Genomic DNA, 70019 nt, shown 5'->3' with positions numbered 1-70019 from the left:
GCCAACCGTTCGTGCTCTACTCCCTGGGATGCTGGGCAGCCGAGAACGGGTGCCAAAGAGTTTCCATTGTAATGGACTTCGTGTTGGGAAATCTGTGAGCGACAGCAATGCGGATGGCACCGTTGCAAAGCTGACTTTCTGCAGATGAGGCACAGCTCAAGTTTTTTGCCCTGGCTCTTCGGCTGTGGGAGCAGAGGCCAACCGTTGGTGCTCTACTCCCTGGGATGCTGGGCAGCCGAGCACGCGTGCCAAAGAGGTTCCATTGTAATGGAGTTTGAGTTGGGAAATGGAGGAGCGACACCAATGCGGATGGCACCGTTGCAAAGCTGACTTTCTGCAGAAGAGGCACAGCTCAAGTTTTTTGCCCTGGCTCTTCGGCTGTGGGAGCAGAGGCCAACCGTTCGTGCTCTACTCCCTGGGATGCTGGGCAGCCGAGCACGCGTGCCGAAGAGTTTCCATTGTAATGGACTTTGAGTTGTGAAATCTGTGAGCAAGAGCAATGCGGATGGCACCGTTGCAAAGCTGACTTTCTGCAGAAGAGGCACAGCTCAAGTTTTTTGCCCTGGCTCTTCGGCTGTGGGAGCAGAGGCCAAACGTTCGTACTCTACTCCCTGGGATGCTGGGCAGCCGAGAACGCGTGCCAAAGATGTTCCATTGTAATGGACTTTGAGTTGGGAAATGGAGGAGCGACAGCAATGCGGATGGCACCGTTTCAAAGCTGACTTTGTGCAGAAGAGGCACAGCTCAAGTTTTTTGCCCTGGCTCTTTGGCTGTGGGAGCAGAGGCCAACCGTTTGTGCTCTACTCCCTGGGATGCTGGGCAGCCGAGCACGGGTGCCAAAGAGGTTCCATTGTAATGGACTTTGAGTTGGGAAATGGAGGAGCGACAGCAATGCGGATGGCACCGTTGCAAAGCTGACTTTCTGCAGAAGAGGCACAGCTCAAGTTTTTTGCCCTGGCTCTTCGGCTGTGGGAGCAGAGGCCAACCGTTGGTCCTCTACTCCCTGGGATGCTGGGCAGCCGAGAACGCGTGCCAAAGATGTTCCATTGTAATGGACTTTGAGTTGGGAAATGGAGGAGCGACAGCAATGCGGATGGCACCGTTTCAAAGCTGACTTTCTGCAGAAGAGGCATAGCTCAAGTTTTTTGCCCTGGCTCTTCGGCTGTGGGAGCAGAGGCCAAACGTTCGTGCTCTACTCCCTGGGATGCTGGGCAGCCTAGCACGCGTGCCAAAGAGGTTCCATTGTAATGGACTTTGAGTTGGGAAATGGAAGAGCGACAGCAATGCGGATGGCACCGTTGCAAAGCTGACTTTGTGCAGAAGAGGCACAGCTCAAGTTTTTTGTCGTGGCTCTTCGGCTGTGGGAGCAGAGGCCAAACGTTCGTACTCTACTCCCTGGGATGCTGGGCAGCCGAGCACGGGTGCCAAAGATGTTCCATTGTAATGGACTTTGAGTTGGGAAATGGAGGAGCGACAGCAATGCGGATGGCACCGTTGCAAAGCTGACTTTCTGCAGAAGAGGCACAGCTCAAGTTTTTTGCCCTGGCTCTTCGGCTGTGGGAGCAGAGGCCAACCGTTCGTGCTCTACTCCCTGGGATGCTGGGCAGCCGAGAACGTGTGCCGAAGAGGTTCCATTGTAATGGACTTTGAGTTGGGAAATGGAGGAGCGACAGCAATGCGGATGGCACCGTTGCAAAGCTGACTTTCTGCAGAAGAGGCACAGCTCAAGTTTTTTGCCCTGGCTCTTCGGCTGTGGGAGCAGAGGCCAACCGTTGGTGCTCTACTCCCTGGGATGCTGGGCAGCCGAGCACGCGTGCCGAAGAGTTTCCATTGTAATGGACTTTGAGTTGGGAAATCTGTGAGCGACAGCAATGCGGATGGCACCGTTGCAAAGCTGACTTTCTGCAGAAGAGGCACAGCTCAAGTTTTTTGCCCTGGCTCTTCAGCTGTGGGAGCAGAGGCCAACAGTTCGTGCTCTACTCCCTGGGATGCTGGGCAGCTGAGCACAGGTGCCAAAGAAGTTCCATTGTAATGGACTTTGAGTTGGGAAATGGAAGAGCGACAGCAATGCGGATGGCACCGATGCAAAGCTGACTTTGTGCATAAGAGGCACAGCTCAAGTTTTTTGCCCTGGCTCTTCGGCTGTGGGAGCAGAGGCCAAACGTTCGTACTCTACTCCCTGGGATGCTTGGCAGCCGAGAACGCGTGCCAATGAGTTTTCATTGTAATGGACTTTGAGTTGGGAAATGGAGGAGCGACAGCAATGCGGATGGCACCGTTTCAAAGCTGACTTTCTGCAGAAGAGGCACAGCTCAAGTTTTTTGCCCTGACTCTTCGGCTGTGGGCGCAGAGGCCAACCGTTCATGCTCTACTCCCTTGGATGCTGGGCAGCCGAGCACGGGTGCCAAAGAGGTTCCATTGTAATGGACTTTGAGTTGGGAAATGGAGGAGCGACAGCAATGCGGATGGCACCGTTGCAAAGCTGACTTTCTGCAGAAGAGGCACAGCTCAAGTTTTTTGCCCTGGCTCTTCGGCTGTGGGAGCAGAGGCCAACCGTTGGTGCTCTACTCCCTGGGATGCTAGGCAGCCGAGCACGGGTGCCAAAGAGGTTCCATTGTAATGGACTTTGAGTTGGGAAATGGAGGAGCGACAGCAATGCGGATGGCACCGTTGCAAAGCTGACTTTCTGCAGAAGAGGCACAGCTCAAGTTTTTGCCCTGGCTCTTCGGCTGTGGGAGCAGAGGCCAACCGTTGGTGCTCTACTCCCTGGGATGCTGGGCAACCGAGCACGCGTGCCGAAGAGTTTCCATTGTAATGGACTTTGAGTTGGGAAATCTGTGAGCGACAGCAATGCGGATGGCACCGTTGCAAAGCTGACTTTGTGCAGAAGAGGCACAGCTCAAGTTTTTTGCCCTGGCTCTTCAGCTGTGGGAGCAGAGGCCAACCGTTCGTGCTCTACTCCCTGGGATGCTGGGCAGCTGAGCACAGGTGCCAAAGATGTTCCATTGTAATGGACTTTGAATTGGGAAATGGAAGAGCGACAGCAATGCGGATGGCACCGTTTCAAAGCTGACTTTCTGCAGAAGAGGCACAGCTCAAGTTTTTTGCCCTGGCTCTTCGGCTGTGGGAGCAGAGGCCAAACGTTCGTACTCTACTCCCTGGGATGCTTGGCAGCCGAGAACGCGTGCCAAAGAGTTTTCATTGTAATGGACTTTGAGTTGGGAAATGGAGGAGCGACAGCAATGCGGATGGCACCGTTTCAAAGCTGACTTTCTGCAGAAGAGGCACAGCTCAAGTTTTTTGCCCTGGCTCTTCGGCTGTGGGCGCAGAGGCCAACCGTTCGTGCTCTACTCCCTGGGATGCTCGGCAGCAGAGAACGCGTGCCAAAGAGGTTCCATTGTAATGGACTTTGAGTTGGGAAATGGAGGAGCGACAGCAATGCGGATGGCACCGTTGCAAAGCTGACTTTCTGCAGAAGAGGCACAGCTCAAGTTTTTTGCCCTGGCTCTTCGGCTGTGGGAGCAGAGGCCAACCGTTGGTGCTCTACTCCCTGGGATGCTGGGCAGCCGAGCACGGGTGCCAAAGATGTTCCATTGTAATGGACTTTGAGTTGGGAAATGGAGGAGCGACAGCAATGCGGATGGCACCGTTGCAAAGCTGACTTTCTGCAGAAGAGGCACAGCTCAAGTTTTTTGCCCTGGCTCTTCGGCTGTGGGAGCAGAGGCCAACCGTTCGTGCTCTACTCCCTGGGATGCTGGGCAGCCGAGCACGGGTGCCAAAGAGGTTCCATTGTAAATGGACTTTGAGTTGGGAAATGGAGGAGCGACAGCAATGCGGATGGCACCGTTGCAAAGCTGACTTTCTGCAGAAGAGGCACAGCTCAAGTTTTTTGCCCTGGCTCTTCGGCTGTGGGCGCAGAGGCCAACCGTTCGTGCTCTACTCCCTGGGATGCTGGGCAGCCGAGCACGGGTGCCAAAGAGGTTCCATTGTAATGGACTTTGAGTTGGGAAACGGAGGAGCGACAGCAATGCGGATGGCACCGTTGCAAAGCTGACTTTCTGCAGAAGAGGCACAGCTCAAGTTTTTTGCCCTGGCTCTTCGGCTGTGGGAGCAGAGGCCAACCGTTCGTGCTCTACTCCCTGGGATGCTGGGCAGCCGAGCACGCGTGCCAAAGAGTTTCCATTGTAATGGACTTTGAGTTGGGAAATGGAGGAGCGACACCAATGCGGATGGCACCGTTGCAAAGCTGACTTTCTGCAGAAGAGGCACAGCTCAAGTTTTTTGCCCTGGCTCTTCGGCTGTGGGAGCAGAGGCCAACCGTTCGTGCTCTACTCCCTGGGATGCTGGGCAGCGGAGCACACGTGCCAAAGAGGTTCCATTGTAATGGACTTTGAGTTGGGAAATGGAGGAGCGACAGCAATGCGGATGGCACCGTTGCAAAGCTGACTTTGTGCAGAAGAGGCACAGCTCAAGTTTTTTGTCGTGGCTCTTCGGCTGTGGGAGCAGAGGCCAAACGTTTGTACTCTACTCCCTGGGATGCTGGGCAGCCGAGAACGCGTGCCAAAGATCTTCCATTGTAATGGACTTTGAGTTGGGAAATGGAGGAGCGACAGCAATGCGGATGGCACCGTTGCAAAGCTGACTTTCTGCAGAAGAGGCACAGCTCAAGTTTTTTGCCCTGGCTCTTCGGCTGTGGGAGCAGAGGCCAACCGTTCGTGCTCTACTCCCTGGGATGCTGGGCAGCTGAGCACGGGTGCCAAAGAGGTTCCATTGTAATGGACTTTGAGTTGGGAAATGGAGGAGCGACAGCAATGCGGATGGCACCGTTGCAAAGCTGACTTTCTGCAGAAGAGGCACAGCTCAAGTTTTTTGCCCTGGCTCTTCGGCTGTGGGAGCAGAGGCCAACTGTTCGTGCTCTACTCCCTGGGATGCTGGGCAGCAGAGAACGCGTGCCAAAGATGTTGCATTGTAATGGACTTTGAGTTGTGAAATCTGTGAGCGACAGCAATGTGGATGGCACCGTTGCAAAGCTGACTTTCTGCAGAAGAGGCACAGCTCAAGTTTTTTGCCCTGGCTCTTCGGCTGTGGGAGCAGAGGCCAACCGCTCGTGTTCTACTAAATGGGATGCTGGGCAGCAGAGAACGCGTGCCAAAGATGTTGCATTGTAATGGACTTTGAGTTGTGAAATCTGTGAGCGACAGCAATGCGGATGGCACCGTTGCAAAGCTGACTTTCTGCAGAAGAGGCACAGCTCAAGTTTTTTGCCCTGGCTCTTCGGCTGTGGGAGCAGAGGCCAACCGTTCGTGCTCTACTGCCTGTGATGCTGGGCAGCCGAGCACGGGTGCCAAAGAGGTTCCATTGTAATGGACTTTGAGTTGGGAAATGGAGGAGCGACAGCAATGCGGATGGCACCGTTGCAAAGCTGACTTTGTGCAGAAGAGGCACAGCTCAAGTTTTTTGCCCTGGCTCTTTGGCTGTGGGAGCAGAGGCCAACCGTTCGTGCTCTACTCCCTGGGATGCTGGGCAGTCCACCACAGGTGCCAAAGATGTTCCATTGTAATGGACTTTGAGTTGGGAAATGGAGGAGCGACAGCAATGCAGATGGCACCGTTGCAAAGCTGACTTTGTGCAGAAGAGGCACAGCTCAAGTTTTTTGCCCTGGCTCTTCGGCTGTGGGAGCAGAGGCCAACCGTTCTTGCTCTACTCCCTGGGATGCTGGGCAGCCGAGCACTGGTGCCAAAGAGGTTCCATTGTAATGGACTTTGAGTTGGGAAATGGAGGAGCGACAGCAATGCGGATGGCACCATTGCAAAGCTGACATTCTGCAGAAGAGGCACAGCTCAAGTTTTGTGCCCTGGCTCTTCGGCTGTGGGAGCAGAGGCCAACCGTTCGTGCTCTACTCCCTGGGATGCTCGGCAGCCCACCACAGGTGCCAAAGAGCTTCCATTGTAATGGACTTTGAGTTGAGAAATGGAGGAGCGACAGCAATGCGGATGGCACCGTTGTAAAGCTGACTTTGTGCAGAAGAGGCACAGCTCAAGTTTTTTGCCCTAGCTCTTTGGCTGTGGGAGCAGAGGCCAACCGTTCGTGCTCTACTCCCTGGGATGCTGGGCAGCTGAGCACGGGTACCAAAGAGGTTCCATTGTAATGGACTTTGAGTTGGGAAATGGAGGAGTGACAGCAATGCGGATGGCACCGTTGCAAAGCTGACTTTCTGCAGAAGAGGCACAGCTCAAGTTTTTTGCCCTGGTTCTTCTGCTGTGGGAGCAGAGGCCAACCATTCGTGCTCTACTCCCTGGGATGCTGGGCAGCCGAGCACGGGTGCCAAAGAGGTTCCATTGTAATGGACTTTGAGTTGGGAAATGGAGGAGCGACAGCAATGCGGATGGCACCGTTGCAAAGCTGACTTTGTGCAGAAGAGGCACAGCTCCAGTTTTTTGCCCTGGCTCTTCGGCTGTGGGAGCAGAGGCCAACCGTTCGTGCTCTACTCCCTGGGATGCTGGGCAGCCGAGCACGGGTGCCAAAGATGTTCCATTGTAATGGACTTTGAGTTGTGAAATCTGTGAGCAACAGCAATGTGGATGGCACCGTTGCAAAGCTGACTTTCTGCAGAAGAGGCACAGCTCAAGTTTTTTGCCCTGGCTCTTCGGCTGTGGGAGCAGAGGCCAACCGATCGTGTTCTACTAAATGGAATGCTGGGCAGCAGAGCAAGGGTGCCAAAGATCTTCCATTGTAATGGACTTTGAGTTGGGAAATGGAGGAGCGACAGCAATGCGGATGGCACCGTTGCAAAGCTGACTTTCTGCAGAAGAGGCACAGCTCAACTTTTTTGCCCTGGCTCTTTGGCTGTGGGAGCAGAGGCCAACCGTTCGTGCTCTACTCCCTGGGATGCTGGGCAGGCGAGCACGGGTGCCAAAGAGGTTCCATTGTAATGGACTTTGAGTTGGGAAATGGAGGAGCGACAGCAATGCGGATGGCACCGTTGCAAAGCTGACTTTCTGCAGAAGAGGCACAGCTCAAGTTTTTTGCCCTGGCTCTTCGGCTGTGGGAGCAGAGGCCAACCGATCGTGTTCTACTAAATGGAATGCTGTGCAGCCGAGCACGGGTGCCAAAGATCTTCCATTGTAATGGACTTTGATTTGGGAAATGGAGGAGCGACAGCAATGCGGATGGCACCGTTGCAAAGCTGACTTTCTGCAGAAGAGGCACAGCTCAAGTTTTTTGCCCTGGCTCTTCGGCTGTGGGAGCAGAGGCCAACCGTTCGTGCTCTACTCCCTGGGATGCTGGGCAGCCGAGTACGGGTGCCAAAGATCTTCCATTGTAATGGACTTTGAGTTGGGAAATGGAGGAGCGACAGCAATGCAGATGGCACCGTTGCAAAGCTGACTTTGTGCAGAAGAGGCACAGCTCAAGTTTTTTGCCCTGGCTCTTCGGCTGTGGGAGCAGAGGCCAACCGTTCGTGCTCTACTCCCTGGGATGCTGGGCAGCCGAGCACGGGTGCCAAAGAGGGTCCATTGTAATGGACTTTGAGTTGGGAAATGGAGGAGCGACAACAATGCGGATGGCACCGTTGCAAAGCTGACTTTCTGCAGATGAGGCACAGCTCAAGTTTTTTGCCCTGGCTCTTTGGACGTGGGAGCAGAGGCCAACCGTTTGTGCTCTACTCCCTGGGATGCTGGGCAGCCGAGCACACGTGCCAAAGAGGTTCCATTGTAATGGACTTTGAGTTGGGAAATGGAGGAGCGACAGCAATGCGGATGGCACCGTTGCAAAGCTGACTTTCTGCAGAAGAGGCACAGCTCAAGTTTTTTGCCCTGGCTCTTCGGCTGTGGGAGTAGAGGCCAACCGTTCGTGCTCTACTCCCTGGGATGCTGGGCAGCCGAGAACGCGTGCCAAAGAGGTTCCATTGTAATGGACTTTCAGTTGGGAAATGGAGGAGCGACAGCAATGCGGATGGCACCGTTGCAAAGCTGACTTTCTGCAGAAAAGGCACAGCTCAAGTTTTTTGCCCTGGCTCTTTGGCTGTGGGAGAAGAGGCCAAATGTTGGTGCTCTACTCCCTGGGAAGCTGGGCAGCCGAGAACGCGTGCCAAAGAGGTTCCATTGTAATGGAGTTTGAGTTGGGAAATGGAAAAGCGACAGCAATGCGGATGGCACCGTTGCAAAGCTGACTTTCTGCAGAAGAGGCACAGCTCAACTTTTTTGCCCTGGCTCTTCGGCTGTGGGAGCAGAGGCCAACCGTTCGTGCTCTACTCCCTGGGATGCTGGGCAGCCCAGCACAGGTGCCAAAGAGCTTCCATTGTAATGGACTTTGAGTTGGGAAATGGAGGAGCGACAACAATGCGGATGGCACCGTTGCAAAACTGACTTTCTGCAGAAGAGGCACAGCTCCAGTTTTTTGCCCTGGCTCTTCGGCTGTGGGAGCAGAGGCCAACCGTTCGTGCTCTACTCGCTGGGATGCTGGGCAGCCGAGCACGGGTGCCAAAGAGGTTCCATTGTAATGGACTTTGAGTTGGGAAATGGAGGAGCGACAGCAATGCGGATGGCACCGTTGCAAAGCTGACTTTCTGCAGAAGAGGCACAGCTCAAGTTTTTTGCCCTGGCTCTTCGGCTGTGGGAGCGGAGGCCAAACCGTTCGTGCTCTACTCCCTGTGATGCTGGGCAGCCCACTACAGGTGCCAAAGAGCTTCCATTGTAATGGACTTTGAGTTTGGAAATCAAGGAGCGACAGCAATGCGGATGGCACCGTTGCAAAGCTGACTTTCTGCAGAAGAGGCACAGCTCAAGTTTTTTGCCCTGGCTCTTTGGCTGTGGGAGCAGAGGCCAACCGTTCGTGCTCTACTCCCTGGGATGCTGGGCAGCCGAGCACGGGTGCCAAAGAAGTTCCATTGTAATGGACTTTGAGTTGGGAAATGGAGGAGCGACAGCAATGCGGATGGCACCGTTGCAAAGCTGACTTTCTGCAGAAGAGGCACAGCTCAACTTTTTTGCCCTGGCTCTTCGGCTGTGGGAGTAGAGGCCAACCGTTCGTGCTCTACTCCCTGGGATGCTGGGCAGCCGAGAACGGGTGCCAAAGAGGTTCCATTGTAATGGAGTTTGAGTTGGGAAATGGAGGAGCGACAGCAATGTGGAGGGCACCGTTGCAAAGCTGACTTTCTGCAGAAAAGGCACAGCTCAAGTTTTTTGCCCTGGCTCTTTGGCTGTGGGAGAAGAGGCCAAATGTTGGTGCTCTACTCCCTGGGAAGCTGGGCAGCCGAGAACGCGTGCCAAAGAGGTTCCATTGTAATGGACTTTGAGTTGGGAAATGGAAAAGCGACAGCAATGCGGATGGCACCGTTGCAAAGCTGACTTTCTGCAGAAGAGGCACAGCTCAAGTTTTTTGCCCTGGCTCTTCGGCTGTGGGAGCAGAGGCCAACCGTTCGTGCTCTACTCCCTGGGATGCTGGGCAGCCCACCACAGGTGCCAAAGAGCTTCCATTGCAATGGACTTTGAGTTGGGAAATGGAGGAGCGACAACAATGCGGATGGCACCGTTGCAAAGCTGACTTTCTGCAGAAGAGGCACAGCTCCAGTTTTTTGCCCTGGCTCTTCGGCTGTGGGAGCAGAGGCCAACCGTTCGTGCTCTACTCCCTGGGATGCTGGGCTGCCGAGCACGGGTGCCAAAGAGGTTCCATTGTAATGGACTTTGAGTTGGGAAATGGAGGAGCGACAGCAATGCGGATGGCACCGTTGCAAAGCTGACTTTCTGCAGAAGAGGCACAGCTCAAGTTTTTTGCCCTGGCTCTTCGGCTGTGGGAGCGGAGGCCAAACCGTTCGTGCTCTACTCCCTGGGATGCTGGGCAGCCGAGCACGGGTGCCAAAGAGGTTCCATTGTAGTGGACTTTGAGTTGGGAAATGGAGGAGCGACAGCAATGCGGATGGCACCGTTGCAAAGCTGACTTTCTGCAGAAGAGGCACAGCTCAAGTTTTTTGCCCTGGCTCTTCGGCTGTGGGAGCAGAGGCCAAACCGTTCGTGCTCTACTCCCTGGGATGCTGGGCAGCCGAGCACGGGTGCCAAAGAGGTTCCATTGTAATGGACTTTGAGTTGGGAAATGGAGGAGCGACAGCAATGCGGATGGCACCGTTGCAAAGCTGACTTTCTGCAGATGAGGCACAGCTCAAGTTTTTTGCCCTGGCTCTTTGGCTGTGGGAGCAAAGGCCAACCGTTTGTGCTCTACTCCCTGGGATGCTGGGCAGCCGAGCACGCGTGCCAAAGAGGTTCCATTGTAATGGACTTTGAGTTGGGAAATGGAGGAGCGACAGCAATGCGGATGGCACCGTTGCAAAGCTGACTTTCTGCAGAAGAGGCACAGCTCAAGTTTTTTGCCCTGGCTCTTCGGCTGTGGGAGTAGAGGCCAACCGTTCGTGCTCTACTCCCTGGGATGCTGGGCAGCCGAGAACGGGTGCCAAAGAGGTTCCATTGTCATGGACTTTGAGTTGGGAAATGGAGGAGCGACAGCAATGTGGATGGCACCGTTGCAAAGCTGACTTTCTGCAGAAAAGGCACAGCTCAAGTTTTTTGCCCTGGCTCTTTGGCTGTGGGAGAAGAGGCCAAATGTTGGTGCTCGACTCCCTGGGAAGCTGGGCAGCCGAGAACGCGTGCCAAAGAGGTTCCATTGTAATGGACTTTGAGTTGGGAAATGGAAAAGCGACAGCAATGCGGATGGCACCGTTGCAAAGCTGACTTTCTGCAGAAGAGGCACAGCTCAAGTTTTTTGCTCTGGCTCTTCGGCTGTGGGAGCAGAGGCCAACCGTTCGTGCTCTACTCCCTGGGATGCTGGGCAGCCCACCACAGGTGCCAAAGAGCTTCCATTGTAATGGACTTTGAGTTGGGAAATGGAGGAGCGACAACAATGCGGATGGCACCGTTGCAAAGCTGACTTTCTGCAGAAGAGGCACAGCTCCAGTTTTTTGCCCTGGCTCTTCGGCTGTGGGAGCAGAGGCCAACCGTTCGTGCTCTACTCCCTGGGATGCTGGGCAGCCGAGCCCGGGTGCCAAAGAGGTTCCATTGTAATGGACTTTGAGTTGGGAAATGGAGGAGCGACACCAATGCGGATGGCACCGTTGCAAAGCTGACTTTGTGCAGAAGAGGCATAGGTGGAGTTTTTTGCCCTGGTTCTTCTGCTGTGGGAGCAGAGGCCAACCGTTCGTGCTCTACTCCCTGGGATGCTGGGCAGCCGAGCACGGGTGCCAAAGATGTTCCATTGTAATGGACTTTGAGTTGGGAAATGGAGGAGCGACAGCAATGCGGATGGCACCGTTTCAAAGCTGACTTTCTGCAAATGAGGCACAGCTCAAATTTTTTGCCCTGGCTCTTCGGCTGTGGGAGCAGAGGCCAACCGTTTGTGCTCTACTCCCTGGGATGCAGGGCAGCCGAGCACGCGTGCCAAAGAGGTTCCATTGTAATGGACTTTGAGTTGGGAAATGGAGGAGCGACAGCAATGCAGATGGCACCGTTGCAAAGCTGACTTTCTGCAGAAGAGGCACAGCTCAAGTTTTTTGCCCTGGCTCTTCGGCTATGGGAGTAGAGGCCAAACCGTTCGTGCTCTACTCCCTGTGATGCTGGGCAGCCCACTACAGGTGCCAAAGAGGTTCCATTGTAATGGACTTTGAGTTGGGAAGTGGAGGAGCGACAGCAATGCGGATGGCACCGTTGCAAAGCTGACTTTGTGCAGAAGAGGCACAGCTCAAGTTTTTTGCCCTGGCTCTTTGGCTGTGGGAGCAGAGGCCAACCGTTCGTGCTCTACTCCCTGGGATGCTGGGCAGCCGAGCACGGGTGCCAAAGAGCTTCCATTGTAATGGACTTTGAGCTGGGAAATGGAGGAGCGACAGCAATGCGGATGGCACCGTTGCAAAGCTGACTTTCTGCAGAAGAGGCACAGCTCAAGTTTTTTGCCCTGGCTCTTCGGCTGTGGGAGTAGAGGCCAAACCGTTCGTGCTCTACTCCCTGGGATGCTGGGCAGCCGAGCACGCGTGCCAAAGAGGTTCCATTGTAATGGACTTTGAGTTGGGAAATGGAGGAGCGACAGCAATGCGGATGGCACCGTTGCAAAGCTGACTTTCTGCAGAAGAGGCACAGCTCAAGTTTTTTGCCCTGGCTCTTCGGCTGTGGGAGCAGAGGCCAACCGTTCGTGCTCTACTCCCTGGGATGCTGGGCAGCCGAGCACGGGTGCCAAAGGGGTTCCATTGTAATGGACTTTGAGTTGGGAAATGGAGGAGCGACAGCAATGCGGATGGCACCGTTGCAAAGCTGACTTTCTGCAGAAGAGGCATAGCTCAAGTTTTTTGCCCTGGCTCTTTGGCTGTGGGAGCAGAGGCCAACCGTTCGTGCTCTACTCCCTGGGATGCTGGGCTGCCGAGCACGGGTGCCAAAGAGGTTCCATTGTAATGGACTTTGAGTTGGGAAATGGAGGAGCGACAGCAATGCGGATGGCACTGTTGCAAAGCTGCCTTTCTGCAGATGAGGCACAGCTCAAGTTTTTTGCCCTGGCTCTTTGGCTGTGGGAGCAGAGGCCAACCGTTTGTGCTCTACTCCCTGGGATGCAGGGCAGCCGAGCACGGGTGCCAAAGAGGTTCCATTGTAATGGACTTTGAGTTGGGAAATGGAGGAGCGACAGCAATGCGGATGGCACCGTTGCAAAGCTGACTTTCTGCAGAAGAGGCACAGCTCAAGTTTTTTGCCCTGGCTCTTCGGCTGTGGGAGTAGAGGCCAAACCTTTGTGCTCTACTCCCTGGGATGCTGGGCTGCCGAGCAAGGGTGCCAAAGAGGTTCCATTGTAATGGACTTTGAGTTGGGAAATGGAGGAGCGACAGCAATGCGGATGGCACCGTTGCAAAGCTGACTTTCTGCAGAAGAGGCACAGCTCAAGTTTTTTGCCCTGGCTCTTCGGCTGTGGGAGCAGAGGCCAACCGTTGGTGCTCTACTCCCTGGGATGCTGGGCAGCCGAGCACGGGTGCCAAAGGGGTTCCATTGTAATGGACTTTGAGTTGGGAAATGGAGGAGCGACAGCAATGCGGATGGCACCATTGCAAAGCTGACTTTCTGCAGAAGAGGCACAGCTCAAGTTTTTTGCCCTGGCTCTTTGGCTGTGGGAGCAGAGGCCAACCGTTCGTGCTCTACTCCCTGGGATGCTGGGCAGCCGAGCACGGGTGCCAAAGAGGTTCCATTGTAATGGACTTTGAGTTGGGAAATGGAGGAGCGACAGCAATGCGGATGGCACTGTTGCAAAGCTGACTTTCTGCAGATGAGGCACAGCTCAAGTTTTTTGCCCTGGCTCTTTGGCTGTGGGAGCAGAGGCCAACCGTTTGTGCTCTACTCCCTGGGATGCAGGGCAGCCGAGCACGCGTGCCAAAGAGGTTCCATTGTAATGGACTTTGAGTTGGGAAATGGAGGAGCGACAGCAATGCGGATGGCACCGTTGCAAAGCTGACTTTCTGCAGAAGAGGCACAGCTCAAGTTTTTTGCCCTGGCTCTTCGGCTGTGGGAGTAGAGGCCAAACCTTTGTGCTCTACTCCCTGTGATGCTGGGCTGCCGAGCAAGGGTGCCAAAGAGGTTCCATTGTAATGGACTTTGAGTAGGGAAATGGAGGAGCGACAGCAATGCGGATGGCACCATTGCAAAGCTGACTTTCTGCAGAAGAGGCACAGCTCAAGTTTTTTGCCCTGGCTCTTCGGCTGTGGGAGCAGAGGCCAACTGTTCGTGCTCTACTCCCTGGGATGCTGGGCTGCCGAGCACGGGTGCCAAAGAGGTTTCATTGTAATGGACTTTGAGTTGGGAAATGGAGGAGCGACAGCAATGTGGATGGCACCGTTGCAAAGCTGACTTTCTGCAGAAGAGGCACAGCTCAAGTTTTTTGCCCTGGCTCTTCGGCTGTGGGAGCAGAGGCCAAATGTTGGTGCTCGACTCCCTGGGATGCTGGGCAGCCGAGCACGGGTGCCAAAGAGCTTCCATTGTAATGGACTTTGAGTTGGGAAATGGAGGAGCGACAGCAATGCGGATGGCAGCGTTGCAAAGCTGACTTTCTGCAGAAGAGGCACAGCTCAAGTTTTTTGCCCTGGCTCTTCGGCTGTGGGAGTAGAGGCCAAACCGTTCGTGCTCTACTCCCTGGGATGCTGGGCAGCCCACTACAGGTGCCAAAGAGCTTCCATTGTAATGGACTTTGAGTTGGGAAATGGAGGAGCGACAGCAATGCGGATGGCACCGTTGCAAAGCTGACTTTCTGCAGAAGAGGCACAGCTCAAGTTTTTTGCCCTGGCTCTTCGGCTGTGGGAGCAGAGGCCAAACGTTTGTGCTCTACTCCCTGGGATGCAGGGCAGCCGAGCACGCGTGCCAAAGAGGTTCCATTGTAATGGACTTTGAGTTGGGAAATGGAGGAGCGACAGCAATGCGGATGGCACCGTTGCAAAGCTGACTTTCTGCAGAAGAGGCACAGCTCAAGTTTTTTGCCCTGGCTCTTCGGCTGTGGGAGTAGAGGCCAAACCTTTGTGCTCTACACCCTGGGATGCTGGGCTGCCGAGCAAGGGTGCCAAAGAGGTTCCATTGTAATGGACTTTGAGTAGGGAAATGGAGGAGCGACAGCAATGCGGATGGCACCATTGCAAAGCTGACTTTCTGCAGAAGAGGCACAGCTCAACTTTTTTGCCCTGGCTCTTCGGCTGTGGGAGTAGAGGCCAACCGTTCGTGCTCTACTCCCTGGGATGCTGGGCAGCCGAGAACACGTGCCAAAGATGTTCCATTGTAATGGAGTTTGAGTTGGGAAATGGAGGAGCGACAGCAATGTGGATGGCACCGTTGCATAGCTGACTTTCTGCAGAAAAGGCACAGCTCAAGTTTTTTGCCCTGGCTCTTTGGCTGTGGGAGAAGAGGCCAAATGTTGGTGCTCGACTCCCTGGGAAGCTGGGCAGCCGAGAACGCGTGCCAAAGAGGTTCCATTGTAATGGACTTTGAGTTGGGAAATGGAGGAGCGACAGCAATGCGGATGGCACCGTTGCAAAGCTGACTTTCTGCAGAAGAGGCACAGCTCAAGTTTTTTGCTCTGGCTCTTCGGCTGTGGGAGCAGAGGCCAACCGTTCGTGCTCTACTCCCTGGGATGCTGGGCAGCCCACCACAGGTGCCAAAGAGCTTCCATTGTAATGGACTTTGAGTTGGGAAATGGAGGAGCGACAACAATGCGGATGGTACCGTTGCAAAGCTGACTTTCTGCAGAAGAGGCACAGCTCAAGTTTTTTGCCCTGGCTCTTCGGCTGTGGGAGCAGAGGCCAACCGTTCGTGCTCTACTGCCAGGGATGCTGGCCAGCCGAGCACGGGTGCCAAGGAAGTTCCATTGAAATGGACTTTGAGTTGGGAAATGGAGGAGCGACAGCAATGCGGATAGCACCGTTGAGAAACTGACATTCTGCAGAAGAGGCACAGCTCAAGTTTTTGCCCTGGCTCTTCGGCTGTGGGAGCAGAGGCCAAACGTTCGTGCTCTACTGCCTGGGATGCTGGGCAGCCCAGCACGGGTGCCAAAGTGGTTCCATTGTAATGGACTTTGAGTTGGGAAATGGAGGAGCGACAGCAATGCGGATGGCACAGTTGCAAAGCTGACTTTCTGCAGAAGAGGCACAGCTCAAGTTTTTTGCCCTGGCTCTTCGGCTGTGGGAGCAGAGGCCAACCATTCGTGCTCTACTCCCTGGGATGCTGGGCAGCCCAGCACGGGTGCCAAAGAGGTTCCATTGTAATGGACTTTGAGTTGGGAAATCGAGGAGCGACAGCAATGCGGATGGCACCGTTGCAAAGCTGACTTTCTGCAGAAGAGGCACAGCTCAAGTTTTTTGCCCTGGCTCTTCGTTTGTGGGAGCAGAGGCCAACCGTGTGTGTTCTACTCCATGGGATGTTGGGCAGCCAGCACGGGTGCCAAAGAGGTTCCATTGTAATGGACTTTGAGTTGGGAAATCGAGGAGTGACAGCAATGTGGATGGCACCGTTATAAGCTGAACTTCTGCAGAACAGGCACAGCTCAAGCTTTTTGTCCTGGCTTTTCGTCTGTGGGAGCAGAGGCCAACCATTCGTGCTCTACTGCCTGGGATGCTGGGCAGCCCAGCACGGGTGCCAAAGAGGTTCCATTGTAATGGACTTTGAGTTGGGAAATCGAGGAGCGACAGCAATGCGGATGGCACCGTTGCAAAGCTGACTTTCTGCAGAAGAGGCAGTGCTCAAGTTTTTTGCCCTGGCTCTACAGCTGTGGGAGCAGAGGCCAACCGTTCGTGCTCTACTCCCTGGGATGCTGGGCAGCCGAGCACTTGTGCCAAAGGAGTCCAATTGTAATGGACTTTGGGTTGGGAAATCGAAGAGCAACAGCAATGTGGATGGCAGCGTTGCAAAGCTGACTTTGTGCAGATGAGGCACAGCTCAAATTTTTTGCCCTGGCTCTTTGGCTGTGGGAGCAGAGGCCAACCGTTCGTGCTCTACTGCCTGGGATGCTGGGCAGCCGAGCACGGGTGCCAAAGAGGTTCCATTGTAATGGACTTTGAGTTGGGAAATCGAGGAGCGACAGCAATGCAGATGGCACCGTTGCAAAGCTGACTTTCTGCAGAAGAGGCACAGCTCAAGTTTATTGCCCTGGCTCTTCGGCTGTGGGAGCAGAGGCCAACCGTTCGTGCTCTACTCCCTGGGATGCTGGGCAGCCCAGCACGGGTGCCAAAGAGGTTCCATTGTAATGGACTTTGAGTTGGGAAATCGAGGAGCGACAGCAATGCGGATGGCACCGTTGCAAAGCTGACTTTCTGAAGAAGAGGCACAGCTCAAGTTTTTTGCCCTGGCTCTTCGTTTGTGGGAGCAGAGGCCAACCGTTTGTGCTCTACTGCCTGGGATGTTGGGCAGCCAGCACGGGTGCCAAAGAGGTTCCATTGTAATGGACTTTGAGTTGGGAAATCAAGGAGTGACAGCAATGTGGATGGCACCGTTATAAGCTGAACTTCTGCAGAACAGGCACAGCTCAAGCTTTTTGTCCTGGCTTTTCGTCTGTGGGAGCAGAGGCCAACCATTCGTGCTCTACTGCCTGGGATGCTGGGCAGCCCAGCACGGGTGCCAAAGAGGTTCCATTGTAATGGACTTTGAGTTGGGAAATCGAGGAGCGACAGCAATGCGGATGGCACCGTTGCAAAGCTGACTTTCTGCAGAAGAGGCAGTGCTCAAGTTTTTTGCCCTGGCTCTTTGGCTGTGGGAGCAGAGGCCAACCGTTCGTGCTCTACTACCTGGGATGCTGGGCAGCCGAGCACTTGTGCCAAAGGAGTCCAATTGTAATGGACTTTGGGTTGGGAAATCGAAGAGCAACAGCAATGTGGATGGCAGCGTTGCAAAGCTGACTTTCTGCAGAAGTGGCACAGCTCAAATTTTTTGCCCTGGCTCTTTGGCTGTGGGAGCAGAGGCCAACCGTTCGTGCTCTACTGCCTGGGATGCTGGGCAGCCCACCACGGGTGCCAAAGAGGTTCCATTGTAATGGACTTTGAGTTGGGAAATGGAGGAGCGACAGCAATGTGGATGGCACCGTTGCAAAGCTGACTTTCTGCAGAAGAGGCACAGCTCCAGTTTTTTGCCCTGGCTCTTCGGCTGTGGCAGCAGAGGCCAACCGTTCGTGCTCTACTGCCTGGGATGCTGGGCAGCCGAGCACGGGTGCCAAAGAGGTTCCATTGTAATGGACTTTGAGTTGGGAAATGGAGGAGCGACAGCAATGCGGATGGCACCGTTGCAAAGCTAACTTTCTGCAGAAGAGGCACAGCTCAAGTTTTTTGCCCTGGCTCTTCGGCTATGGGAGCAGAGGCCAACCGTTCGTGCTCTACTCCCTGGGATGCTGGGCAGCCGAGAACGGGTGCCAAAGAGGTTCCATTGTAATGGACTTTGAGTTGGGAAATGGAGGAGCGACAGCAATGTGGATGGCACCGTTGCAAAGCTGACTTTCTGCAGAAGAGGCACAGCTCAAGTTTTTTGCCCTGGCTCTTCGGCTGTGGGAGCAGAGGCCAAATGTTGGTGCTCGACTCCCTGGGATGCTGGGCAGCCGAGCACGGGTGCCAAAGAGCTTCCATTGTAATGGACTTTGAGTTGGGAAATGGAGGAGCGACAGCAATGCGGATGGCACCGTTGCAAAGCTGACTTTCTGCAGAAGAGGCACAGCTCAAGTTTTTTGCCCTGGCTCTTCGGCTGTGGGAGTAGATGCCAAACCGTTCGTGCTCTACTCCCTGGGTGCTGGGCAGCCCACTACAGGTGCCAAAGAGCTTCCATTGTAATGGACTTTGAGTAGGGAAATGGAGGAGCAACAGCAATGCGGATGGCACCGTTGCAAAGCTGACTTTCTGCAGAAGAGGCACAGCTCCAGTTTTTTGCCCTGGCTCTTCGGCTGTGGGAGCAGAGGCCAACCGTTCGTGCTCTACTCCCTGGGATGCTGGGCAGCCGAGCACGGGTGCCAAAGGGGTTCCATTGTAATGGACTTTGAGTTGGGAAATGGAGGAGCGACAGCAATGCGGATGGCACCGTTGCAAAGCTGACTTTCTGCAGAAGAGGCATAGCTGGAGTTTTTTGCCCTGGCTCTTTGGCTGTGGGAGCAGAGGCCAACCGTTCGTGCTCTACTCCCTGGGATGCTGGGCTGCCGAGCACGGGTGCCAAAGAGGTTCCATTGTAATGGACTTTGAGTTGGGAAATCGAGGAGCGACAGCAATGCGGATGGCACCGTTGCAAAGCTGACTTTCTGCAGAAGAGGCACAGCTCAAGTTTTTTGCCCTGGCTCTTCGGCTGTGGGAGCAGAGGCCAACCGTTTGTGCTCTACTCCCTGGGATGCAGGGCAGCCGAGCACGCGTGCCAAAGAGGTTCCATTGTAATGGACTTTGAGTTGGGAAATGGAGGAGCGACAACAATGCGGATGGCACCGTTGCAAAGCTGACTTTCTGCAGAAGAGGCACAGCTCCAGTTTTTTGCCCTGGCTCTTCGGCTGTGGGAGCAGAGGCCAACCGTTTGTGCTCTACTCCCTGGGATGCAGGGCAGCCGAGCACGCGTGCCAAAGAGGTTCCATTGTAATGGACTTTGAGTTGGGAAATGGAGGAGCGACAGCAATGCGGATGGCACCGTTGCAAAGCTGACTTTCTGCAGAAGAGGCACAGCTCAAGTTTTTTGCCCTGGCTCTTCGGCTGTGGGAGTAGAGGCCAAACCTTTGTGCTCTACTCCCTGGGATGCTGGGCTGCCGAGCAAGGGTGCCAAAGAGGTTCCATTTTAATGGACTTTGAGTAGGGAAATGGAGGAGCGACAGCAATGCGGATGGCACCATTGCAAAGCTGACTTTCTGCAGAAGAGGCACAGCTCAACTTTTTTGCCCTGGCTCTTCGGCTGTGGGAGTAGAGGCCAACCGTTCGTGCTCTACTCCCTGGGATGCTGGGCAGCCGAGAACACGTGCCAAAGATGTTCCATTGTAATGGAGTTTGAGTTGGGAAATGGAGGAGCGACAGCAATGTGGATGGCACCGTTGCAAAGCTGACTTTCTGCAGAAAAGGCACAGCTCAAGTTTTTTGCCCTGGCTCTTTGGCTGTGGGAGAAGAGGCCAAATGTTGGTGCTTGACTCCCTGGGAAGCTGGGCAGCCGAGAACGCGTGCCAAAGAGGTTCCATTGTAATGGACTTTGAGTTGGGAAATGGAGGAGCGACAGCAATGCGGATGGCACCGTTGCAAAGCTGACTTTCTGCAGAAGAGGCACAGCTCAAGTTTTTTGCTCTGGCTCTTCGGCTGTGGGAGCAGAGGCCAACCGTTCGTGCTCTACTCCCTGGGATGCTGGGCAGCCCACCACAGGTGCCAAAGAGCTTCCATTGTAATGGACTTTGAGTTGGGAAATGGAGGAGCGACAACAATGCGGATGGCACCGTTGCAAAGCTGACTTTCTGCAGAAGAGGCACAGCTCCAGTTTTTTGCCCTGGCTCTTCGGCTGTGGGAGCAGAGGCCAACCGTTCGTGCTCTACTCCCTGGGATGCTGGGCAGCCGAGCACGGGTGCCAAAGAGGTTCCATTGTAATGGACTTTGAGTTGGGAAATGGAGGAGCGACAGCAATGCGGATGGCACCGTTTCAAAGCTGAATTTCTGCAAATGAGGCACAGCTCAAGTTTTTTGCCCTGGCTCTTTGGCTGTGGGAGCAGAGGCCAACCGTTTGTGCTCTACTCCCTGGGATGCAGGGCAGCCGAGCACGCGTGCCAAAGAGGTTCCCTTGTAATGGACTTTGAGTTGGGAAATGGAGGAGCGACAGCAATGCGGATGGCACCGTTGCAAAGCTGACTTTCTGCAGAAGAGGCACAGCTCAAGTTTTTTGCCCTGGCTCTTCGGCTGTGGGAGTAGAGGCCAAACCGTTCGTGCTCTACTCCCTGGGATGCTGGGCAGCCCACTACAGGTGCCAAAGAGGTTCCATTGTAATGGACTTTGAGTTGGGAAGTGGAGGAGCGACAGCAATGCGGATGGCACCGTTGCAAAGCTGACTTTCTGCAGAAGAGGCACAGCTCAAGTTTTTTGCCCTGGCTCTTCGGCTGTGGGAGCAGAGGCCAACCGTTCGTGCTCTACTCCCTGGGATGCTGGGCAGCCGAGCACGGGTGCCAAAGAGCTTCCATTGTAATGGACTTTGAGTTGGGAAATGGAGGAGCGACAGCAATGCGGATGGCACCATTGCAAAGCTGACTTTCTGCAGAAGAGGCACAGCTCAAGTTTTTTGCCCTGGCTCTTCGGCTGTGGGAGCAGAGGCCAAACCGTTCGTGCTCTACTCCCTGGGATGCTGGGCAGCCGAGCACGCGTGCCAAAGAGGTTCCATTGTAATGGACTTTGAGTTGGGAAATGGAGGAGCGACAGCAATGCGGATGGCACCGTTGCAAAGCTGACTTTGTACAGAAGAGGCACTGCTCAAGTTTTTTGCCCTGGCTCTTCGGCTGTGGGAGCAGAGGCCAACCGTTCGTGCTCTATTTGCTGGGATGCTGGGCAGCCGAGCACGGGTGCCAAAGAGGTTTCATTGTAATGGACTTTGAGTTGGGAAATGGAGGAGCGACAGCAATGCGGATGGCACCGTTGCAAAGCTGACTTTCTGCAGAAGAGGCACAGCTCAAGTTTTTTGCCCTGGCTCTTCGGCTGTGGGAGTAGAGGCCAACCTTTGTGCTCTACTCCCTGGGATGCTGGGCTGCCGAGCACGGGTGCCAAAGAGGTTCCATTGTAATGGACTTTGAGTAGGGAAATAGAGGAGCGACAGCAATGCGGATGGCACCGTTGCAAAGCTGACTTTCTGCAGAAGAGGCACAACTCAAGTTTTTTGCCCTGGCTCTTCGGCTGTGGGAGCAGAGGCCAACCGTTCGTGCTCTACTCCCTGGGATGCTGGGCTGCCGAGCACGGGTGCCAAAGAGGTTCCATTGTAATGGACTTTGAGTTGGGAAATGGAGGAGCGACAGCAATGTGGATGGCACCGTTGCAAAGCTGACTTTCTGCAGAAGAGGCACAGCTCAAGTTTTTTGCCCTGGCTCTTCGGCTGTGGGAGCAGAGGCCAACCGTTCGTGCTCTACTCCCTGGGATGCTGGGCAGCCGAGCACGGGTGCCAAAGAGGTTCCATTGTAATGGACTTTGAGTTGGGAAATGGAGGAGCGACAGCAATGCGGATGGCACCGTTGCAAAGCTGACTTTCTGCAGAAGAGGCACAGCTCAAGTTTTTTGCCCTGGCTCTTCGGCTGTGGGAGCAGAGGCCAACCGTTCGTGCTCTACTCCCTGGGATGCTGGGCAGCCGAGCACGGGTGCCAAAGAGGTTCCATTGTAATGGACTTTGAGTTGGGAAATGGAGGAGCGACAGCAATGCGGATGGCACCGTTGCAAAGCTGACTTTCTGCAGAAGAGGCACAGCTCAAGTTTTTTGCCCTGGCTCTTCGGCTGTGGGAGCAGAGGCCAAACCGTTGGTGCTCTACTCCCTGGGATGCTGGGCAGCCGAGCACGGGTGCCAAAGAGGTTCCATTGTAATGGACTTTGAGTTGGGAAATGGAGGAGCGACAGCAATGCGGATGGCACCGTTGCAAAGCTGACTTTCTGCAGATGAGGCACAGCTCAAGTTTTTTGCCCTGGCTCTTTGGCTGTGGGAGCAAAGGCCAACCGTTTGTGCTCTACTCCCTGGGATGCTGGGCAGCCGAGCACGGGTGCCAAAGAGGTTCCATTGTAATGGACTTTGAGTTGGGAAATGGAGGAGCGACAGCAATGCGGATGGCACCGTTGCAAAGCTGACTTTCTGCAGAAGAGGCACAGCTCAACTTTTTTGCCCTGGCTCTTTGGCTGTGGGAGTAGAGGCCAACCGTTCGTGCTCTACTCCCTGGGATGCTGGGCAGCCGAGCACACGTGCCAAAGAGGTTCCATTGTAATGGAGTTTGAGTTGGGAAATGGAGGAGCGACAGCAATGTGGATGGCACCGTTGCAAAGCTGACTTTCTGCAGAAAAGGCACAGCTCAAGTTTTTTGCCCTGGCTCTTTGGCTGTGGGAGAAGAGGCCAAATGTTGGTGCTCGACTCCCTGGGAAGCTGGGCAGCCGAGAACGCGTGCCAAAGAGGTTCCATTGTAATGGACTTTGAGTTGGGAAATCTGTGAGCGACAGCAATGCGGATGGCACCGTTGCAAAGCTGACTTTCTGCAGAAGAGGCACAGCTCAAGTTTTTTGCTCTGGCTCTTCGGCTGTGGGAGCAGAGGCCAACCGTTCGTGCTCTACTCCCTGGGATGCTGGGCAGCCCACCACAGGTGCCAAAGAGCTTCCATTGTAATGGACTTTGAGTTGGGAAATGGAGGAGCGACAACAATGCGGATGGCACCATTGCAAAGCTGACTTTCTGCAGAAGAGGCACAGCTCCAGTTTTTTGCCCTGGCTCTTCGGCTGTGGGAGCAGAGGCCAACCGTTCGTGCTCTACTCCCTGGGATGCTGGGCAGCCGAGCACGGGTGCCAAAGAGGTTCCATTGTAATGGACTTTGAGTTGGGAAATCAAGGAGCGACACCAATGCGGATGGCAGCGTTGCAAAGCTGACTTTCTGCAGAAGAGGCATAGGTGGAATTTTTTTGCCCTGGTTCTTCTGCTGTGGGAGCAGAGGCCAACCGTTTGTGCTCTACTCCCTGGGATGCAGGGCAGCCGAGCACGCGTGCCAAAGAGGTTCCATTGTAATGGACTTTGAGTTGGGAAATGGAGGAGCGACAGCAATGCAGATGGCACCGTTGCAAAGCTGACTTTCTGCAGAAGAGGCACAGCTCAAGTTTTTTGCCCTGGCTCTTCGGCTGTGGGAGTAGAGGCCAAACCGTTCGTGCTCTACTCCCTGTGATGCTGGGCAGCCCACTACAGGTGCCAAAGAGGTTCCATTGTAATGGACTTTGAGTTGGGAAGTGGAGGAGCGACAGCAATGCGGATGGCACCGTTGCAAAGCTGACTTTCTGCAGAAGAGGCACAGCTCAAGTTTTTTGCCCTGGCTCTTCGGCTGTGGGAGCAGAGGCCAGCCGTTCGTGCTCTACTCCCTGGGATGCTGGGCAGCCGAGCACGGGTGCCAAAGAGCTTCCATTGTAATGGACTTTCAGTTGGGAAATGGAGGAGCGACAGCAATGCGGATGGCACCGTTGCAAAGCTGACTTTCTGCAGAAGAGGCACAGCTCAAGTTTTTTGCCCTGGCTCTTCGGCTGTGGGAGTAGAGGCCAAACCGTTCGTGCTCTACTCCCTGGGATGCTGGGCAGCCGAGAACGCGTGCCAAAGAGGTTCCATTGTAATGGACTTTGAGTTGGGAAATGGAGGAGCGACAGCAATGCGGATGGTACCGTTGCAAAGCTGACTTTCTGCAGAAGAGGCATAGCTCAAGTTTTTTGCCCTGGCTCTTCGGCTGTGGGAGCAGAGGCCAACCGTTCGTGCTCTACTCCCTGGGATGCTGGGCAGCCGAGCACGGGTGCCAAAGGGGTTCCATTGTAATGGACTTTGAGTTGGGAAATGGAGGAGCGACAGCAATGCGGATGGCACCGTTGCAAAGCTGACTTTCTGCAGAAGAGGCATAGCTCAAGTTTTTTGCCCTGGCTCTTTGGCTGTGGGAGCAGAGGCCAACCGTTCGTGCTCTACTCCCTGGGATGCTGGGCTGCCGAGCACGGGTGCCAAAGAGGTTCCATTGTAATGGACTTTGAGTTGGGAAATGGAGGAGCGACAGCAATGCGGATGGCACTGTTGCAAAGCTGACTTTCTGCAGAAGAGGCACAGCTCAAGTTTTTTGCCCTGGCTCTTTGGCTGTGGGAGCAGAGGCCAACCGTTTGTGCTCTACTCCCTGGGATGCAGGGCAGCCGAGCACGCGTGCCAAAGAGGTTCCATTTTAATGGACTTTGAGTTGGGAAATGGAGGAGCGACAGCAATGCGGATGGCACCGTTGCAAAGCTGACTTTCTGCAGAAGAGGCACAGCTCAAGTTTTTTGCCCTGGCTCTTCGGCTGTGGGAGTAGAGGCCAAACCTTTGTGCTCTACTCCCTGGGATGCTGGGCTGCCGAGCAAGGGTGCCAAAGAGGTTCCATTGTAATGGACTTTGAGTAGGGAAATGGAGGAGCGACAGCAATGCGGATGGCACCATTGCAAAGCTGACTTTCTGCAGAAGAGGCACAGCTCAAGTTTTTTGCCCTGGATGTTCGGCTGTGGGAGCAGAGGCCAACCGTTCGTGCTCTACTCCCTGGGATGCTGGGCAGCCGAGCACGCGTGCCAAAGAAGTTCCAATGTAATGGACTTTGAGTTGGGAAATGGAGGAGCGACAGCAATGCGGATGGCACCGTTGCAAAGCTGACTTTGTACAGAAGAGGCACTGCTCAAGTTTTTTGCCCTGGCTCTTCGGCTGTGGGAGCAGAGGCCAACCGTTCGTGCTCTACTCCCTGGGATGCTGGGCAGCCGAGCACGGGTGCCAAAGAGGTTTCATTGTAATGGATTTTGAGTTGGGAAATGGAGGAGCGACAGCAATGCGGATGGCACCGTTGCAAAGCTGACTTTCTGCAGAAGAGGCACAGCTCAAGTTTTTTGCCCTGGCTCTTCGGCTATGGGAGCAGAGGCCAACCGTTGGTGCTCTACTCCCTGGGATGCTGGGCAGCCGAGAACGCGTGCCAAAGAGGTTCCATTGTAATGGACTTTGAGTTGGGAAATGGAGGAGCGACAGCAATGCGGATGGCACCGTTGCAAAGCTGACTTTCTGCAGAAGAGGCACAGCTCAAGTTTTTTGCCCTGGCTCTTCGGCTGTGGGAGCAGAGGCCAAATGTTGGTGCTCTACTCCCTGGGATGCTGGGCAGCCGAGAACGGGTGCCAAAGAGGTTCCATTGTAATGGACTTTGAGTTGGGAAATGGAGGAGCGACAGCAATGCGGATGGCACCGTTGCAAAGCTGACTTTCTGCAGAAGAGGCACAGCTCCAGTTTTTTGCCCTGGCTCTTCGGCTGTGGGAGTAGAGGCCAAACCGTTCGTGCTCTACTCCCTGGGATGCTGGGCAGCCCACTACAGGTGCCAAAGAGGTTCCATTGTAATGGACTTTGAGTTGGGAAATGGAGGAGCGACAGCAATGCGGATGGCACCGTTGCAAAGCTGACTTTCTGCAGAAGAGGCACAGCTCAAGTTTTTTGCCCTGGCTCTTCGGCTGTGGGAGCAGAGGCCAACCGTTCGTGCTCTACTCCCTGGGATGCTGGGCAGCCGAGCACGGGTGCCAAAGGGGTTCCATTGTAATGGACTTTGAGTTGGGAAATGGAGGAGCGACAGCAATGCGGATGGCACCGTTGCAAAGCTGACTTTCTGCAGAAGAGGCATAGCTGGAGTTTTTTGCCCTGGCTCTTTGGCTGTGGGAGCAGAGGCCAACCGTTCGTGCTCTACTCCCTGGGATGCTGGGCTGCCGAGCACGGGTGCCAAAGAGGTTCCATTGTAATGGACTTTGAGTTGGGAAATGGAGGAGCGACAGCAATGCGGATGGCACTGTTGCAAAGTTGACTTTCTGCAGATGAGGCACAGCTCAAGTTTTTTGCCCTGGCTCTTCGGCTGTCGGAGCAGAGGCCAACCGTTTGTGCTCTACTCCCTGGGATGCAGGGCAGCCGAGCACGCGTGCCAAAGAGGTTCCATTGTAATGGACTTTGAGTTGGGAAATGGAGGAGCGACAGCAATGCGGATGGCACCGTTGCAAAGCTGACTTTCTGCAGAAGAGGCACAGCTCAAGTTTTTTGCCCTGGATGTTCGGCTGTGGGAGTAGAGGCCAAACCTTTGTGCTCTACTCCCTGGGATGCTGGGCTGCCGAGCACGGGTGCCAAAGAGGTTCCATTGTAATGGACTTTGAGTAGGGAAATGGAGGAGCGACAGCAATGCGGATGGCACCTTTGCAAAGCTGACTTTCTGCAGAAGAGGCACAGCTCAAGTTTTTTGCCCTGGCTCTTCGGCTGTGGGAGCAGAGGCCAACCGTTCGTGCTCTACTCCCTGGGATGCTGGGCAGGCGAGCACGGGTGCCAAAGAAGTTCCAATGTAATGGACTTTGAGTTGGGAAATGGAGGAGCGACAGCAATGCGGATGGCACCGTTGCAAAGCTGACTTTGTACAGAAGAGGCACAGCTCAAGTTTTTTGCCCTGGCTCTTCGGCTGTGGGAGCAGAGGCCAACCGTTCGTGCTCTACTTGCTGGGATGCTGGGCAGCCGAGCACGGGTGCCAAAGAGGTTTCATTGTAATGGACTTTGAGTTGAGAAATGGAGGAGCGACAGCAATGCGGATGGCACCGTTGCAAAGCTGACTTTCTGCAGAAGAGGCACAGCTCAAGTTTTTTGCCCTGGCTCTTCGGCTATGGGAGCAGAGGCCAACCGTTCGTGCTCTACTCCCTGGGATGCTGGGCAGCCGAGCACGGGTGCCAAAGAGGTTCCATTGTAATGGACTTTGTGTTGGGAAATGGAGGAGCGACAGCAATGTGGATGGCACCGTTGCAAAGCTGACTTTCTGCAGAAGAGGCACAGCTCAAGTTTTTTGCCCTGGCTCTTCGGCTGTGGGAGCAGAGGCCAAATGTTTGTGCTCGACTCCCTGGGATGCTGGGCAGCCGAGCACGGGTGCCAAAGAGGTTCCATTGTAATGGACTTTGAGTTGGGAAATGGAGGAGCGACAGCAATGCGGATGGCACCGTTGCAAAGCTGACTTTCTGCAGAAGAGGCACAGCTCAAGTTTTTTGCCCTGGCTCTTCGGCTGTGGGAGCAGAGGCCAACCGTTGGTGCTCTACTCCCTGGGATGCTGGGCAGCCGAGCACGGGTGCCAAAGAGGTTCCATTGCAATGGACTTTGAGTTGGGAAATGGAGGAGCGACAGCAATGCGGATGGCACCGTTGCAAAGCTGAATTTCTGCAGAAGAGGCACAGCTCAAGTTTTTTGCCCTGGCTCTTCGGCTGTGGGAGTAGAGGCCAAACCGTTCGTGCTCTACTCCCTGGGATGCTGGGCAGCCCACTACAGGTGCCAAAGAGGTTCCATTGTAATGGACTTTGAGTTGGGAAATGGAGGAGCGACAGCAATGCGGATGGCACCGTTGCAAAGCTGACTTTCTGCAGAAGAGGCACAGCTCAAGTTTTTTGCCCTGGCTCTTCGGCTGTGGGAGCAGAGGCCAACCGTTCGTGCTCTACTCCCTGGGATGCTGGGCAGCCGAGCACGGGTGCCAAAGGGGTTCCATTGTAATGGACTTTGAGTTGGGAAATGGAGGAGCGACAGCAATGCGGATGGCACCGTTGCAAAGCTGACTTTCTGCAGAAGAGGCACAGCTCAAGTTTTTTGCCCTGGCTCTTCGGCTGTGGGAGTAGAGGCCAAACCGTTCGTGCTCTACTCCCTGGGATGCTGGGCAGGCAAGCACGGGTGCCAAAGAGGTTCCATTGTAATGGACTTTGAGTTGGGAAATGGAGGAGCGACAGCAATGCGGATGGCACTGTTGCAAAGCTGACTTTCTGCAGAAGAGGCACAGCTCAAGTTTTTTGCCCTGGCTCTTTGGCTGTGGGAGCAGAGGCCAACCGTTTGTGCTCTACTCCCTGGGATGCAGGGCAGCCGAGCACGCGTGCCAAAGAGGTTCCATTTTAATGGACTTTGAGTTGGGAAATGGAGGAGCGACAGCAATGCGGATGGCACCGTTGCAAAGCTGACTTTCTGCAGAAGAGGCACAGCTCAAGTTTTTTGCCCTGGCTCTTCGGCTGTGGGAGTAGAGGCCAAACCTTTGTGCTCTACTCCCTGGGATGCTGGGCTGCCGAGCAAGGGTGCCAAAGAGGTTCCATTGTAATGGACTTTGAGTAGGGAAATGGAGGAGCGACAGCAATGCGGATGGCACCATTGCAAAGCTGACTTTCTGCAGAAGAGGCACAGCTCAAGTTTTTTGCCCTGGATGTTCGGCTGTGGGAGCAGAGGCCAACCGTTCGTGCTCTACTCCCTGGGATGCTGGGCAGCCGAGCACGCGTGCCAAAGAAGTTCCAATGTAATGGACTTTGAGTTGGGAAATGGAGGAGCGACAGCAATGCGGATGGCACCGTTGCAAAGCTGACTTTGTTCAGAAGAGGCACTGCTCAAGTTTTTTGCCCTGGCTCTTCGGCTGTGGGAGCAGAGGCCAACCGTTCGTGCTCTACTCCCTGGGATGCTGGGCAGCCGAGCACGGGTGCCAAAGAGGTTTCATTGTAATGGATTTTGAGTTGGGAAATGGAGGAGCGACAGCAATGCGGATGGCACCGTTGCAAAGCTGACTTTCTGCAGAAGAGGCACAGCTCAAGTTTTTTGCCCTGGCTCTTCGGCTATGGGAGCAGAGGCCAACCGTTGGTGCTCTACTCCCTGGGATGCTGGGCAGCCGAGAACGCGTGCCAAAGAGGTTCCATTGTAATGGACTTTGAGTTGGGAAATGGAGGAGCGACAGCAATGCGGATGGCACCGTTGCAAAGCTGACTTTCTGCAGAAGAGGCACAGCTCAAGTTTTTTGCCCTGGCTCTTCGGCTGTGGGAGCAGAGGCCAAATGTTGGTGCTCTACTCCCTGGGATGCTGGGCAGCCGAGCACGGGTGCCAAAGAGGTTCCATTGTAATGGACTTTGAGTTGGGAAATGGAGGAGCGACAGCAATGCGGATGGCACCGTTGCAAAGCTGACTTTCTGCAGAAGAGGCACAGCTCCAGTTTTTTGCCCTGGCTCTTCGGCTGTGGGAGTAGAGGCCAAACCGTTCGTGCTCTACTCCCTGGGATGCTGGGCAGCCCACTACAGGTGCCAAAGAGGTTCCATTGTAATGGACTTTGAGTTGGGAAATGGAGGAGCGACAGCAATGCGGATGGCACCGTTGCAAAGCTGACTTTCTGCAGAAGAGGCACAGCTCAAGTTTTTTGCCCTGGCTCTTCGGCTGTGGGAGCAGAGGCCAACCGTTCGTGCTCTACTCCCTGGGATGCTGGGCAGCCGAGCACGGGTGCCAAAGGGGTTCCATTGTAATGGACTTTGAGTTGGGAAATGGAGGAGCGACAGCAATGCGGATGGCACCGTTGCAAAGCTGACTTTCTGCAGAAGAGGCATAGCTGGAGTTTTTTGCCCTGGCTCTTTGGCTGTGGGAGCAGAGGCCAACCGTTCGTGCTCTACTCCCTGGGATGCTGGGCTGCCGAGCACGGGTGCCAAAGAGGTTCCATTGTAATGGACTTTGAGTTGGGAAATGGAGGAGCGACAGCAATGCGGATGGCACTGTTGCAAAGTTGACTTTCTGCAGATGAGGCACAGCTCAAGTTTTTTGCCCTGGCTCTTCGGCTGTCGGAGCAGAGGCCAACCGTTTGTGCTCTACTCCCTGGGATGCAGGGCAGCCGAGCACGCGTGCCAAAGAGGTTCCATTGTAATGGACTTTGAGTTGGGAAATGGAGGAGCGACAGCAATGCGGATGGCACCGTTGCAAAGCTGACTTTCTGCAGAAGAGGCACAGCTCAAGTTTTTTGCCCTGGCTCTTCGGCTGTGGGAGTAGAGGCCAAACCTTTGTGCTCTACTCCCTGGGATGCTGGGCTGCCGAGCACGGGTGCCAAAGAGGTTCCATTGTAATGGACTTTGAGTAGGGAAATGGAGGAGCGACAGCAATGCGGATGGCACCTTTGCAAAGCTGACTTTCTGCAGAAGAGGCACAGCTCAAGTTTTTTGCCCTGGCTCTTCGGCTGTGGGAGCAGAGGCCAACCGTTCGTGCTCTACTCCCTGGGATGCTGGGCAGGCGAGCACGGGTGCCAAAGAAGTTCCAATGTAATGGACTTTGAGTTGGGAAATGGAGGAGCGACAGCAATGTGGATGGCACCGTTGCAAAGCTGACTTTGTACAGAAGAGGCACAGCTCAAGTTTTTTGCCCTGGCTCTTCGGCTGTGGGAGCAGAGGCCAACCGTTCGTGCTCTACTTGCTGGGATGCTGGGCAGCCGAGCACGGGTGCCAAAGAGGTTTCATTGTAATGGACTTTGAGTTGAGAAATGGAGGAGCGACAGCAATGCGGATGGCACCGTTGCAAAGCTGACTTTCTGCAGAAGAGGCACAGCTCAAGTTTTTTGCCCTGGCTCTTCGGCTATGGGAGCAGAGGCCAACCGTTCGTGCTCTACTCCCTGGGATGCTGGGCAGCCGAGCACGGGTGCCAAAGAGGTTCCATTGTAATGGACTTTGTGTTGGGAAATGGAGGAGCGACAGCAATGTGGATGGCACCGTTGCAAAGCTGACTTTCTGCAGAAGAGGCACAGCTCAAGTTTTTTGCCCTGGCTCTTCGGCTGTGGGAGCAGAGGCCAAATGTTTGTGCTCGACTCCCTGGGATGCTGGGCAGCCGAGCACGGGTGCCAAAGAGGTTCCATTGTAATGGACTTTGAGTTGGGAAATGGAGGAGCGACAGCAATGCGGATGGCACCGTTGCAAAGCTGACTTTCTGCAGAAGAGGCACAGCTCAAGTTTTTTGCCCTGGCTCTTCGGCTGTGGGAGCAGAGGCCAACCGTTGGTGCTCTACTCCCTGGGATGCTGGGCAGCCGAGCACGGGTGCCAAAGAGGTTCCATTGCAATGGACTTTGAGTTGGGAAATGGAGGAGCGACAGCAATGCGGATGGCACCGTTGCAAAGCTGAATTTCTGCAGAAGAGGCACAGCTCAAGTTTTTTGCCCTGGCTCTTCGGCTGTGGGAGTAGAGGCCAAACCGTTCGTGCTCTACTCCCTGGGATGCTGGGCAGCCCACTACAGGTGCCAAAGAGGTTCCATTGTAATGGACTTTGAGTTGGGAAATGGAGGAGCGACAGCAATGCGGATGGCACCGTTGCAAAGCTGACTTTCTGCAGAAGAGGCACAGCTCAAGTTTTTTGCCCTGGCTCTTCGGCTGTGGGAGCAGAGGCCAACCGTTCGTGCTCTACTCCCTGGGATGCTGGGCAGCCGAGCACGGGTGCCAAAGGGGTTCCATTGTAATGGACTTTGAGTTGGGAAATGGAGGAGCGACAGCAATGCGGATGGCACCGTTGCAAAGCTGACTTTCTGCAGAAGAGGCACAGCTCAAGTTTTTTGCCCTGGCTCTTCGGCTGTGGGAGTAGAGGCCAAACCGTTCGTGCTCTACTCCCTGGGATGCTGGGCAACCGAGCACGGGTGCCAAAGAGGTTCCATTGTAATGGACTTTGAGTTGGGAAATGGAGGAGCGACAGCAATGTGGATGGCACCATTGCAAAGCTGACTTTCTGCAGAAGAGGCACAGCTCAATTTTTTTGCCCTGGCTCTTCGGCTGTGGGAGCAGAGGCCAACCGTTCGTGCCCTACTCCCTGGGATGCTGGGCAGCCGTGCACGGGTGCCAAAGATGTTCCATTGTAATGGATTTTGAGTTGGGAAATGGAGGAGCGACAGCAATGCGGATGGCACCGTTGCAAAGCTGACTTTCTGCAGAAGAGGCACAGCTCAAGTTTTTTGCCCTGGTTCTTCTGCTGTGGGAGCAGAGGCCAACCGTTCGTGCCCTACTCCCTGGGATGCTGGGCTGCCGAGCACGGGTGCCAAAGAGGTTCCATTGTAATGGACTTTGAGTTGGGAAATGGAGGAGCGACAGCAATGCGGATGGCACCGTTGCAAAGCTGACTTTCTGCAGAAGAGGCATAGGTGGAGTTTTTTGCCCTGGTTCTTCTGCTGTGGGAGCAGAGGCCAACCGTTCGTGCTCTACTTGCTGGGATGCTGGGCTGCCGAGCACGGGTGCCAAAGAGGTTCCATTGTAATGGACTTTGAGTTGGGAAATGGAGGAGCGACAGCAATGCGGATGGCACCGTTTCAAAGCTGACTTTCTGCAGATGAGGCACAGCTCAAGTTTTTTGCCCTGGCTCTTTGGCTGTGGGAGCAGAGGCCAACCGTTTGTGCTCTACTCCCTGGGATGCAGGGCTGCCGAGCACGCGTGCCAAAGAGGTTCCATTGTAATGGACTTTGAGTTGGGAAATGGAGGAGCGACAGCAATGCGGATGGCACCGTTGCAAAGCTGACTTTCTGCAGAAGAGGCACAGCTCAAGTTTTTTGCCCTGGCTCTTCGGCTGTGGGAGTAGAGGCCAAACCTTTGCGCTCTACTCCCTGGGATGCTGGGCAGCCGAGCACGGGTGCCAAAGAGCTTCCATTGTAATGGACTTTGAGTAGGGAAATGGAGGAGCGACAGCAATGCGGATGGCACCGTTGCAAAGCTGACTTTCTGCAGAAGAGGCACAGCTCAAGTTTTTTGCCCTGGCTCTTCGGCTGTGGGAGCAGAGGCCAACCGATCGTGCTCTACTCCCTGGGATGGTGGGCAGGCGAGCACGGGTGCCAAAGAGGTTCCATTGTAATGGACTTTGAGTTGGGAAATGGAGGAGCGACAGCAATGCGGATGGCACCGTTGCAAAGCTGACTTTCTGCAGAAGAGGCACAGCTCCAGTTTTTGCCCTGGCTCTTCGGCTGTGGGAGCAGAGGCCAACCGTTCGTGCTCTACTCCATGGGATGCTGGGCAGCCGAGAACGCGTGCCAAAGAGGTTCCATTGTAATGGATTTGAGTTGGGAAATGGAGGAGCGACAGCAATGTGGATGGCACCGTTGCAAAGCTGACTTTCTGCAGAAGAGGCACAGCTCAAGTTTTTTGCCCTGGCTATTCGGCTGTGGGAGCAGAGGCCAACCGTTGGTGCTCGAATCCCTGGGAAGCTGGGCAGCCGAGAACGCGTGCCAAAGAGGTTCCATTGTAATGGACTTTGATTTGGGAAATGGAAAAGCGACAGCAATGCGGATGGCACCGTTGCAAAGCTGACTTTCTGCAGAAGAGGCACAGCTCAAGTTTTTTGCCCTGGCTCTTCGGCTGTGGGAGCAGAGGCCAACCGTTCATGCTCTACTCCCTGGGATGCTGGGCAGCCGAGCACGGGTGCCAAAGAGGTTCCATTGCAATGGACTTTGAGTTGGGAAATGGAGGAGCGACAGCAATGCGGATGGCACCGTTTCAAAGCTGACTTTCTGCAGAAGAGGCACAGCTCAAGTTTTTTGCCCTGGCTCTTCGGCTGTGGGAGCAGAGGCCAACCGTTCGTGCTCTACTCCCTGGGATGCTGGGCAGCCGAGAACGCGTGCCAAAGAGGTTCCATTGTAATGGACTTTGAGTTGGGAAATGGAGGAGCGACAGCAATGCGGATGGCACCGTTGCAAAGCTGACTTTCTGCAGAAGAGGCACAGCTCAAGTTTTTTGCCCTGGCTCTTCGGCTGTGGGAGCAGAGGCCAACCGTTCGTGCTCTACTCCCTGGGATGCTGGGCAGCCGAGAACGGGTGCCAAAGAGGTTCCATTGTAATGGACTTTGAGTTGGGAAATGGAGGAGCGACAGCAATGCGGATGGCACCGTTGCAAAGCTGACTTTCTGCAGAAGAGGCACAGCTCATGTTTTTTGCCCTGGTTCTTCTGCTGTGGGAGCAGAGGCCAACCGTTCGTGCTCTACTCCCTGGGATGCTCGGCAGCAGAGAACGCGTGCCAAAGAGGTTCCATTGTAATGGACTTTGAGTTGGGAAATGGAGGAGCGACAGCAATGTGGATGGCACTGTTGCAAAGCTGACTTTCTGCAGAAGAGGCACAGCTCAAGTTTTTTGCCCTGGCTCTTCGGCTGTGGGAGCAGAGGCCAAACCTTTCTGCTCTACTCCCTGGGATGCTGGGCAGCCGATCACGGGTGCCAAAGAGGTTCCATTGTAATGGACTTTGAGTTGGGAAATGGAGGAGCGACAGCAATGCGGATGGCACCGTTGCAAAGCTGACTTTCTGCAGAAGAGGCACAGCTCAAGTTTTTTGCCCTGGCTCTTCGGCTGTGGGATCAGAGTCCAACCGTTCGTGCTCTAGTACCTGGGATGCTGGGGAGCCGAGCACGGGTGCCAAAGAGGTTCCATTTTAATGGACTTTGAGTTGGGAAATGGAGGAGCGACAGCAATGCGGATGGCACCATTGCAAAGCTGACTTTCTGCAGAAGAGGCACAGCTCAAGTTTTTTGCCCTGGCTCTTCGGCTGTGGGAGCAGAGGCCAACCATTCGTGCTCGACTCCCTGGGATGCGGGGCAGCTTAGCACGGGTGCCAAAGAGGTTCCATTGTAATGGATTTTGAGTTGGGAAATGGAGGAGCGACAGCAATGCGGATGGCACCGTTGCAAAGCTGACTTTCTGCAGAAGAGGCACAGCTCAAGTTTTTTGCCCTGGCTCTTCGGCTGTGGGAGCAGAGGCCAACCGTTGGTGCTCTACTCCCTGGGATGCTGGGCAGCCGAGCACGGGTGCCAAAGAGGTTCCATTGTAATGGACTTTGAGTTGGGAAATGGAGGAGCGACAGCAATGCGGATGGCAGCGTTGCAAAGCTGACTTTCTGCAGAAGAGGCATAGGTGGAGTTTTTTGCCCTGGTTCTTCTGCTGTGGGAGCAGAGGCCAACCGTTCGTGCTCTACTCCCTGGGATGCTGGGCAGCCCAGCACGGGTGCCAAAGATGTTCCATTGTAATGGACTTTGAGTTGGGAAATCGAGGAGAGACAGCAATGCGGATGGCACCGTTGCAAAGCTGACTTTGTGCAGAAGAGGCACAGCTCAAGTTTTTTGCCCTGGCTCTTCGGCTGTGGGAGCAGAGGCCAACCGTTCGTGCTCTACTCCCTGGGATGCTGGGCAGCCGAGAACGCGTGCCAAAGAGGTTCCATTGTAATGGACTTTGAGTTGGGAAATCAAGGAGCGACAGCAATGCGGATGGCACCGTTGCAAAGCTGACTTTCTGCAGAAGAGGCACAGCTCAAGTTTTTTGCCCTGGATGTTCGGCTGTGGGAGCAGAGGCCAACCATTCGTGCTCTACTCCCTGGGATGCTGGGCAGCCGAGCACGGGTGCCAAAGAGGTTCCATTGTAATGGACTTTGAGTTGGGAAATGGAGGAGCGACAGCAATGCGGATGGCACCGTTGCAAAGCTGACTTTCTGCAGAAGAGGCATAGCTCAAGTTATTTGCCCTGGCTCTTCGGCTGTGGGAGCAGAGGCCAACCGTTGGTGCTCTACTCCCTGGGATGCTGGGCAGCCGAGCACTGGTGCCAAAGAGCTTCCATTGTAATGGACTTTGAGTTGGGAAATGGAGGAGCGACAGCAATGCGGATGGCACCGTTGCAAAGCTGGCTTTCTGCAGAAGAGGCACAGCTCATGTTTTTTGCCCTGGTTCTTCTGCTGTGGAAGCAGAGGCCAACCGTTCGTGCTCTACTCCCTGGGATGCTCGGCAGCAGAGAACGCGTGCCAAAGAGGTTCCATTGTAATGGACTTTGAGTTGGGAAACGGAGGAGCGACAGCAATGCGGATGGCACCATTGCAAAGCTGACTTTGTGCAGAAGAGGCACAGCTCAAGTTTTTTGCCCTGGCTCTTCGGCTGTGGGATCAGAGTCCAACCGTTCGTGCTCTACTCCCTGGGATGCTGGGCAGCCGAGCACAGGTGCCAAAGAGGTTCCATTGTAATGGACTTTGAGTTGGGAAATGGAGGAGCGACAGCAATGTGGATGGCACCGTTGCAAAGCTGACTTTCTGCAGAAGAGGCACAGCTCAAGTTTTTTGCCCTGGCTCTTCGGCTGTGGGAGCAGAGGCCAACCGTTCATGCTTTACTGCCTGGGATGCTGGGCTGCCGAGCACGGGTGCCAAAGAGGTTCCATTGTAATGGACTTTGAGTTGGGAAATGGAGGAGCGACAGCAATGCGGATGGCACCGTTGCAAAGCTGACTTTCTGCAGAAGAGGCACAGCTCAAGTTTTTTGCCCTGGCTCTTCGGCTGTGGGAGTAGAGGCCAAAACGTTGTGCTCTACTCCCTGGGATGCTGGGCAGCCGAGCACGGGTGCCAAAGAGGTTCCATTTTAATGGACTTTGAGTAGGGAAATGGAGGAGCGACAGCAATGCGGATGGCACCATTGCAAAGCTGACTTTCTGCAGAAGAGGCACAGCTCAAGTTTTTTGCCCTGGCTCTTCGGCTGTGGGATCAGAGTCCAACCGTTCGTGCTCTACTCCCTGGGATGCAGGGCAGCCGAGCACGGGTGCCAAAGAGGTTCCATTGTAATGGACTTTGAGTTGGGAAATGGAGGAGCGACAGCAATGCGGATGGCACCGTTGCAAAGCTGACTTTCTGCAGAAGAGGCACAGCTCAAGTTTTTTGCCCTGGCTCTTCGGCTGTGGGAGCAGAGGCCAATCGTTCGTGCTCTACTCCCTGGGATGCTGGGCAGCCGAGCACACGTGCCAAAGAGGTTCCATTGTAATGGACTTTGACCTGGGAAATGGAGGAGCGACAGCAATGCGGATGGCACCGTTGCAAAGCTGACTTTCTGCAGAAGAGGCACAGCTCAAGTTTTTTGCCCTGGCTCTTTGGCTGTGGGAGCAGAGGCCAACCGTTCGTGCTCTACTCCCTGGGATGCTGGGCAGCCGAGCACAGGTGCCAAAGAGGTTCCATTGTAATGGACTTTGAGTTGGGAAATGGAGGAGCGACAGCAATGTGGATGGCACCGTTGCAAAGCTGACTTTCTGCAGAAGAGGCACAGCTCAAGTTTTTTGCCCTGGCTCTTCGGCTGTGGGAGCTGAGGCCAAATGTTTGTGCTCGACTCCCTGGGATGCTGAGCAGCCGAGCACGGGTGCCAAAGAGGTTCCATTGTAATGGACTTTGAGTTGGGAAATGGAGGAGCGACAGCAATGTGGATGGCACCGTTGCAAAGCTGACTTTCTGCAGAAGAGGCACAGCTCAAGTTTTTTGCCCTGGCTCTTCGGCTGTGGGAGCAGAGGCCAACCGTTCATGCTTTACTGCCTGGGATGCTGGGCAGCCGAGCACGGGTGCCAGAGAGGTTCCATTGCAATGGACTTTGAGTTGGGAAATGGAGGAGCGACAGCAATGCGGATGGCACCGTTGCAAAGCTGACTTTCTGCAGAAGAGGCACAGCTCAAGTTTTTTGCCCTGGCTCTTCGGCTGTGGGAGCAGAGGCCAAACCTTTCTGCTCTACTCCCTGGGATGCTGGGCAGCCGAGACAGCTTGCCAAAGAGGTTCCAATGTAATGGATTTTGAGTTGGGAAATGGAGGAGCGACAGCAATGCGGATGGCACCATTGCAAAGCTGACTTTCTGCAGAAGAGGCACAGCTCAAGTTTTTTGCCCTGGCTCTTCGGCTGTGGGAGTAGAGGCCAACCTTTCGTGCTCTACTCCCTGGGATGCTGGGCAGCCGAGCACAGGTGCCAAAGAGGTTCCATTGTAATGGACTTTGAGTTGGGAAATGGAGGAGCGACAGCAGTGCGGATGGCACCGTTGCAAAGCTGACTTTGTGCAGAAGAGGCACAGCTCAAGTTTTTTGCCCTGGCTCTTCGGCTGTGGGAGCAGAGGCCAACCGTTCGTGCTCTACTCCCTGGGATGCTGGGCAGCCGAGCACGGGTGCCAAAGAGCTTCCATTGTAATGGACTTTGAGTTGGGAAATGGAGGAGCGACAGCAATGCGGATGGCACCGTTGCAAAGCTGACTTTCTGCAGAAGAGGCACAGCTCAAGTTTTTTGCCCTGGCTCTTCGGCTGTGGGAGCAGAGGCCAACCGTTCGTGCTCTACTCCCTGGGATGCTGGACAGCCGAGCACGGGTGCCAAAGAGGTTCCATTGTAATGGACTTTGAGTTGGGAAATGGAGGAGCGACAGCAATGCGGATGGCACCGTTGCAAAGCTGACTTTCTGCAGAAGAGGCACAGCTCAATTTTTTTGCCCTGGCTCTTCGGCTGTGGGAGCAGAGGCCAACCGTTCGTGCTCTACTCCCTGGGATGCTGGGCAGCCGAGCACGGGTGCCAAAGAGGTTCCATTGTAATGGACTTTGAGTTGGGAAATTTCTGAGCGACAGCAATGCGGATGGCACCGTTGCAAAGCTGACTTTCTGCAGAAGAGGCACAGCTCAAGTTTTTTGCCCTGGCTCTTCGGCTGTGGGAGTAGAGGCCAAACCTTTGTGCTCTACTCCCTGGGATGCTGGGCAGCCGAGAACGCGTGCCAAAGAGGTTCCATTGTAATGGACTTTGAGTAGGGAAATGGAGGAGCGACAGCAATGCGGATGGCACCATTGCAAAGTTGACTTTCTGCAGAAGAGGCACAGCTCAAGTTTTTTGCCCTGGCTCTTTGGTTGTGGGAGCAGAGGCCAACCGTTCGTGCTCTACTCCCTGGGATGCTGGGCAGCCGAGCACGGGTGCCAAAGAGGTTCCATTGTAATGGACTTTGAGTTGGGAAATGGAGGAGCAACAGCAATGTGGATGGCACCGTTGCAAAGCTGACTTTCTGCAGAAGAGGCACAGCTCAAGTTTTTTGCCCTGGCTCTTCGGCTGTGGGAGTAGAGGCCAAACCTTTCTGCTCTACTCCCTGGGATGCTGGGCAGCCGAGCACGGGTGCCAAAGAGGTTCCATTGTAATGGACTTTGAGTTGGGAAATGGAGGAGCGACAGCAATGCGGATGGCACCATTGCAAAGCTGACTTTCTGCAGAAGAGGCACAGCTCAAGTTTTTTGCCCTGGCTCTTCGGCTGTGGGATCAGAGTCCAACCGTTCGTGCTCTACTCCCTGGGATGCTGGGCAGCCGAGCACAGGTGCCAAAGAGGTTCCATTGTAATGGACTTTGAGTTGGGAAATGGAGGAGCGACAGCAATGCGGATGGCACCGTTGCAAAGCTGACTTTCTGCAGAAGAGGCACAGCTCAAGTTTTTTGCCCTGGCTCTTCGGCTGTGGGAGCAGAGGCCAACCGTTCGTGCTCTACTCCCTGGGATGCTGGGCATCCGAGCACGGGTGCCAAAGAGGTTCCATTGTAATGGACTTTGAGTTGGGAAATCTGTGAGCGACAGCAATGCGGATGGCACCGTTGCAAAGCTGACTTTCTGCAGAAGAGGCACAGCTCAAGTTTTTTGCCCTGGCTCTTCGGCTGTGGGAGCAGAGGCCAACCGTTCGTGCTCTACTCCCTGGGATGATGGGCAGCCGAGCATGGGTGCCAAAGAGGTTCCATTGTAATGGACTTTGAGTTGGGAAATCAAGGAGCGACAGCAATGCGGATGGCACCGTTGCAAAGCTGACTTTCTGCAGAAGAGGCACAGCTCAAGTTTTTTGCCCTGGCTCTTCGGCTGTGGGAGCAGAGGCCAACCGTTCGTGCTCTACTCGCTGGGATGCTGGGCAACCGAGCACGGGTGCCAAAGAAGTTCCATTGTAATGGACTTTGAGTTGGGAAATGGAGGAGCGACAGCAATGCGGATGGCACCGTTGCAAAGCTGACTTTGTGCAGATGAGGCACAGCTCAAGTTTTTTGCCCTGGCTCTTCGGCTGTGGGAGCAGAGGCCAACCGTTCGTGCTCTACTCCCTGGGATGCTGGGCAGCCGAGCACGGGTGCCAAAGAGGTTCCATTGTAATGGACTTTGAGTTGGGAAATGGAGGAGCGACAGCAATGCGGATGGCACCGTTGAAAAGCTGACTTTGTGCAGAAGAGGCACAGCTCAAGTTTTTTGCCCTGGTTCTTCGGCTGTGGGAGCAGAGGCCAACCGTTCGTGCTCTACTCCCTGGGATGCTGGGCAGCCAAGAACGGGTGCCAAAGAGGTTCCATTGTAATGGACTTTGAGTTGGGAAATGGAGGAGCGACAGCAATGTGGATGGCACCGTTGCAAAGCTGACTTTCTGCAGAAGAGGCACAGCTCAAGTTTTTTGCCCTGGCTCTTCGGCTGTGGGAGTAGAGGCCAAACCTTTGTGCTCTACTCCCTGGGATGCTGGGCAGCCGAGAACGCGTGCCAAAGAGGTTCCATTGTAATGGACTTTGAGTAGGGAAATGGAGGAGCGACAGCAATGCGGATGGCACCATTGCAAAGTTGACTTTCTGCAGAAGAGGCACAGCTCAAGTTTTTTGCCCTGGCTCTTCGGCTGTGGGAGCAGAGGCCAAACCTTTGTGCTCTACTCCCTGGGATGCTGGGCAACCGAGCACGGGTGCCAAAGAGCTTCCATAGTAATGGACTTTGAGTTGGGAAATGGAGGAGCGACAGCAATGCGGATGGCACCGTTTCAAAGCTGACTTTCTGCAGATGAGGCACAGCTCAAGTTTTTTGCCCTGGCTCTTCGGCTGTGGGAGCAGAGGCCAACCGTTCGTGCTCTACTCCCTGGGATGCTGGGCAGCCGAGCACGGGTGCCAAAGAGGTTCCATTGTAATGGACTTTGAGTTGGGAAATGGAGGAGCGACAGCAATGCGGATGGCACCGTTGCAAAGCTGACTTTCTGCAGAAGAGGCACAGCTCAAGTTTTTTGCCCTGGCTCTTCGGCTGTGGGACCAGAGGCCAACCGTTCGTGCTCTACTCCCTGGGATGCTGGGCAGCCGAGAACGGGTGCCAAAGAGGTTCCATTGTAATGGACTTTGAGTTGGGAAATGGAGGAGCGACAACAATGCGGATGGCACCGTTGCAAAGCTGACTTTCTGCAGAAGAGGCATAGCTGGAGTTTTTTGCCCTGGCTCTTCGGCTGTGGGAGCAGAGGCCAGCCGTTCGTGCTCTACTCCCTGGGATGCTGGGCAGCCGTGCACGGGTGCCAAAGATGTTCCATTGTAATGGACTTTGAGTTGGGAAATCGAGGAGAGACAGCAATGCGGATGGCACCGTTGCAAAGCTGACTTTCTGCAGAAGAGGCACAGCTCAAGTATTTTGCCCTGGCTCTTTGGCTGTGGGAGCAGAGGCCAACCGTTCGTGCTCTACTCCCTGGGATGCTGGGCAGCCGAGCACGGGTGCCAAAGAGGTTCCATTGTAATGGACTTTGAGTTGTGAAATAGAGGAGAGACAGCAATGTGGATGGCACCGTTGCAAAGCAGACTTTCTGCAGAAGAGGCACAGCTCAAGTTTTTTGCCCTGGCTCTTTGGTTGTGGGAGCAGAGGCCAACCGTTCGTGCTCTACTCCCTGGGATGCTGGGCAGCCGAGCACGGGTGCCAAAGAGATTCCATTGTAATGGACTTTGAGTTGGGAAATGGAGGAGCAACAGCAATGTGGATGGCACCGTTGCAAAGCTGACTTTCTGCAGAAGAGGCACAGCTCAAGTTTTTTGCCCTGGCTCTTCGGCTGTGGGAGTAGAGGCCAAACCTTTCTGCTCTACTCCCTGGGATGCTGGGCAGCCGAGCACGGGTGCCAAAGAGGTTCCATTGTAATGGACTTTGAGTTGGGAAATGGAGGAGCGACAGCAATGCGGATGGCACCGTTGCAAAGCTGACTTTCTGCAGAAGAGGCACAGCTCAAGTTTTTTGCCCTGGCTCTTCGGCTGTGGGAGCAGAGGCCAACCGTTCGTGCTCTACTCCCTGGGATGCTGGGCATCCGAGCACGGGTGCCAAAGAGGTTCCATTGTAATGGACTTTGAGTTGGGAAATCTGTGAGCGACAGCAATGCGGATGGCACCGTTGCAAAGCTGACTTTCTGCAGAAGAGGCACAGCTCAAGTTTTTTGCCCAGGCTCTTCGGCTGTGGGAGCAGAGGCCAACCGTTCGTGCTCTACTCCCTGGGATGATGGGCAGCCGAGCATGGGTGCCAAAGAGGTTCCATTGTAATGGACTTTGAGTTGGGAAATCAAGGAGCGACAGCAATGCGGATGGCACCGTTGCAAAGCTGACTTTCTGCAGAAGAGGCACAGCTCAAGTTTTTTGCCCTGGCTCTTCGGCTGTGGGAGCAGAGGCCAACCGTTCGTGCTCTACTCGCTGGGATGCTGGGCAACCGAGCACGGGTGCCAAAGAAGTTCCATTGTAATGGACTTTGAGTTGGGAAATGGAGGAGCGACAGCAATGCGGATGGCACCGTTGCAAAGCTGACTTTGTGCAGATGAGGCACAGCTCAAGTTTTTTGCCCTGGCTCTTCGGCTGTGGGAGCAGAGGCCAACCGTTCGTGCTCTACTCCCTGGGATGCTGGGCAGCCGAGCACGGGTGCCAAAGAGGTTCCATTGTAATGGACTTTGAGTTGGGAAATGGAGGAGCGACAGCAATGCGGATGGCACCGTTGAAAAGCTGACTTTGTGCAGAAGAGGCACAGCTCAAGTTTTTTGCCCTGGTTCTTCGGCTGTGGGAGCAGAGGCCAACCGTTCGTGCTCTACTCCCTGGGATGCTGGGCAGCCAAGAACGGGTGCCAAAGAGGTTCCATTGTAATGGACTTTGAGTTGGGAAATGGAGGAGCGACAGCAATGTGGATGGCACCGTTGCAAAGCTGACTTTCTGCAGAAGAGGCACAGCTCCAGTTTTTTGCCCTGGCTCTTCGGCTGTGGGAGCAGAGGCCAGACATTCGTGCTCTACTCCCTGGGATGCTGGGCAGCCGAGAACGGGTGCCAAAGATGTTCCATTGTAATGGACTTTGAGTTGGGAAATCGAGGAGCGACACCAATGCGGATGGCACCGTTGCAAAGCTGACTTTCTGCAGAAGAGGTACAGCTCAAGTTTTTTGCCCTGGCTCTTCGGCTGTGGGAGCAGAGGCCAACCGTTGGTGCTCTACTCCCTGGGATGCTGGGCAGCCAAGAATGGGTGCCAAAGATGTTCCATTCTAATGGACTTTGAGTTGGGAAATGGAGGAGCAACAGCAATGCGGATGGCACCGTTGCAAAGCTGACTTTGTGTAGAAGAGGAACAGCTCAATTTTTTTGCCCTGGCTCTTCGGCTGTGGGAGCAGAGGCCAGCCGTTCGTGCTCTACTCCCTGGGATGCTGGGCAGCCGAGCACGGGTGCCAAAGAGCTTCCATTGTAATGGACTTTGAGTTGGGAAATGGAGGAGCAACAGCAATGTGGATGGCACCGTTGCAAAGCTGACTTTCTGCAGAAGAGGCACAGCTCAAGTTTTTTGCCCTGGCTCTTCGGCTGTGGGAGTAGAGGCCAAACCTTTCTGCTCTACTCCCTGGGATGCTGGGCAGCCGAGCACGGGTGCCAAAGAGGTTCCATTGTAATGGACTTTGAGTTGGGAAATGGAGGAGCGACAGCAATGCGGATGGCACCATTGCAAAGCTGACTTTCTGCAGAAGAGGCACAGCTCAAGTTTTTTGCCCTGGCTCTTCGGCTGTGGGATCAGAGTCCAACCGTTCGTGCTCTACTAAATGGGATGCTGGGCAGCCGAGCACAGGTGCCAAAGAGGTTCCATTGTAATGGACTTTGAGTTGGGAAATGGAGGAGCGACAGCAATGCGGATGGCACCGTTGCAAAGCTGACTTTCTGCAGAAGAGGCACAGCTCAAGTTTTTTGCCCTGGCTCTTCGGCTGTGGGAGCAGAGGCCAACCGTTCGTGCTCTACTCCCTGGGATGCTGGGCATCCGAGCACGGGTGCCAAAGAGGTTCCATTGTAATGGACTTTGAGTTGGGAAATCTGTGAGCGACAGCAATGCGGATGGCACCGTTGCAAAGCTGACTTTCTGCAGAAGAGGCACAGCTCAAGTTTTTTGCCCTGGCTCTTCGGCTGTGGGAGCAGAGGCCAACCGTTCGTGCTCTACTCCCTGGGATGATGGGCAGCCGAGCATGGGTGCCAAAGAGGTTCCATTGTAATGGACTTTGAGTTGGGAAATCAAGGAGCGACAGCAATGCGGATGGCACCGTTGCAAAGCTGACTTTCTGCAGAAGAGGCACAGCTCAAGTTTTTTGCCCTGGCTCTTCGGCTGTGGGAGCAGAGGCCAACCGTTCGTGCTCTACTCGCTGGGATGCTGGGCAACCGAGCACGGGTGCCAAAGAAGTTCCATTGTAATGGACTTTGAGTTGGGAAATGGAGGAGCGACAGCAATGCGGATGGCACCGTTGCAAAGCTGACTTTGTGCAGATGAGGCACAGCTCAAGTTTTTTGCCCTGGCTCTTCGGCTGTGGGAGCAGAGGCCAACCGTTCGTGCTCTACTCCCTGGGATGCTGGGCAGCCGAGCACGGGTGCCAAAGAGGTTCCATTGTAATGGACTTTGAGTTGGGAAATGGAGGAGCGACACCAATGCGGATGGCACCGTTGCAAAGCTGACTTTCTGCAGAAGAGGTACAGCTCAAGTTTTTTGCCCTGGCTCTTCGGCTGTGGGAGCAGAGGCCAACCGTTGGTGCTCTACTCCCTGGGATGCTGGGCAGCCAAGAATGGGTGCCAAAGATGTTCCATTCTAATGGACTTTGAGTTGGGAAATGGAGGAGCGACAGCAATGCGGATGGCACCGTTGCAAAGCTGACTTTGTGTAGAAGAGGAACAGCTCAATTTTTTTGCCCTGGCTCTTCGGCTGTGGGAGCAGAGGCCAGCCGTTCGTGCTCTACTCCCTGGGATGCTGGGCAGCCGAGCACGGGTGCCAAAGAGCTTCCATTGTAATGGACTTTGAGTTGGGAAATGGAGGAGCGACAGCAATGCGGATGGCACCGTTGCAAAGCTGACTTTCTGCAGAAGAGGCACAGCTCATGTTTTTTGCCCTGGTTCTTCGGCTGTGGGAGCAGAGGCCAACCGTTCTTGCTCTACTCCCTGGGATGCTGGGCAGCCGAGCACGTGTGCCAAAGAGGTTCCATTGTAATGGACTTTGAGTTGGGAAATGGAGGAGCGACAGCAATGTGGATGGCACCGTTGCAAAGCTGACTTTCTGCAGAAGAGGTACAGCTCAAGTTTTTTGCCCTGGCTCTTCGGCTGTGGGAGCAGAGGCCAACCGTTCGTGCTCTACTCCCTGGGATGCTGGGCAGCCGAGCACACGTGCCAAAGAGGTTCCATTGTAATGGACTTTGAGTTGGGAAATGGAGGAGCGACAGCAATGCGGATGGCACCGTTGCAAAGCTGACTTTCTGCAGAAGAGGAACAGCTCAAGTTTTTTGCCCTGGCTCTTCGGCTGTGGGAGCAGAGGCCAACCGTTCTTGCTCTACTCCCTGGGATGCTGGGCTGCCGAGCACGGGTGCCAAAGAGGTTCCATTGTAATGGACTTTGAGTTGGGAAATGGAGGAGCGACAGCAATGCGGATGGCAGCATTGCAAAGCTGACTTTCTGCAGAAGAGGCACAGCTCAAGTTTTTTGTTCTGGCTCTTCGGCTGTGGGAGCAGAAGACAAAGATTCGTGCTCTACTCGCTGGGACGCTGGGCTGCCGAGCACAGGTGCCAAAGAGCTTCCATTGTAATGGACTTTGAGTTGGGAAATGGAGGAGCGACAGCAATGCGGATGGCACCGTTGCAAAGCTGACTTTCTGCAGAAGAGGCACAGCTCAAGTTTTTTGCCCTGGCTCTTCGGCTGTGGGAGCAGAGGCCAACCATTCGTGCTCTACTCCCTGGGATGCTGGGCAGCCGAGCACGGGTGCCGAAGAGATTCCATTGTAATGGACTTTGAGTTGGGAAATGGAGGAGCGACAGCAATGTGGATGGCACCGTTGCAAAGCTGACTTTCTGCAGAAGAGGCACAGCTCAAGTTTTTTGTTCTGGCTCTTCGGCTGTGGGAGCAGAAGACAAAGATTCGTGCTCTACTCGCTGGGATGCTGGGCTGCCGAGCACGGGTGCCAAAGAGCTTCCATTGTAATGGACTTTGAGTTGGGAAATGGAGGAGCGACAGCAATGCGGATGGCACCGTTGCAAAGCTGACTTTCTGCAGAAGAGGCACAGCTCAAGTTTTTTGCCCTGGCTCTTTGGTTGTGGGAGCAGAGGCCAACCGTTCGTGCTCTACTCCCTGGGATGCTGGGCAGCCGAGCACGGGTGCCAAAGAGATTCCATTGTAATGGACTTTGAGTTGGGAAATGGAGGAGCAACAGCAATGAGGATGGCACCGTTGCAAAGCTGACTTTCTGCAGAAGAGGCACAGCTCAAGTTTTTTGCCCTGGCTCTTCGGCTGTGGGAGCAGAGGCCAAACCTTTCTGCTCTACTCCCTGGGATGCTGGGCATCCGAGCACGGGTGCCAAAGAGGTTCCATTGTAATGGACTTTGAGTTTGGAAATCTGTGAGCGACAGCAATGCGGATGGCACCGTTGCAAAGCTGACTTTCTGCAGAAGAGGCACAGCTCAAGTTTTTTGCCCTGGCTCTTCGGCTGTGGGAGCAGAGGCCAACCGTTCGTGCTCTACTCCCTGGGATGCTGGGCAGCCGAGCACGGGTGCCAAAGAGGTTCCATTGTAATGGACTTTGAGTTGGGAAATGGAGAAACAACAGCAATGCGGATGGCACCGTTGCAAAGCTGACTTTCTGCAGAAGAGGTACAGCTCAAGTTTTTTGCCCTGGCTCTTCGGCTGTGGGAGCAGAGGCCAACCGTTCGTGCTCTACTCCCTAGGATGCTGGGCAGCCGAGCACGGGTGCCAAAGAGGTTCCATTGTAATGGACTTTGAGTTGGGAAATGGAGGAGCGACAGCAATGCGGATGGCACCATTGCAAAGCTGACTTTCTGCAGAAGAGGCACAGCTCAAGTTTTTTGCCCTGGCTCTTCGGCTGTGGGAGCAGAGGCCAACCGTTCGTGCTCTACTCCCTGGGATGCTGGGCAGCCGAGCACGGGTGCCAAAGATCTTCCATTGTAATGGACTTTGAGTTGGGAAATGGAGGAGCGACAGCAATGCGGATGGCACCGTTGCAAAGCTGACTTTCTGCAGAAGAGGCACAGCTCAAGTTTTTTGCCCTGGCTCTTCGGCTGTGGGAGCAGAGGCCAACCGTTCGTGCTCTACTCCCTGGGATGCTGGGCAGCCGAGCACGGGTGCCAAAGATGTTCCATTGTAATGGACTTTGAGTTGGGAAATGGAGGAGCAACAGCAATGCGGATGACAACGTTGCAAAGCTGCCTTTCTGCAGAGGAAGCACAGCTAAAGTTTTTTGCCCTGGCTCTTCGGCTGTGGGAGCAGAGGCCAACCATTCGTGCTCTACTCCCTGGGATGCTGGGCAGCCGAGAACGGGTGCCAAAGAGGTTCCATTGTAATGGATTTTGAGTTGGGAAATGGAGGAGCGACAGCAATGCGGATGGCACCGTTGCAAAGCTGACTTTGTGCAGAAGAGGAACTGCTCAATTTTTTTGCCCTGGCTCTTTGGCTGTGGGAGCAGAGGCCAACCGTTGGTGCTCTACTCCCTGGGATGCTGGGCAGCCAAGAATGGGTGCCAAAGATGTTCCATTCTAATGGACTTTGAGTTGGGAAATGGAGGAGCGACAGCAATGCGGATGGCACCGTTGCAAAGCTGACTTTGTGTAGAAGAGGAACAGCTCAATTTTTTTACCCTGGCTCTTCGGCTGTGGGAGCAGAGGCCAGCCGTTCGTGCTCTACTCCCTGGGATGCTGGGCAGCCGAGCACGGGTGCCAAAGAGGTTCCATTGTAATGGACTTTGAGTTGGGAAATGGAGGAGCGACAGCAATGCGGATGGCACCGTTGCAAAGCTGACTTTCTGCAGAAGAGGCACAGCTCATGTTTTTTGCCCTGGTTCTTCGGCTGTGGGAGCAGAGGCCAACCGTTCTTGCTCTACTCCCTGGGATGCTGGGCATCTGAGCACGGGTGCCAAAGAGGTTCCATTGTAATGGACTTTGAGTTGGGAAATGAGGGAGAGACAGCAATGCGGATGGCACCGTTGCAAAGCTGACTTTCTGCAGAAGAGGCATAGCTCAATTTTTTTGCCCTGGCTCTTCGGCTGTGGGAGCAGAGGCCAACCGTTCGTGCTCTACTCCCTGGGATGCTGGGCAGCCGAGTACGGGTGCCAAAGAGGTTCCATTGTAATGGACTTTGAGTTGGGAAATGGAGGAGCGACAGCAATGCGGATGGCACCGTTGCAAAGCTGCCTTTCTGCAGAAGAGGCACAGCTCAAGTTTTTTGCCCTGGCTCTTCGGCTGTGGGAGCAGAGGCCAACCGTTCGTGCTCTACTCCCTGGGATGCTGGGCAGCCGAGCACACGTGCCAAAGAGGTTCCATTGTAATGGACTTTGAGTTGGGAAATGGAGGAGCGACAGCAATGCGGATGGCACCATTGCAAAGCTGACTTTCTGCAGAAGAGGCACAGCTCAAGTTTTTTGCCCTGGCTCTTCGGCTGTGGGAGCAGAGGCCAAACATTCTTGCTCTACTCCCTGGGATGCTGGGCAGCCGAGCACGGGTGCCAAAGAGGTTCCATTGTAATGGACTTTGAGTTGGGAAATGGAGGAGCAACAGCAATGCGGATGACAACGTTGCAAAGCTGCCTTTCTGCAGAGGAAGCACAGCTAAAGTTTTTTGCCCTGGCTCTTCGGCTGTGGGAGCAGAGGCCAACCATTCGTGCTCTACTCCCTGGGATGCTGGGCAGCCGAGAACGGGTGCCAAAGAGGTTCCATTGTAATGGACTTTGAGTTGGGAAATGGAGGAGCGACAGCAATGCGGATGGCACCGTTGCAAAGCTGACTTTGTGCAGAAGAGGAACTGCTCAATTTTTTTGCCCTGGCTCTTTGGCTGTGGGAGCAGAGGCCAACCGTTGGTGCTCTACTCCCTGGGATGCTGGGCAGCCAAGAATGGGTGCCAAAGATGTTCCATTCTAATGGACTTTGAGTTGGGAAATGGAGGAGCGACAGCAATGCGGATGGCACCGTTGCAAAGCTGACTTTGTGTAGAAGAGGAACAGCTCAATTTTTTTACCCTGGCTCTTCGGCTGTGGGAGCAGAGGCCAGCCGTTCGTGCTCTACTCCCTGGGATGCTGGGCAGCCGAGCACGGGTGCCAAAGAGGTTCCATTGTAATGGACTTTGAGTTGGGAAATGGAGGAGCGACAGCAATGCGGATGGCACCGTTGCAAAGCTGACTTTCTGCAGAAGAGGCACAGCTCATGTTTTTTGCCCTGGTTCTTCGGCTGTGGGAGCAGAGGCCAACCGTTCTTGCTCTACTCCCTGGGATGCTCGGCATCTGAGCACGGGTGCCAAAGAGGTTCCATTGTAATGGACTTTGAGTTGGGAAATGAGGGAGAGACAGCAATGCGGATGGCACCGTTGCAAAGCTGACTTTCTGCAGAAGAGGCATAGCTCAATTTTTTTGCCCTGGCTCTTCGGCTGTGGGAGCAGAGGCCAACCGTTGGTGCTCTACTCCCTGGGATGCTGGGCAGCCGAGCACGGGTGCCAAAGAGGTTCCATTGTAATGGACTTTGAGTTGGGAAATGGAGGAGCGACAGCAATGCGGATGGCACCGTTGCAAAGCTGACTTTCTGCAGAAGAGGCACAGCTCAAGTTTTTTGCCCTGGCTCTTCGGCTGTGGGAGCAGAGGCCAACCGTTCGTGCTCTACTCCCTGGGATGCTGGGCAGCTGAGCACAGGTGCCAAAGATGTTCCATTGTAATGGACTTTGAATTGGGAAATGGAAGAGCGACAGCAATGCGGATGGCACCGTTGCAAAGCTGACTTTCTGCAGAAGAGGCACAGCTCAAGTTTTTTGCCCTGGCTCTTTGGCTGTGGGAGCAGAGGCCAACCGTTGGTGCTCTACTCCCTGGGATGCTGGGCAGCCGAGCACGGGTGCCAAAGAGGTTCCATTGTAATGGACTTTGAGTTGGGAAATGGAGAAACAACAGCAATGCGGATGGCACCGTTGCAAAGCTGACTTTCTGCAGAAGAGGTACAGCTCAAGTTTTTTGCCCTGGCTCTTCGGCTGTGGGAGCAGAGGCCAACCGTTCGTGCTCTACTCCCTAGGATGCTGGGCAGCCGAGCACGGGTGCCAAAGAGGTTCCATTGTAATGGCCTTTGAGTTGGGAAATGGAGGAGCGACAGCAATGCGGATGGCACCATTGCAAAGCTGACTTTGTGCAGAAGAGGCACAGCTCAAGTTTTTTGCCCTGGCTCTTCGGCTGTGGGAGCAGAGGCCAACCGTTGGTGCTCTACTCCCTGGGATGCTGGGCAGCCGAGCACGGGTGCCAAAGATCTTCCATTGTAATGGACTTTGAGTTGGGAAATGGAGGAGCGACAGCAATGCGGATGGCACCGTTGCAAAGCTGACTTTCTGCAGAAGAGGCACAGCTCAAGTTTTTTGCCCTGGCTCTTCGGCTGTGGGAGCAGAGGCCAACCGTTCGTGCTCTACTCGCTGGGATGCTGGGCAGCCGAGCACGGGTGCCAAAGAGGTTCCATTGTAATGGACTTTGAGTTGGGAAATGGAGGAGCAACAGCAATGCGGATGACAACGTTGCAAAGCTGCCTTTCTGCAGAGGAAGCACAGCTAAAGTTTTTTGCCCTGGCTCTTCGGCTGTGGGAGCAGAGGCCAACCATTCGTGCTCTACTCCCTGGGATGCTGGGCAGCCGAGAACGGGTGCCAAAGAGGTTCCATTGTAATGGACTTTGAGTTGGGAAATGGAGGAGCGACAGCAATGCGGATGGCACCGTTGCAAAGCTGACTTTGTGCAGAAGAGGAACAGCTCAATTTTTTTGCCCTGGCTCTTTGGCTGTGGGAGCAGAGGCCAACCGTTGGTGCTCTACTCCCTGGGATGCTGGGCAGCCAAGAATGGGTGCCAAAGATGTTCCATTCTAATGGACTTTGAGTTGGGAAATGGAGGAGCGACAGCAATGCGGATGGCACCGTTGCAAAGCTGACTTTGTGTAGAAGAGGAACAGCTCAATTTTTTTACCCTGGCTCTTCGGCTGTGGGAGCAGAGGCCAGCCGTTCGTGCTCTACTCCCTGGGATGCTGGGCAGCCGAGCACGGGTGCCAAAGAGCTTCCATTGTAATGGACTTTGAGTTGGGAAATGGAGGAGCGACAGCAATGCGGATGGCACCGTTGCAAAGCTGACTTTCTGCAGAAGAGGCACAGCTCATGTTTTTTGCCCTGGTTCTTCGGCTGTGGGAGCAGAGGCCAACCGTTCTTGTTCTACTCCCTGGGATGCTCGGCATCTGAGCACGGGTGCCAAAGAGGTTCCATTGTAATGGACTTTGAGTTGGGAAATGAGGGAGAGACAGCAATGCGGATGGCACCGTTGCAAAGCTGACTTTCTGCAGAAGAGGCATAGCTCAATTTTTTTGCCCTGGCTCTTCGGCTGTGGGAGCAGAGGCCAACCGTTGGTGCTCTACTCCCTGGGATGCTGGGCAGCCGAGCACGGGTGCCAAAGAGGTTCCATTGTAATGGACTTTGAGTTGGGAAATGGAGGAGCGACAGCAATGCGGATGGCACCGTTGCAAAGCTGACTTTCTGCAGAAGAGGCACAGCTCAAGTTTTTTGCCCTGGCTCTTCGGCTGTGGGAGCAGAGGCCAACGGTTCGTGCTCTACTCCCTGGGATGCTGGGCAGCCGAGCACACGTGCCAAAGAGGTTCCATTGTAATGGACTTTGAGTTGGGAAATGGAGGAGCGACAGCAATGCGGATGGCACCATTGCAAAGCTGACTTTGTGCAGAAGAGGCACTGCTCAAGTTTTTTGCCCTGGCTCTTCGGCTGTGGGAGCAGAGGCCAACCGTTGGTGCTCTACTCCCTGGGATGCTGGGCAGCCGAGCACGGGTGCCAAAGAGGTTCCATTGTAATGGACTTTGAGTTGGGAAATGGAGGAGCGACAGCAATGCGGATGGCACCGTTGCAAAGCTGACTTTCTGCAGAAGAGGCACAGCTCAAGTTTTTTGCCCTGGCTCTTCGGCTGTGGGAGCAGAGGCCAACCATTCGTGCTCTACTCCCTGGGATGCTGGGCAGCCGAGAACGGGTGCCAAAGAGGTTCCATTGTAATGGACTTTGAGTTGGGAAATGGAGGAGCGACAGCAATGCGGATGGCACCGTTGCAAAGCTGACTTTGTGCAGAAGAGGAACTGCTCAATTTTTTTGCCCTGGCTCTTTGGCTGTGGGAGCAGAGGCCAACCGTTGGTGCTCTACTCCCTGGGATGCTGGGCAGCCAAGAATGGGTGCCAAAGATGTTCCATTCTAATGGACTTTGAGTTGGGAAATGGAGGAGCGACAGCAATGCGGATGGCACCGTTGCAAAGCTGACTTTGTGTAGAAGAGGAACAGCTCAATTTTTTTACCCTGGCTCTTCGGCTGTGGGAGCAGAGGCCAGCCGTTCGTGCTCTACTCCCTGGGATGCTGGGCAGCCGAGCACGGGTGCCAAAGAGGTTCCATTGTAATGGACTTTGAGTTGGGAAATGGAGGAGCGACAGCAATGCGGATGGCACCGTTGCAAAGCTGACTTTCTGCAGAAGAGGCACAGCTCATGTTTTTTGCCCTGGTTCTTCGGCTGTGGGAGCAGAGGCCAACCGTTCTTGCTCTACTCCCTGGGATGCTCGGCAGCAGAGAACGCGTGCCAAAGATGTTCCATTGTAATGGACTTTGAGTTGGGAAATGGAGGAGCGACAGCAATGCGGATGGCACCGTTGCAAAGCTGACTTTCTGCAGAAGAGGCATAGCTCAATTTTTTTGCCCTGGCTCTTCGGCTGTGGGAGCAGAGGCCAACCGTTCGTGCTCTACTCCCTGGGATGCTGGGCAGCCGAGCACACGTGCCAAAGAGGTTCCATTGTAATGGAGTTTGAGTTGGGAAATGGAGGAGCGACAGCAATGCGGATGGCACCGTTGCAAAGCTGACTTTGTGCAGAAGAGGCACAGCTCAAGTTTTTTGCCCTGGCTCTTCGGCTGTGGGAGCAGAGGCCAACCGTTCTTGCTCTACTCCCTGGGATGCTGGGCTGCCGAGCACGGGTGCCAAAGAGGTTCCATTGTAATGGATTTTGAGTTGGGAAATGGAGGAGCGACAGCAATGCGGATGGCAGCATTGCAAAGCTGACTTTCTGCAGAAGAGGCACAGCTCAAGTTTTTTGTTCTGGCTCTTCGGCTGTGGGAGCAGAAGACAAAGATTCGTGCTCTACTCGCTGGGATGCTGGGCTGCCGAGCACGGGTGCCAAAGAGCTTCCATTGTAATGGACTTTGAGTTGGGAAATGGAGGAGCGACAGCAATGCGGATGGCACCGTTGCAAAGCTGACTTTCTGCAGAAGAGGCACAGCTCAAGTTTTTTGTCCTGGCTCTTCGGCTGTGGGAGCAGAAGACAAAGATTCGTGCTCTACTCGCTGGGATGCTGGGCTGCCGAGCACGGGTGCCAAAGAGCTTCCATTGTAATGGACTTTGAGTTGGGAAATGGAGGAGTGACAGCAATGCGGATGGCACCGTTGCAAAGCTGACTTTCTGCAGAAGAGGCGCAGCTCAAGTTTTTTGTCCTGGCTCTTCGGCTGTGGGAGCAGAGGCCAAACATTCGTTTTCTACTCCCTGGGATGCTGGGCAGCCGAGAACAGATGCCAAAGTGGTTCCATTTTAATGGACTTTGAGTTGGGAAATGGAGGAGCGACAGCAATGCGGATGGCACCGTTGCAAAGCTGACTTTCTGCAGAAGAGGCGCAGCTCAAGTTTTTTGCCCTGGCTCTTTGGCTGTGGGAGCAGAGGCCAAACATTCGTGCTCTACTCCCTGGGGTGGTTGTTTACGTGGGGATTTAAGTCCTGGATATCCTTTACATGTCTGCGTTTCCAGCAATCTGCAGATGACAAGGAAATATGGGCACTGGATCTTATAAGACCCAAAGAGCCGTGCATGGCTTGGGATCTGTGCTTTGGGTGTTTGGAACCTACAGTCCCATCAACAGCCTCCCTTTCCTGCTGGCCACAATTTAGCTGGGGACTGGTATTGGTTTTACTGTAGGGTTGAACATTTCCTCTTGATCTCTTGTGTGGTCTCCATGACTGCTTGCCTTATTGAAGGGCACCCTTTTCCCTCATGCTTGTCGATGCTGCTCTTGCTCTCCTTTCAGTGTGTGATGCACAAAGGTGTGAAGAGCAGGAAGAGTCATTTTCTATCTGGTCCCATGTCCCAGGTTCAGCAGTATCAGTCATTTTTCTCCTTCTGGGCTGGGCTTAAACCACGACCTCCCACATCAGTACTGGTCAGGGAAGAGCCCTTGAAATGCTCTTGCAAACATTTCTGGCACCCCAGTGATTTGCTTCCAGGGGATTTTTCTGCTGCTGCTTTTGGTCCTGAGCCGCAGTAGCATCAGCTAACTTTTAATTAGAGCTGGGTGCTTTTATCTTTGATGGAGCAAAGGGATTTTACCATTTGGATTTTAGCACATGAAATATTAACTTAAATATTTATATTTAATTTTTGTGTTAAATATTATATAGCAGCACAGTATTAATATTAAAACTTTAACACAATGTAAATGTCAGAATGAGTTGTAGTGATAAAACCTAAACGAAATGTATTTACCTCTCTGTTTCACTTACAATAGCAAAAGATTTTGATGTCAAAATAGATTCTTTTCCCTTTTCAACACAAGTGCCTCTTCTTTGTTCCTCCAGAAACCATTCCCATAGAGATGGGGCTTTATTCATCCTTTTGCCACTTCTAATTTGCATGACTTGAAGACCCAGGGCTTTAATGAGCACTGAGGCCAAGACCTGCGGTGATAGATGGGAGTGCTGGCAACTCCCACATCTTCTCATCCGGATCTTTCCTCTCCTATTTCTTCCTCTCCCTCGCTGTTCTCTTCCCAGGAAGGAACGTGCATTCCTGGCCCTGGCTGATGCTCTTTTGCAGCAGGTTACCCGCAAGGGTTAGCATCAAGAGAGCAGCTCTCTGGTGCTGGATAGTGCTCAGGGCGTCCCTTCTCCTGTGACCTTTGCTGGGCTCAGGCAGCACCTACACAGCCTGGGGTGGTGCTTGGAGGTCGTGGTGAGGAGGAATTCTCTGTGTGTATGCTTGGAATCCCACCTGGTGCCTGTGTGCGCATGGTGGGAGGTGGGGAAGCTGCCCCAGGCTCACAGGGAGGATGCTTTGAACCCTCACAGCGGGAGACGAGGCTCTGGGGCACGGATGGTGCCCTGCTCTGGCCTGAGCCATCTCCTCGTGCTGTTGGGCCCTGCTCACTCAGCTCCTGAGCAGAAGGGGGATGAAAGAGCTTCCTCTGAACTCCCAGGTGCCCTCCCTCGTTAGTAAGGCTGACCCCTTAGACCTGGAGGAAAGAAATGGGGGGAAAAATGGCAGATGAGCCCCTAGGAGGCTATAGGGGAATGTCGAGGGGATGAGGAGATAGGGGATCCGTGCTGTGTCCTGCTGACCATGCTGCGCTGGGTGAGGTGAGATGCTGAAAGGCTGTGGCTTGGCGTGGGACTGTGGTGCTCAAAAGCTCCTGTGTAGCTTTGGTGTGTTAATGGGGCAAGCAACAGCAGGGAGACTCTCGGGGACCTGTCCCCATCCTGGCTGTAACTCCAATGGTCCAGGAGGCTGTGACAGAGGAGCCCTGTCCCATGGGCAAAAGCCAACAGGAGAGGCAAGGTGCTGCATGCCCCTGCTTGGGGCAGCAGGTGAAACCATGGCGTGTGAGCACATGGGCTGTGCTGACGGAGCAAAAGCAGAGCAATCAAGTCTCTCAAAGCAGTACTAAAGTACACGAGGTTCCCTTTTACTTTTATCTTTTTATCTACATCCTTTTTTGAAGAAGCAGCAGATGAAAGAGCCCACCACTCACATCAAACCCCTATCAAGTGCATTAAAGGAGATGGTTTTGGCTTTATGGTTTCCTTTGAAGGAACCAGTAGCAAAATGAGCTAGAAAGGCACAAGAGACACCCCAGCAAGTTTAGCTGCATTTCCAGTGTCAGGAATTCATTCTCTGAAGTAATTAAGATGCAGGTGTTTGGAAGGGATGCACAAGGCTGCTTTGTTAAGGTGCACTTATCTCAGCTTCTTGGCTTTTGCTGTGCCCCAGGGATAGATGGAAACTGCCCCAAGCTACCTCTTCCACTCGAAACAAGTTACAGGCTTTGGAATGGTGGGGGCAAAGGCAGAGGTGCAGAAACATTTCAGAACTTGCCTCTGGATGCACCTTCTCTTTTAAATTCCTTCTCCTTATTGCATGCAATGTATCAGATGCAATGACTTCCTGTATCAGGAATAAGATCGTGTCCCAGCCTGGTGAGATAGCAAAACAGGGTGATGTGCAGAGGTGCTACAGGCAGGCCCAGGGTTGAGTATTGAATGCAAGAGTGGAGGGTTGGCTGAGCTCTAACCTGCTAGGAAATTGTTTCCCATGGATCGATAGGTTTGGGACCAGCGTTTAATAACGGAGCAGATCACACATTATGATTGCAACTGTCTTAAACAGGGAGACGTGGCCATTTCTTATTTTCCTCTGTGTGAGCTACAGATCGTGACCCTTGTGTCTAGACATGAAAACCAAATAAAAAGACATAAACCCAAAATAAAATCAAATAAAAGTAAATAAAACCAAATAAAAGTGAATAAAACCAAATAAAAGTGAATCCCATTCAGCAGAGGTGGTTGCTGGTGATGTGCCAGTGAGCTCCTCAGGCGGGACTGTGCTGCTCAGTGCTCTGTGCATGGGTCCCTCACCTCATGGCCCTGAAATGCATTTGTGGATACAGCAAACATCAGCATCTGCTCCCCTCCTGTCTGACAGGAAGGAGCCAGCACTTGGTGGAGCTCCTCAGCTGTTCTTGGTGGGTGGGTAATCCCTTGCACAAATGGGCAGTTTTAGTCCAGAGGAGGGCACGGAGATGCTGCGAGGGCTGGAGCAGCTCTGCTCTGGAGCCAGGCTGAGAGAGCTGGGCTGGGGCAGCCTGGACAAGAGAAGGCTCCTGAAGGAGACCTGAGAGCAGCTCCAGTGCCTAAAGGGGCTGCAGGAAACCTGGAGAGGGGCTTGGGACAAGGGCCTGTAGGGACAGGCCAAGGGGAATGGCTTTAACCTGCAATTTGAACACGATGTCAGTTCTTTAAAGGAACTTCCAAGCTCCCCTTCTTTCCTGGGCGATGCATTTCTCAGGACATCACTCACAGGAGGTGTCATCAATACTCATCACCTAAAAGAGACCACCAAGAAGAAATTCCTTCCTCCAGATGCTACCCAGCATCCCTCACTGGGCAGTAATCCCCCCATCCTCACCGCTTGCCCTGCTGAAGCAGCTTAGGACACTAAGCTGAATGGATAGACACTAAGCTGAATGGATAATTCAGCTGGCTGGAAATCCCACAGCAGCCGGGGCAGTGTGTGAGCCCCTGTCCCCAGCGCTGTCCTCCCAGGCAGGGCTGATTTGTCACCGCCCTGGCTCCGATGGGGGCTTCACACCATGCCACAGCTCCTGGGGTCACCCCAGCCTCACAAAGCCATCAAGAGCTGCCCCTGTCCTCCATGGACATGGCCAGGCTCTATCGGGCAGCAATTTAACCCATGAATGGTGCAGGCAGAACTCCCTCCTGTTTTCCTGGCTGCATTCCCATCCCGTGCGGAGTGTGTTGCAGCTGGGACTCCGGTCGCTGGTCTCTTCCCACCTCAGCTTTAGGGTTCCTGGGTCTGTCTTGGCACCTGAAGAACAACTGAGCTTGTTCAGGCAGAAAAGGAGCGTCTGGGGTACAGGGTGGAGAATTTGATTTTTGCTTTTTGGGAGGAAAAAAGAAACCCCTCAGTCCTGGTATGCAAATGGCAGAGAAAGAGTTGTCTGGATTACAGGGAAAGAAATACCAATTATATTAAAATGGGGGTGAAATCAGGCAAGCTTTATTAGGGCCATTCACTGGCAAACCTTGCAGCTACAGGCTCTATATGAAAAGGTTCAGATCTGAATCCACAGAAACATTTTGGTTATAATAATCCTGCAGCATTCAGGCAAAACTCCTGTGGGGTCCAGCAGGAGCCTTGCTCGGCTTTGGGAGGATTTACCTTATCAGTCCTTTGGAAATGTTAAAGAGTTGAAGCCACCAGCTGACTTACCCGAAGCAAAATTATGCCAATGGCTGCGTGTCACGGTGACAGCCAGCCTGCTGCATCCCTGCAGAGGCACTGGGCTTTTCTCTTTGTTCTTTCCCATTCTCCACAGAGCAAGAGGAAAGGGATGAAAGCAAGAACTTATAAAGTTTCTCTCATCACACTCTGCCAGCTCTTTTTCTCTCTCCTTTCTTTCCATTGTGCTTGGCTGGGCTGTAAATGCCTCTGTTCCTGCTGCCCTCTGCCCTCGGTGCTCAGCGAGGATTCCAAAGGGCCAGCACAGGGTCACCAGAGGAGCATTCCCAGGACGTGCCATGCTTTGTTAGTGGTGGCCCTGCCACATGTCCCTCCCTGAACGCTGCAGTGCTTGCTGTGAGCTGCATGGGCACTGAGGTGATGTGAGAGGTGAACCTCTCCTACATCACTGGGTACCAGAATGTCCCTGTGTGAGTGTGTTCTGCTAAGCAGACACCAAGCTTTAACAGCACCTTGAGGATCTGGTCTCACAATGCCCAATCTCCTACATGACCTGAGTTTTACCAACCAAGACCCTTCTGTAAGGTGGTTTAAACCCAAGATTAAGTGGAATGAGGAGAACTGTCAAATAGCAGCAATCTCTGATTTTCAGGATCTCCCCTTTCCAATATGTGATGGGCAGAACAGCTGGCTCCAGTGGGCCGTGCAGCTGTGGGTGCATGGGCTGTGCTGGTGTGGGTGCGCACAGCATGTCCCTGTGTAGCAAATGGCACCTTCTGTAAAGCTGGAGACAAAAGGGCATCCTGATACAGAAGGAGCTCAGGTGAGGAGCCTCTGGGGACTTGTTGGAGAATCAGAGATGAGAAGTTCCCACCAGGCAGCTCAAAACCCTGGGGACCAGCGGCTGTGGAGGATGCTCTTGGTGCCACGGGTACCAGCAGCTTCAAGGGGAGGATGGGAAAAGGCAGTGACCTGATAAAGGGGAAATTCTTCATGTGCTCAGACAACACTCGGACACTGTCCTGAAGGATAAACCTCTGTGGCCCGTTTGTTCTCCTGTGCTTCAGATGGCTGTGGCTCTGCTCCCCGTCAATCTGAACACCCAATCAGCTCAAGCCCTGTGCCACTGAAACCTCACAGACGATTTGTGACAGCGTCTTCCAGATGTAAATGATACCTTGTGGTCAGTTATAAACGTATTGTGGTCTGATTTCCTTCTATATCCTCTTACCTTCTGCTGCAAAAACCCAGCCACCAGCTGCTCATGGCAACAGCATCTGGCTCTCACCTGATTATTATGATTTTCTCCTATTTTGGGGTTCTTTTCACTTCCTTGTAATCGGTGCTGGGTTGCTGGGGGGAAACCATCTGCGTGACTGGGGAGATTTAGACAGTTGGCAACAGAAGGGATGTTATCAGAGTCTGGTGCTGTGCAAGACGATGGTAATCCAAAGCTGATTACAGCTGGGCTGGTGCAGTGGGAAATTTGGGACATATTGGACACGGACGCTTTCCAGCAGCATCACTCAGTGCAGGGCCATCTGTGTGTGTCGGAGCAGGAGGGCTCTTATCTGCGTGTGCATGGAGGGCACAAACAGAGACCAATTCCCTTTGAGATCCTGGCTGTTGGTCTCCTCCCAGAGGTGGGGAAAAGAGAAGGAGATAGGAAAAGAAAGAAGGAACTGGGTGCTGGACTGGTGGTGGCATAGGTAAGGCCAGCGCTCGCATTCCGCTGCTGTGACGAGTGCCCATTGCAGCAGCTCCTTGGGGTGTGGGTCAGTCCTCACAGCCTTCCTGAGCACCAGATTTATGTCCGAGGGCTTGGCCACACTTTTAGGTTACCCTTAATGAGTAATGCAGCCTGTGCAAACCAAGCACATAAATTCCAGGCTCAGAGGGAGATGATGTATTCCTGCTGGGCAGGGAGGTGTCTGTCCCTTCTGTTGTGCTTTATTAACAACTACTGGGGATCTGGTCACCTTCTGTCCCATAAAAAAGACACCCAGGGGAGTTGCACTGGTGCTGTCCTTGGCAGAGGGATTTGGGGCAGCCCTGAGGCCACAGGACAGGAGTGGGCTGTGACTGTGAGATGGTTTTTGCTTGTGGGGCAGCCACTTGCACGGGGAAGCAAACCCCCGTGCATCCGGCCATGTGAGGATGCTGTGGTCCAGTTTGACCTTGGCAAACAGGTTGAGCTCAGTGTGGAGATGGGGCACTTTCCCTTGGGTATCCATGGGGCACTTTCCCCCATGGTGAGAGGCCCTCCACACGCTCCATGCTGCTGAGTCTGCACAGGGGAGGATACCACACATGAGATGCTGTCAGAAATGACAAGCTCTGTGAGTTGTGATGTGACTCCTTCCCTTTGTGCCAGGAGGGAAGGGAAGCCAAGGGGCACCTGCAGGAGAGGACAGCTAATCCTCTGCTGGGGCTTTTGTGAGAAAAAAAGAGGCTTCATTGTGTCGGTGCTGCCCGGTGTTTCTGCCGTAATGTGGGGCCATATCATGGGAAAGGCTGGTGTGTCAGTGGGATGTAAAAATAAAAGAGAACAAAGACCTGTGTGACACCCCAATCCCAGCCTGCGCTCATCTAGCTGGGGTTTGGGGTGTCTTTAGTTTTAACCTCCCCTTGGCTTGCACTCACCCACCCGTGCAATGGGGTGTCCCCTCCTTGGCACTAGCCCCAGCTTTGGCAGAGCTGTGGGCTGAGGCGCGAGGCCGTGCTCGGGCTGCCCGCATCGACCTGTGCTGTCAGTTGCTGCTTTGATTCCTGCTGCTTTATTTACTTGTTCAGTAACAATTTGCTTAATAAAACCCTGCCCTGGTGATTGCTGAGTCCCCAGCCCTTTTGATTTCCAATTGCATTCCCAGCTCCAAAGGCACCAGGGTATCTGCATTTCCCTTGAGCGACAGCCGAGGGTTTGTATTGTTTAACTGGGGGTTGTATGGGCTGGTCTATCGCCACTTCATCAATAGACACCTGTGATAGGTACCACCTCAGGACATTTGGGTGGTTTGAAGACCCCATTGGCATCAGTGCATGTGGGGAGACCCCATCTTGGGAAACCTTCTCATGCAAACCCCAGGGGGAGAAGAGAAGCAGCAATTCCCAGTGACCCCAATACCCTAAATGGGAGCATGAGCATTAAACCTCAGCAAAACCCATGATGCCTTCATGTGCTTGTGTGGACACGGGTCTTAATAACCCACTGTTCATGCAGACAACACTTGATTTATGCAGCAATGTTCCCTGGGGAGGAAGGCATCATCCCTCTCATTAGTGCAGGTCCCAGCACAGTAGGGCCCTGGCTATGGGCAAGCTGGCAACGGAACTATGAAATAATACGGATAAAAGGAAGGAAAAGTGGAGCTTGGCAGATGCAGCCACGCTAGGGGTTGTCAGGAAATGACAACGCTGCATGCAGGCTCTGGGCAAGATGAGAAAGTGTTGGGAAATGCTTCCCCTGAGTCTCCAAGCAGCGATGGACAGTATGCAAATCCAGTTAGTTAATCACTGCAAAATAGGACAGGGTTCCCAGGGACAGGAGGCAATTCTGCTCCTTCATTATGCAGATTACTTGCTCTTAAATATGCTGAAGAGAAATGTGTGAATGGGAAGGTGTGTGCTGTGGAGATGCTGCTGGGGAGCCTGGGGATGGAGGCTCCTTTGGGCTTGGGGCTGGCCCAGGGCTTGGAGCTGGTGCCACCCTTCCTGCAGGCAGCTGGCTTTGGTGTGGGCTTTGTCCCAGCCCTACCTACAGAGAGCTATACACAGATGGCTGCGGGGGGTTTGCCAGGCTGCGGGAGCCTCTCTGCTCCCATGGGCAGCTTTGTCACACTGAAATACAGGCACCAGCCATAAAGGTGTGTGAGCACCAGCCAGGAGCCCACGGTGTCCATGCGACAGGGTGGCACAGGCAGGAACACCCTAGAGATGGGCAAGATGTGAGATGTGCTCATCTCCCGTTTTCTCCTTTGGTGTTTTTCCTGAACTTTCCATGAGTGAGAAAGAAAAATAAGAAAGAAGTTCCTGTTCAGCTGTTCCAGTCTAGTTTGGGATGAAAATGAAATGCTGAAATATTTCTCTGGCCCGAGGCAGTGCTTAACCAGCTCTATTAATACAGCTGCATGCATATTAATAGCTGGGCTGCTTGTGATGGGGGAGCACATTTCGCTATACCTTGGTCCTGCTCTCGGTGGCACAGGACTGTGGCTGCCCTTGCTGCCGTGCCAGGATGTGGGATGCAGGATGTGGGATGCAGGATGCGGGATGCAGGATGCGGTGCTGCCTGCTCTGCAGGGCTGCCAGATCTGTGCTGTAGCTCCCGCCTGTGTCCCATGGGAGACCCTCTTGGGTCTCCTTCCCCGACATTCTGGGACCACATTGCCCCAGGGCACTGGGTGAACCGGATGAGGGTGCTTTTGGGTGCTTTCGGTGCCTTCGGCTGGTTTGCTCCTCTAGATGGCACTGACCCAACGCGCATGGCTTGGGAGCAGCAGCTTCCCCATGATATCTTTTTCCCTCCCTTGGGTTATTTTTGTTTTAGAATCCTGTAATAATGGATGTTCAGATTTGGCAGCGAGGTGCTGATTACACAAATAAGCAATGCCATTGAGAGAAAAGAGCCCGTCTGGACAAGGTTCCTCCCTGCTCTCCTCCGGTGGGAGCTGGGGCTTGGCTCCCTGTCCCTCAGGAGTGAGCTGAGCAGGGACACCAGGGAAGAAAGGATGCTCAGCCTCATGGGCTGGAGGAAATGCTCTCCTGGATGCCCTGTTCCTTCCCTGCGTCCTTGTCACACCGGTGACACGTACCCTGTATGGGAAGGCAACAGCTTGGTGTGCACCCAGGCAGGGTCCTTGGCTTCAACAGACATTCCCTGTTCTGCTCTCGCTTATCCCTAGTAACAGCTTTGCTCTCTAAATCCCATTTAATGCTTGTTGCCACATCCCTTGAGTCAGGCAGCAAGAATCTGCCTTAAACCCTGGAGCAATGTGAGATCTGTGGACCTTGGGGATGCATCACAGACCAAAGGCATGAGGAGAGGAGAGGGGAAGTTCCTGTTCCTGCTTGGCCTGCTATGGAGGATAAAATGCTCCAGCTTGCTTGGGAATGGGGTGTAAACAGTGCCTGGTCCCTGGGCAGCCCCATCCTGTCTCCTCCCTACAGCGTCCATGCCCCCAGAACCCTCCTTGTGCCCTGTGGGGTTGGGATGTGCTTCTCCCACCATGGGGTTAAACACAGAGACCCAGATGCATGGGGTGCTGCAAGGACTTCATCAGCCTATGGCTGAGGCAAAGGAGGACCAGGGCTGCAAAGACCCTCCACAGGGTGGACCAGGAGGGTTTTGGCTCCTTCCTGACTCCCTCCCCTACAGGGCTGGATGAGGGCTTCAGCCAGGAGGGGTTCCTTACCTGATGGAAGGTGAAGCCCCCAGGGTCAGCCAGGCTGAAGGGCTGCTTATGCTCCCTCCTAGGAAATGATCACAACCTTGTCAATAGCTTTTTGCCTGACCTCATGGATAATAATGTGCGGAGAGGGAGAGCAGGGATGGGGATGCTCAGGGCCATCGCATCGCACTGGAGCATCTCTGCAAAGTGTGTGTCTGGGATCCTGTGGGGATAAAGAAGAGTTAATGGCCTGTCCTGCAGCATTCATTTGTAGGTGTGTGAAGACTGGTGTGATTGACTACAGCACTTGCAGGGCAGCTTGAAGGAAGGCATTGTAAATACGTTTGTATATGAGTAGGTATTTGTACATGTCTTAATGTTCTGCCATTAGCTGCCTAAAGGACAGCATGTCTTTGTCAAGCTTTATTTAAAGGACAAGTCAGGGAAGATTTCTGGGAAACTGGGGCTATTCCCCATGCAGCAAGAGAAGGGAATACAGAATTCCCTCCTTTCCAGCACAAATTAACAAATGCGTGTGGCCTGAGCAGGAGGGAATACAATTCGGTTGGAAACTTGTATAATGCGGGAGGCAGCTCCTCATCCAGGGAATGCATCCTCTCTGTCCTGATTCCTGACTGTCCTGGGGCAGCAGCACAAGAGGGACGTGGAGCTGTTGGAGCAAGTGCAGAGGAGGCAACGGAGATGCTGCGAGGGCTGGAGCAGCTCTGCTCTGGAGCCAGGCTGAGAGAGCTGGGCTGGGGCAGCCTGGAGAAGAGAAGGCTCCTGAAGGGGAGACCTGAGAGCAGCTCCAGTGCCTAAAGGGGCTGCAGGAAACCTGGAGAGGGGCTTGGGACAAGGGCCTGTAGGGACAGGCCAAGGGGAATGGCTTTAACCTGCCAGAGGGGAGACTGAGATGAGCTCTTAGGCAGAAGCTCTTCCCTGTGAGGGTGCTGAGGCGCTGGCACAGGGTGCCCAGAGAAGCTGTGGCTGCCCCATCCCTGGCAGTGTTCAAGGCCAGGTTGGACACAGGGGCTTGGAGCAAGCTGCTCTAGTGGAAGGGGTCCCTGCCCGTGGCAGGGGTTGGAACTGGATGAGCTTTGAGGTCCCTTCCAACACAAACCAGTCTGGGATTCCATGAATCTGGAGCTCAGGTCCCTGTTCTGGTTTTGGGAAGCCTCTCTTTACTGACTTTGACTTCAAGCTCTAATTTTTTTTTCAGTACTTTTTTCCTCCCTGAAGAAAAACACAGGGAAACGAGGTTTCAGGAGAAAAAAAACCACATATTTTGTTTTTTCTTTCTTTCTTCCCCAAAGGATGAGTGTCCTCTGGGTGGTCCCACCACTCTCCTGACACAGGAGCAGCACGACATGGTGTGATAATTGCTCTTAAACATTAGCTGGAGGCAACCAAGGGTCTATGTTTAGGCACAACCAAGGGCTTGTCACAGCAGCAGAAGCGATGGGGTTTGCCAACCTGCCCAAATACCAGGCAGAGCTTTGCACTCCTGTCTGTGCCCTGGGGAGGAGGGAACAAGCTCCAGTGCCCTGGGCTCATACAGAGAAAACAAATCCTCCAGCCACAGAGATAAAGCAGGGGAAAATCAATCCAGGGTATTTATAATGAATAGTAAATAAGGTAACGCAGGGTAGCTGTCTGCACAGGTACATAGCTTCATCAGGAGACGCCGCTGACATCCTGATAATGGCTTGCATTTAATAACAGGATTTAACGTCCCCATAAAGGGAGCAGGCAGGCGGCTGCTGTCGGAACTGGGAGACAGAGTTCTCTGGTCTTACACTGCCACAAATTGCTTGTGAAATAAGGGCAGGCAGGGACGGAGTGAGGTGCCATCGCCTCCTGCTGCCACCACTGTGCAGAGGGGCTGTGCTGGGGGGCCCAGTGTCTGTCTGACCCCACCGCGGGGAGCTGCCCTGATCCACAGTAGTGTGTTGGTGTCGGCCTCCATGGCCTCATCAGTGCACCCTCGAGGCCCCAGGATGCTCTCAAGGATGCCCTCAGACCCGTTCCCAGGTTGCGCAACCAAGAACCCCTCTCACAGCCCAAACTGGTGCTGGTGCTTAGCTCATCAGTGCCAGGCATCTGCTGCAATCCCAGACTCTCCCACCCTGTGACAGCCCCAGGATGCTATCGCAGGCAGCTCCGCTTCCCTGGAAACTGCGTGCTCTGTGGATGGTGCAGACATCCCCTGGGAGCCCGGCGGCGGATAGGATGTGTGTGTGTGGAATCACCTCCCACCGCCTCCTTAAATCCCTGCTCCACATCTCTCAGGCTCCCGGGGCAGAGGGAGGAGAGCTGAGCTCTGCAAGGCCATTCAGAGGCTGTATCAAAGGGGTCTGCTGGTATCATGGTAACCACAGGGGTGGAAGGTGATTAGCTGGGGTTGTGATCAATAATTAATGATGGTTATTTATGATTTGTTAAGCGCCAACACTGTTTGCTTCCAACTCCCCCAATGGACACACAGCCTCGTACAGTGTCCCTGAGCTGGAGGTTTTGTACTGCTCAGAGAGCACAAAAGATTTCACAGAAAGAATATGTTGAAAAAAGTGGAATTCTTTGTAGAGAGAGAACAGAAGCATCCCACTGCGGCCAAATGTGCTGCAGCTGGGGACAGAAACTCTCCTCTTTATCCTGGTGGTTTGATTGCAGGCCAGCTCTTAATCAGCTCAGGATGGTCCAACCTGCGGGTCAGAAGTTGGAACAGGAGTAGTGTGAGTTCATCTCTGCAGCTCCTGCTTCCTGGGAAGCCGGAGCTGCGCTGAGTGCATCAGAGCAAAGAGAAGTGAGATGTAATGCGGCTGGATTTGAACAGATTTGAATAATTTATTCGGCTGGGCCATGGGCAGAACGTGCCATGGTTTTCTTGTAAGGGGAAAAAGCAAAACAGCTGGGATTTGAGAGAACACTGCAAGTGGTTATTTAGGACTTCATAGATCCCTTCCTAGAGGTCTCTTAGGGATCTAGGTGTCTAGGACTATAGACTCCCTTTATAGATCCCTTCCCAGCCGTCCCTCAGCTGCCTTGTGGGGCAGCAACTCCCTGTTAACCTGGAGAGATGGGGAAGCACCCATAGGGACCAGAAGCTGGAGCTGGGGAGCCTCACCAATGGAGCTTCCAGCTCCCCTACTTGAATGCACTGGCTCCTATTTGAATTTAATGAACTTAGCAGCCTCTTAAAGCTAATTATTATTCTCGCTCTGTTGCTCCAAGAGATTAGAGAACCTCTTGTGATTTCCGACCCAGATGTAACTAGATGGAGCTGTTGGAGCGAGTCCAGAGGAGGCCATGGAGATGCTGCGAGGGCTGGAGCAGCTCTGCTCTGGAGCCAGGCTGAGAGAGCTGGGCTGGGGCAGCCTGGAGAAGAGAAGGCTCCTGAAGGGGAGACCTGAGAGCAGCTCCAGTGCCTAAAGGGGCTGCAGGAAAGCTGGAGAGGGGCTTGGGACAAGGGCCGGTAGGGACAGGCCAAGGGGAATGGCTTTAACCTGCCAGAGGGGAGACTGAGATGAGCTCTTAGGCAGAAGCTCTTCCCTGTGAGGGTGCTGAGGCGCTGGCCCAGGGTGCCCAGAGAAGCTGTGGCTGCCCCATCCCTGGCAGTGTTCAAGGCCAGGTTGGACACAGGGGCTTGGAGCAAGCTGCTCTAGTGGAAGGGGTCCCTGCCCGTGGCAGGGGTTGGAGCTGGAGGAGCTTTAAGGTCCCTTCCAACCCAAACCAGTCTGGGGTTCAATGTTTCTAACTGTAGCTGAATTCCCTTGCCAGTTCAGGGCTGGTGCCCCTGACACCCTCAGGAGCTCCCAACATGCTCTACAGGGCAGGGGTCCCCTCACAGAGCCCACCACCACTCACTGCAATGTGTTTTAGGGGTTATCTGGGTTAAAATCTGCCACTGAGGCTGCGCTCCCACAGCACCATCCAGGCGGCTGCTCCCTGGCTGCATCCTAAATCCCTCCTGTTACCAAGGCCCCATTAATTCTGCTGTACTTTAGCTCTCAGCCTTCCATCCTGGGCCCCACTGTGCTGGCTTAAACCCGGAGCTCAGGAGCACAGACAGTGGGTGATGGATGTGGCTGCGTGGCTCCAGAACAAATGTGCCCTGGGTGTCAGGTTATTTGTTGCTGTCTGATGGCAGCAAATCAAAATCTAAAGCAAAGTCTAGATCCTGTATGGTCCCATTGTTATCTCACTGGTCCTGATGACTTGGACAAATCACTGGAGTTCTGTGCTTGTGGGTTTATTTGGGTTGGTTTCGGGTTTTTTGCCAGAAAGCTTTGTTTCTGTGCTGTCCCAGCTTTGTGTCACACAGAGCAGCACAGTTAACCTCCTCTTGCCATGGAGAATTTGGGAGGTACAGAGCTTTAGTTCCTATGAAAACGCTCTCTAGTTAATCCCTGTTTTGATGCAACAAGAGGGGGAATGAAAGGTTAATGAACTCTTCCCGAGAGATTAGTCTGGAATCTTTAAGGCTTCTTTAGTCCTGCAACATTTACTAAAGACTCCTTTTATTGTTGTTTCACTGTTGTAATGCTCTGTTCAAAGCAATCCCTCCTGGAGAATATGCTCAATTTGGTCCCCACTATGGAAATAAACTGAGTTATCAGAGATCTTTTAATATCATATTCAGGGCTTTTAATAAATGGGAGTTTCATCAGTGCCTTTTTTCCTCTAACTGGCGAGATAATTTAATATGAACACATCACACCTTATCACCCAATAACACTTAGTGCCTGTAATCTTATGACAGGCTAATTTCTGTAGCAACATCCCCTGTGTCAAATCTGCTCCGTTCCATTCCTACCCTGGCTGCTCATGGAGCCTGGGCTGGTAATGAATATTCTGGCTTCTAAGCTTTTATCTGAGGATTAGGAAATGAATTTGGAGTTTAGCTTGAGGGGGTTGCAGCTTCGTTTTGCCTGGTGGAGCTCATTCCTATCACTGGAATAAATCATGGGGGGGGGTATGCTAAAAATATAAGGTAGAAGAAAAACATTAATGTGGACCCCCCCCCTGCACGGGCTGCGGTATAAGAGCAGGATTTGAGGAAAAGGGTTAATTGAAAAGAGAGATGGGGAGATGGGGAGAGGCTGATGCCTGGTGCCTGGGGATGGGGAGAGAAGCAAAGCAGAGCTCTTGTGGTTGGCAACATCTCTCCCATGGGCTTGGTAGAGGTGGAGGTTTCAGTTCTGGGAAGGGAAGGGTTGGTCCTGGCTCTTAGAGGTGAATCATCTGCCAAGGCGGGTGGTGGGGACCCCATGAGCCCCATCCCATCGCTCACTGCATGGCCTTGGGTGCCTCTCCCCTCCTGCCCTTCCTGGCTGCGACACTGACAGCTTTCATTTAATTGAATCTGTGCAGCTCTGAAGGCTGAGCTGAGCTCATTTAGCATAATTATGGGATGTGTCAGGAATGTGAAATCTGAGGCTGTACAACTGTCCTGCAGCCATCACACCTCTGACAGCCTGTCTGCTGTTGATGCAAGGATGGGAAATGCACCTGCTTCATCAAGCAGAAAATAGACTAGTAACAAAAACTGGGTGAAGGTTAAGCTGCTATTGTGGGGTTTATGTTCAACATATGGTCCCCATCCCCGTTCTGCTGTCCTCTTCATGTGTGTGCTTGCTCAGCCCTCCCGAGCCCCTTGGAGTGGTGTCAGGGCGGGTCATGGTGATGACAGGATGTGAAACAGGGGCAAGATGTAAAGGGAACCCTCTGCCCTGTGTCTGGTTGAATGCTGCTCTAATACACACTCACAGCAGAGGTGTGGGTGCTCCTGATGATGTGCAAAACTCTTCCTGGGGTGGGAGAGAGGGTAAAGCAATGTGCTGCACATGGAATGTGTGCTCAGGTCTGAAATGGGGGCATCCTGGGCTGTCCCCATCCCCCCCTGCTTGTCACAGCCAAATGTTCAGGGGAAACTGCAGAACTGCAGCCACTGTTCCGTGGCAGCATGGGGCAAAAGTCACAGAGTCACAGAATCCCAGCCTGGTTTGGGTTGGAAGGGACCTCAAAGCTCATCCAGTTCCAACCCCTGCCACAGGCAGGGACCCCTTCCACTAGAGCAGCTTGCTCCAAGCCCCTGTGTCCAACCTGGCCTTGAACACTGCCAGGGATGGGGCAGCCACAGCTTCTCTGGGCACCCTGGGCCAGCGCCTCAGCACCCTCACAGGGAAGAGCTTCTGCCTAAGAGCTCATCTCAGTCTCCCCTCTGGCAGGTTAAAGCCATTCCCCTTGGCCTGTCCCTACCGGCCCTTGTCCCAAGCCCCTCTCCAGGTTTCCTGCAGCCCCTTTAGGCACTGGAAGCTGCCCCCAGGTCCTTCTCCTCAGTGAGTGCCTGTTTCATTTCTGCCTGATTTCTGCCTGGAATGCTGTGTTATTCCTTACTTCATGTTTTGAAAATCTCTTTTCCCATCCCTGCTCCCCTGGAGCAGGTTAGACAAGTCCCTAGCCCAAGGCATGACGGGAACAGCTCTGGAGAGCTGAGTAGTACTCTTTCAAAGCTTTGGAGCAGACTTTTCCAAGCTGCCAGAGACGCCACCAGTAAGGAGATAAATAGGTGCACTGGGATGCCCGTGTTGGACAGGAGTGGGTTTTGTCAG

This window comes from Psittacula echo (genome assembly GCF_963264785.1).
Source record: "Psittacula echo genome assembly, chromosome: 12".
Taxonomy (NCBI): Eukaryota; Metazoa; Chordata; class Aves; order Psittaciformes; family Psittacidae; genus Psittacula; species Psittacula echo.
Note: the sequence above shows the minus strand (reverse complement) of the source record.